At 40.0% G+C, this 66,345-nt stretch overlaps 1 protein-coding gene across 1 annotated transcript; it reads left to right on the plus strand.

Annotated features, from left to right (window-relative positions):
* The first annotated feature begins 15,787 nt into the window (after positions 1-15,787).
* On the plus strand, positions 15,788-41,294 carry LOC143660214 (cytochrome P450 2G1). Its single transcript, XM_077133614.1, has 9 exons — positions 15,788-15,986; positions 17,369-17,531; positions 18,695-18,844; positions 19,864-20,024; positions 20,279-20,455; positions 21,123-21,264; positions 37,744-37,931; positions 38,062-38,203; positions 39,095-41,294. Exons 1-9 carry the CDS (start codon positions 15,807-15,809, stop codon positions 39,274-39,276), a joined length of 1,485 nt encoding a protein of 494 aa, XP_076989729.1. The 5' UTR covers positions 15,788-15,806; the 3' UTR covers positions 39,277-41,294.
* The last annotated feature ends 25,051 nt before the right edge of the window (positions 41,295-66,345 follow it).

Consider the following 66,345-nt stretch of genomic DNA (forward strand, 5'->3'; position numbering starts at 1 on the left):
TTTAAAATGTTATCTCTTTTTTTTTTTTTTTGAGGGGGTACGTGGTCCTGGAATTGAGCCCAGGTCTCCCGCATGAAAGGTGAGCATTCTACCACTGAACCACCTGTGCACTCTTAGCTCACTTTTTTTCTAACTCCTAAAAAAATCATTTTATTGATCCTTTACCATACAAAATTTATTCAAATTACACCCATTTGAAGTGGTAAGATCACAGTTAGACAACAGGTCATCCTGTAACAAATCTATTTACAAAATCCATCATAAAAGCTTTTCTTTTTCTTTTACATCATATTATATATTTTCTTTTTTAAACTAGCATACAACACAAAGCTAAACTGGTTAGTAGTTTACTTACTCCCAATTTTGGGAGAAGTGCTTCCTTTTTTACAAAATCATGTACACTGTAGGAAAAGAAATTCCCATAACCTGAAAATAGCCACACGATTTATCTCTAAGGCATCTTCCTTCAAATTCCTCCTCTAAAATACATGAATTGTCATGCATTCACTGAGTTCTTACTTTCTTTTTTCATGAAAGCTAAAGCGTTTATTTACAGATCTACACTTATAACAAAAGTGAAAACAAGAACCACAACAAAAAGACACACAAACAAAAATACACTCATAAAAAAGTTACAAATCAGCTAGAAAATATCCTGGCAGTGTTTACAAATTAATTGCTATCTTTGTACAAAACTGCAAGATAATGAAAATGTGAGTAGACTACACATTGACTACTCATCACTATGCACAGATCTGTACATATAAACACAAACTAACACTGTTTGACGCGCATGTGTTCCACTCTACGCTTCACTTTCTAAGCCTCACGCAGTCATAATTCTCATGCTTGTAATTTTTAGCCATTTCATGTGTAAGCTTTAATAGCAGCAACTCGATACCAGGAAACCTGCATACTTAGTACTTAAATAACACAAATATTGCAGTACTAACCCACTACGTCAAAAATAAAATGACAAATGCAAACAATACAGTATGGGACATCAGTTAAGCACATTAAATGGAAAAATCTATTACACGAAGGAACTTTTAAGACTTAATAGCATTCTTTTCATCTTCAGAACGATAAACACAGCATTACATTACCAAAAGGTTTAACAAGAATTTAAACAAAGCACACAACAACTTTGTCAGGTGAGCTTGCTCTTTAAACTCTGGAAAAAAGTCAGCTTTGTGCAGCTGGCAAAGAGAATTGCACAAGGCTAGAAGCAGAGGTCAGCTCACTTTTTAAAAAGCGCTTCCATGCACATAACTTAGGTTGTCGACACTTCCTAAGTCATTCTTTTGTTTTTTCATCGACTCATTCAGATGTTGAATTTTGAGGCCGGCATAAACCATTCCACCCAGGCCTTCCCTGTTCCTCTCAACAGTTTTGGAATTGCCTAAAGGATTCAATGCTTGGGAAAGAGTCCAGAAAATACCTGGTAAAGTGTACCAAAAAAGAAGCCGTGAGAGACTGCGTTTGGGCCAGGCCCACTCCCCGTCCAAGCACAGGGCTGCTTTGGCCCCTTCTGCCCAAGTGTCCATGCTGCGTGGCATGGGACCTGTTTCCTGGCCCAGAGCTTTCCACCTGGCACAGCATCCAAAGGCGCCTATCTCAAGTTCGGATGAACAGTCCTTGAAGTTGGCAGAACTCTGGCTAGAGGGACATTTTGAAATGACCTCCCACCCATAGCCTCTGCCAAAGGGATGCCCCTTTTTTAAAAAAATATTTTTATTGTACACAAGAAACAAACACACATTCTTTAAAAAATATTTTTATTGTAAACAACAAACAAGCAGACAAACATTCTTGACATACAAACATTCTATACATGGTGTACAATCAGTGGCTCACAGTATCATCACATAGTTGTGTATTCATCACCATGATCATTTTTTTGAACATTTGCATCTCTCCAGCAAAACAAAGGAAAGAGCTCCTACGTGCCATTCCCTTCACCTCTCCCTCTCATTGACCACTAGTATTTCAATCTACTCAATTTATTCCAACCTCTGCTCCCCCTATGTCATGGTCAAGTTCATGTGTCAACTTTGCCAGGTGGTGGTGCCTGATCATCTGGTTGGGCAAGTGCTGGCCTGTCAGCTGCTATGGGGACATTTCATTGATTTAAATCATGATTATCTTGGCTGCATCCACAGTTCATTGCATTTGGGATCAGCTGAGGGGAGTGTCTTCTGCAATGAGTGATATTTGATCTAGTCAGCAGAGGGCTTTTGAGGAGGATTCAGGGGAGAGACAGTCTCTCTTCCTGCTTCAGCTGGCGAGCCTCTCCTGTGGAGTTCGTCTGGACCCTTTGTTAGAGTCACCAGCTTCACAGTCTGCCCTCCAGATTTGGACTCTTCCATCCCCATGGTTGCCCAGCCAGCCTCTCCTGAGAGTTCGTTGTGGCCTTCAGTGGAGTTACCAGCTTGTGGGCTGTCCCTACAGACCTTGGACTCTACACTCCCATGGTTATGGAGACATTTTTATAAATTTTATATCCACGGATATCTCCTGCTGATTCTGTTTCTCTAGAACCCTAGCTAATACACTCTATTATTTGTTTATTTCTTATCCATATTTTTTACTCATCTGTCCATACCATAGATAAAAGGAGCATCAGAACAAAGTTTTCATAATCACACAGTCACTTTGTGAAAGTTATATCATTATACAATCATCTTCAAGAAACATGGCTACTGGAACACAGCTCTATTGTTTCAGCACTTCCCTCTAGCCTCTCTAATATACCTTAAACTAAAAAGGGGTTATCTATATAATGCATAAGAATAACCTCCAGGATAACCTCTCGACTCTGTTTGAAATCTCTCAGCTGCTGACACTTTATTTTGTCTCATTTCTCTCTTCCCCCTTTTGGTTGAGAACTCTTCAATCTCAATCTCTTGATGTTGAATCCCAGCCCATCCCAGGATTTCTGTCCCATGTTGCCAGGGAGATTTACACCCCTGGGAGTCATGTCCCACGTAGTCAGGGGGAGGGCAGTGAGTTTATTTGCCGTGTTGGTTTAGAGAGAGAGAGAGAAGCCACATTTGAGCAATAAAAGAGGTTCTCTGGGAGTGACTCTTAGGCAAAATTTTAATTAGGCTTAGCTTATCCTTTGCAGGGATAAGTTTCGTAGGGGCAAACCCCAAGACTGAGGGCTCGGCCTGTTGATTTGGTTGTCCCCACTGCTTGAGAGAATATCAGGAATTATCCAAATGGGCAAGTTGAATATTTCCCCCTTTCTTGCCATTCCCTCAAGGGGATTTTGCAAATACTTCTTTATTCACTGTTCAAATCACTCTGGGATCTATGAGGACATCACACTAACCTGGACAAACCAACAAAATCTCATGCCTTATTCAAGGTTCCATGTACTTTGCCATAAACTTTTTTACTGCATTACCTCACTTTCTTGATCATGGCAGTTTGGACTAAGTTTGAACATCTGGCATGGTGAGGGGACAGGGAACTGATTCATGAATTGAATTAGTCAATCCTCTCCTTTGAAGCTTTGAACCCATAATCACTCTGCTGGTTGAACCCATAATCACTCTGCTGGAGTAAATCACAACGTCAGGGAAAGCTATACATAGCTGAGCCATAATTTGGGCAATCATGAATTTAAAGCCTTCTAGAAGGAGCTAATCTATAGAGAAGAGAATAGGCAGGCATGTTGAGAGAGGCAGAAACAAAAGTCACCTGAGAAAAAGAGGCTGGGATAGAGTTCTAGCACCCAGAATGGATTTCAAGAAATTCCTTTATAGCTTTCTATTTGCATTTCTAAATTGGGTTTCTGTCTCATGCAAGCAAATAGTCCCCAAGGCAGTGTCAATGCCCCCCCAGCCAAAGACCATTAGGAAAACCCTGTATTGCACAAGTTGGATTTATGGTTTATGATGCACTGCAGTGAGAGAGAATGTACACAGCAGCGAAGTGTGGGATGTCTCACCAAGAGGGGGTTAGAAAGCACTTAGAGGGTTTCAGTTTATGTTGGGTGATTGGGGGGATTGTATAAAAGCGGCCAGAATGGCAGAATTGCAGGAAAAAAGAGAAACTTGTGCTAGCATCATTTTGAAATAATTGCTACTATTAACAGATGTCCTAGTTTTCTAGCTGCTAGAATGCAATATAGAGAAACAGAATGGCTTTTAAAAGGGGGAATTTAATAAGTTGCTAGTTTACAGTTCTAAGGCCAAGAAAATGTCCCAATTAAAATAAGTCTATAGAAATGTCCAATCTAAGGCATCCATCCAGGGAAAGATACCTCGGTTCAAGAAGGCCGATGAAGTTCAGGGTTTCCTCTCTCAAGTGAGAAGGCACATGGCGAACACAGTCAAGGCTTCTCTCTCAGCTGGAAGGGCACATGGCGAACATGGCATCATCTGCTAGCTTTCTCTCCCGGCTTCCGATTTCATGAAACTCCCCGGGAGGCATCTTCCTTCTTCACCTCCAAAGGTTGCTGGCTGGTGGACTTTCTGCTTTGTGATGCTGCAGCATTCTCTTCTCTCTCTGAATCTCCCATTCTCCAAAACGTTCCCTCTTTTATAGGACTCCAATAAATCAATCAAGACCCACCCAAATGGGTGGAGACATGTCGTCACTTAATACAGCTTAACAACCACTCTCGACTAAATCACATCATCCAGGAAGATGATCTGATTACAGTTTAAAAAATACAGTATTGAATAGGGATTATTCTACCTTTATGAAATAGGATTTTGATTAAAACATGGCTTTTCTAGGGGGCATACATCCTTTCAAACCAGTACAACAGATTTTTTCCTTCTCACTGAAAAATTGGGGATGGGCACATATATAGTGGATGTCTTGTTTTTACCATCCCTCCCCCACCCCAGCCCCCCCCCGCAACTGCTGTTCCTCCTTCTTCAGGGTGCAGCAGTTGGATTTAAATCTTGCCATTCCCAACCAGACATCAGCTTGATGCAAATGTCAATCCAGATGTCCCATATGTGGTCCCCTGGGTCACATGACCCAAATTAGATCAATCAAGTACTCCCTCTCTGGATTTTGATTTTTACTTTTTTTGAGGGTGCATGGTCTGGGAACTGAATGCAGGTCTCCCGCGTGGAAGGGGAGCATTCTACCACTGAACCACCCATGCACCCTTGGATTTTGATTTTTGAGTGGAGCAACCCAAAGGATGGAAACCTAACCTTCTTTCCGAGGTCCACAAGAGCCTATGATCTCGCCACTGTCTACGTCCCCAATCTCATCCGCCACACACCCTTGTGCATCACACTCCAGCTGTACTGGCTTTTTTCTGTTCCCTTTTCCAGTGTCAGGATGATCTTGCTTTTCTCTTTTCCTTTCGTTCTCTTTCCACTGTATCTCCCCTTTATTTTATTGGTTTCTCTTTTATCCTTTGGATCTCTGCGTAAATGCCACGTCTTCACAGTCCTTGCTTGAACTACCTTATTTAAAGTAGCCTTCCCAGTGACTTTTTTATTTTAATATTTTTATTGAGATATCTTCATACACCACACAGTCCATCCAAAGTATACAATCAGTGGCTGACAATATCATCACATAGTTGTGTATTCATCACGATGATCATTTTCAAAACATCTGCATTACTCTAGAAAAAGAAAAAAACTCATGCATCCCATAACCCTTACCCCTCCCTCTCATTGACCACTAGTAGTGGAATCCACTGAATTCTTTTACCCCGTATACATCCCCTACTATTTATCTATTTATTTTCCTTATTATTATTATTTTTTACCTATCTGTCCATACCCTGGAGAAAGGGAGTGCCAGCCTCAAAGATTTTGCAATCACACGATCATATTGTAAGAGCTACATAGTTATACAATCGTCTTCAAGAATCAAAGCGACTGGAACACAGCTCTACAGTTTCAGATGCTTCCCTCCAGCCACTCCAATACACCATAAACTAAAAAGGGATATCTATATAATGCATAAGTATAACCTCCACCATAACCTCTCAACTCTGTTTGAAATCTTTCAGCCACTGAAACTTTATTTTTTCTCATTTCTCTCTTCCTTCTTTAGGTCAAGAACACTTTCTCAATCCCATGACGCTGGGTCCCAGCTCATGCCCATAAGTAATGTCCCATGTTGCCAGGGAGTTTTACGCCCCTGGGAGTCATGTCAGGGGAGGACAGTGAGTTCACCTATTGTATTGGCCTAAAGATAGAGGCCACATCTGAGCAACAAAAGAGGTACTCTGGGTGACTTGTAGGCATAATTATAAGTAGGCATAGCTTATAATTCTTAACTGTGTTCTTAACTTTAACTCTCAAAGTTCACTCATTAATGTTAGTTCATACTCATAAGACCATACAGTATTTATCCTTTTGTTTCTGGCTAATTTCACTCACCATAATATCCTCAAAGTTCATCCATGTTGTTACATGCTTCATGACTTTATTCTGTCTTACAGCTGCATAATATTCCATCATATGTCTGTATCACAGCTTGTTTAGCTACTCATCTGTTGGTGGACATTTGGGCTGTTTCCATCTCTTGGGAGTGATGAATAATGCTACTATAAACATCTGTGTGCAAATATCCATTTGCATCCTTGCCTTCAGTTTTTCTGAACATACACCTAGTAATAGGATTGCTGGATCATTGGCACTTCTGTACTTAGCTTCCTGAGGAACCACCAAATTGCCTTCCAGAGTGGTTGCACCATTTTACATTCTCACCAACAGTGGAGTCTTTCTCCACATCCTCTCCAAAACTTGTCATTTTCTATTTTTTGATAATGGTCATTCTAGTGTGTGTGAGATGATGTCTCATTGTGGTTTTGATTTGCATTTCCCTAATAGCCAGTGAAGTTGGGCATCTTTTCATATGCCTTTAGTCATTTGTATTTCTTCTTCTGAAAAGTGTCTGTTCATGTTTTTCACCCATTTTTTAATTGGTTTGTTTGTCTTTTTATTGTTAAGTTGTAGAATCTATTCTGCATATTAAACCTTTATCTGACATGTGGTTTCTAAATATTGTCTTCCATTGCATAGACTGCTTTTTTACTTTTCTGACCAAGTTCTTTGATGCCCCAAAGTGTTTAATTTTGAGGAGTTTCCATTTCTTTTTTAATTGTCCATGCTTTGGGTGTAAGGTTTAGGAAATCACCTCCCATCACAAGATTCATAAGCTATTTCTCTACATTTTCTTTAAAAATTTTTATTATTTTAGCTCTGATGTTTAGGTCTTTGATCCATTTTGAGTTGGTTCAGGGACTAGGGAAGAAGGAAATGTGGAGTAACTGCTTAAAGGATATGTTCTCTTTGGGGGATGGATGAAAATGTTTTGAAACTAAATAGAAGTGGTGGTTGCACAATATTGTGAATGTACTAAATGTTTAGAATTGTCACTTCAAACAGTTAATTTTTTTTTTCTTTTGGCATAACCAGCTGTGTTTGTTAGATTCACCTGTCAACTTGGCCAGGTGAGCATACCTAGTTCTGTTGCTGCAGACATAAGGCAATGGTATGTGAACCTCATCTGTTGCTAATTACATCTGCAGTTGGCTAAGGGGCGTGTATGCTGCAATGAGTGACGTTTGACTTAATTGGCTGGTGCTTAAATGAGAGAGCGCAACATAGCACAGCCTAAGCAGCTTGGCATTCCTCATCTCAGCACTCGCAGCTCAGCCCAGGCCTTTGGAGATGCAGAAAGAAGTCACCCTGGGGAAAGTTGTTGGAACCCAGGGGCCTGGAGAGAAGACCTGCAGAGACCATCCTGTGCCTTCCACATAAGAAAGAACCTCAGTGGAAAGTTAGCTGCCTTTCCTCTGAAGAACTAACAAAATAAATCCCCTTTTATTAAAAGCCAATCCATCTCTGGTGTGTTGCATTCCGGCAGCGAGCAAACTAGAACACCGGCACCAGAAATTGAACCCAGGTCTCCAGCATGACAGGTGAGAATTCTGCCACTGAACCACCATCACACCACCCTAAACAGTTAATTTTGTATTATGTGTTAGAGCCAAACTGCCTGCCAAATTCCCACCTTTGCCACTTCTGAGCTGTGTGACTTTGGACAAATTGCTCAACCTTTCTGTGCCTTGGTTTACCCCCTGTTCTAGTTTGCTAGCTGCTGGAATGCAACACACCAGAGATGGACTGACTTTCAATAAAACGGGATTTGTTTAGTTAACGTATAGTTCTTCAGAGGAAAGGCAATTAACTTTCAATTGAGGTTCTTTCTTACGTGGGAAGGCACAGGGCAATCTCTGCTGGCCTTCCCTCTAGGCCTCTGGGCTCCAACAACTTTCCCTGGGGTTATTCCTTTCCTCATCTTCAAGGGCCTGGGCTGAGCTGCAAGTGCTGAGATGCGGTATGCTGAACTGCTTTGGCTGTGCCACACTGAGCTCTCTCATTTAAGCACCAGCCAATTCAATCAAACATCATTCATTGTAGCAGGCACACCTCCTAGCCGACTGCAGATGTAATCAGCAGCAGATAAGGTTCTCATGCCATTGGCTCATGCCCACAGTAATAGAACTAGGCTCCTTCACCCAGCCAAATTGACACCTGAATCTAACTACCACCCCCCCACCCCCCACCCCCGTGAAATGAGGCTAAAAATGGAACTTACCTCATAGAATTGCTCCAAGAATTAAATTAGTTACTATTTGTATGGTACTTAGAAGAGTTCTTGGCAGGTAGTAAGTACTAATAACTGTTGGATGATATTAGCTCCTATTACCATGTTGTAGGTTGTATTTGTCAATGTTCTTTGGATTTCAAGGGACAGAAGGCTGCAGTGAGCTAATGTAAGCAAGAAAAACAATACATTAGAAAGAAATTGGGTATATAAGTTAGGATTAGGTTTGGCTGAATGTAATGGAAGACCCCAAACTAAGAACAGCTTGCCTGTGATAAACATTTGTCTCCTGTGTAAAGGAATCCTGAAGGTGGGCACTCCAGGACTCCATGAATACATAAGAACTTGGGTGCCCTCTGTCTTTCTACTCTGCCACCTTGCATAATTGGCTTTTATTCCTATGTTGTGCTTTTATCTACCTGGTTTCTGATCTGAGAACTCTTCTGGGGGTCATGACAACCAGGTGTGGTCCCACAAGTATCTATACAGACATCTGAATGAGTGCGGTAGACATCCTCTGGGCCCCTCTCCTAGTCCCATTCTCTGCCCAGCTCTGTGCCCCAAGGCATGGGGGCAGGGGCTGCTGACGTCTATGAACTGCAGCATCCCTGGACTTTTGGTTGCCAGTTGGGTTCAGCTAATGGGAACCCCCAGAAGGAGAGAGAGGTCCTTCCCTGCCTCACCATGGTTTGGGCAGTGGCTAAATTGTTGTCCTGCTACAGGTCCGAGGCTTCTTCTCCATGGTTCCAGTAACAGCTCTCTCTTCCCTTGTCCCTTCAGGCTTAGAGGAGGTCACAGCTTCCCATCCTTGCTACTGGCTGGATGCCTCGTCACTCCTCAATGATTCCCTTAACTCTGCCTACACCTCTGTGGACTGGCCCATGGTTGATCTCCTGTTGGTTAAGACCCATGAATGTGTTGTCTGTGTCATGCTGGCAACAAAAGAGGGTAATGCCATGGCAGTAGGGTGGGCGGGCAGTACCCAATTCACGTGCCACCTGGGAGTGAAGACAGATGTGGACCGGTGCCACTCCCTTGTTCTCTCTCTGCCTGGTTCCTGGAATCCAAACTGATGCCTTTGGATAGAGAAAGCCCCTAGATTCCTGGGCAGTTTGGAGGAGAGAGGAAAATACTAGATTCTTGCAAATATGGACACGTGGGACCTCAAGTGATGTGCTGGAACATAAAAGTGGTGCAAGCATCCTTGGAGCCTGGTCTGGGGCTATGACTCGCACAGGGGCAATAAGCTGCACCTGTTAAGCACATTTATTTGTGTGCTACTGTTTAAGCGCCCAGCTGTATCATGCCTACCCTGTTTTACCTAGTCTCAGCTGTTTCAGATTTAGTAACTTTACCCTTTACATCACTCAGGCTACAGAGCAAAACTGCCCAGAAGGGATGATCTAGGCTCAACTGAGTCCAGGGAGATGCTTGGGACATCACAGCCCAGGCCAAGGAGATTCCATGGCATCTGAAGAATCTCGGTGGTCTTGGGAGCCCTTGCAATCACCAGGTCTCAGAATCCCCCCACTTCCTCCTCTGGCTCCCTCTATGGTGCCTGAAGCAAAGGCATGAAACCACAGGACAGATGCATTACAGCAGTCAGAAGGTGGTAAGCACATCTTGAATGTACATCTGAATATAACCACAATCACAGCACCTGGGGAACTTCCCACCAATCCCTTGGACCCCTGGCTTGCATCCATTGCAAACCCAGGTCTCCAGCTTTGGAAAATGCACCCCCACTGATGTGCTGGTAAATGTTTAACAACCAGCTCTTAGGGAGGGGTTGGGGAAAGGCATTAACCTATAACATTTGCAGACTTCTGTGGCATAAATACATCCACCAAGGCTGATTTCAAGTGACCAATCAAGGTGATAATTGCTGAACATGAATGTAGAAAGAGACATATTTCCACTATACAAATACAAATAGACATAAATAACCTCAAAAGCATAGGTAATAGTAGAATGTGTAAACTAGTTAGGGAGTGATGAGCTTTGAGTGTTTATTACTTTTAGTTTTTAATGCAATGTATTTATTATTTGTTTTTGTATAATTTAAATTTTAACAATAGCTGTGTTTAACAACCAGATCACAAAATTCCTGAAAATTTAATAATCAGTTCTTACACCAGCTCCAGCATATCACTCCCTTAATCTATAAATCCTGCAACAAACTCTACTAAGAGCTCAGGGGAGGAAAGAGCTGCTTGTGGACAATGGCAAGGGCTAGATGCCAGCACACATACAGGTGTGGTCTTACAGGTTATTGGAGGCATCCTTTGACAATGGGTGGTTACTAACTAACTCAGCTTCTTCTCCAGGATTACCTTCCATCAATATCACCATAGTGCAACAACTACAGGGACTTCTAGGACCCTGCTCGGTCTCCAATGAGTGTTCAGCTGTGCTGCACCAGTTGTTAAACATTTTTATCATCACACTGGCAATGTCCAAATCCATGCATACTTCATCCCTCCAAGGAATCACGCAGTACCTCATAACTGTTTCTCTATACTCTGTGCTGGGATTGCGTCAAATTATGCATTTCATATCTTTTGAGGTACTATGAACTAAAGAAATGTCTCAAGCCCCTTCACGTTCTGACATGCTGTGGTTCCAGGCCGATACCCAGAGCTGGAATCTGAGAATGAGAGGAGACATGGATAAGAGGTTGGCGGTAGCCATAAGAATCAGGAAGACTCACCAATGGGCACAAAAGATTATGGCTTTAAACTATCTTGCCACATAGAAACTGTGAGCATGAATGGATCATTATTGTCATTTAAGCCTCTAAGTGTTGAGGTGGTTATTTTTATTTTTTTATTTTTTTTATTTTTTTATTTTTTTATTAACGGAAAGAAAAAAAAAAAGAAATTAACACAACATTTAGAAATCATACCATTCTACATATGCACTCAGTAATTCTTAACATCATCACATAGATGCATGATCATTGTTTCTTAGTACATTTGCATCGGTTTAGAGGAACTAGCAACACAACAGAAAAAGATATAAAATGTTAATATAAAGAAAAGAAATAAAAGTAGTAATAATAGTAAAAAACAACAACAAACAAACCAACAAGCAAACAAAAACAAAAAAAACCCTATAGCTCAGATGCAGCTTCATTCAGTATTTTAACATGATTACTTTACAATTAGGTATTATTGTGCTGTCCATTTTTGAGTTTTTGTATCTAGTCCTGTTGCACAGTCTGTATCCCTTCAGCTTCAATTACCCATTGTCTTACCCTGTTTCTAACTCCTGCTGAACTCTGTTACCAATGACATATTTCAAGTTTATTCTCGAATGTCCGTTCACATCAGTGGGACCATACAGTATTTGTCCTTTAGTTTTTGGCTGGATTCACTCAGCATAATATTCTCTAGGTCCATCCATGTTATTACATGGTTCATAAGTTTATCTTGTCTTAAAGCTGCATAATATTCCATCGCATGTATATACCACAGTTTGTTTAGCCACTCTTCCGTTGATGGAGATTTTGGCTGTTTCCATCTCTTTGCAATTGTAAATAACGCTGCTATAAACATTGGTGTGCAAATGTCCGTTTGTGTCTTTGCCCTTAAGTCCTTTGAGTAGATACCTAGCAATGGTATTGCTGGGTCGTATGGCAATTCTATATTCAGCTTTTTGAGGAACCGCCAAACTGCCTTCCACAGTGGTTGCACCCTTTGACATTCCCACCAACAGTGGATAAGTGTGCCTCTTTCTCCGCATCCTCTCCAGCACTTGTCATTTTCTGTTTTGTTGATAATGGCCATTCTGGTGGGTGTGAGATGATATCTCATTGTGGTTTTGATTTTCATTTCTCTAATGGCCAGGGACATTGAGCATCTCTTCATGTGCCTCTTGGCCATCCGTATTTCTTCTTCTGGTAGGTGTCTGTTTAAGTCTTTTTCCCATTTTGTAATTGGGTTGGCTGTCTTTTTGTTGTTGAGTTGAACAATCTCTTTATAAATTCTGGATACTAGACCTTTATCTGATATGTCGTTTCCAAATATTGTCTCCCATTGTGTAGGCTGTCTTTCTACTTTCTTGATGAAGTTCTTTGATGCACAAAAGTGTTTAATTTTGAGGAGCTCCCATTATGTTGAGGTGTTTTGTTATGCAGTTATTAAACAACTAATATGCAGGTATTTCCTAAATATGACAGAGGATAACTAATTTCCTATTAAAGGGAGAGATATAGAGAGTCCATTTTAAATCTTAAGTTCTTACAAGGAGAATCAAGTTAAACAAACACATTAAATAAATATATTGGTAATATTCAGACATGGAAAAAAATAGTAGACAAATGGATGAAATTTGAGGGACATTTATCTGATCCACTGATTTTCAAGCGTACTTTATTAGAAGTTGTCTTTGCTAGAATATAGGTTATCTGTTGTAACAAAGATCCAAAATAACAGTTTAAAGGGGCAGAAATAAGATGGAAGTTTAATTTTCTTTACTTAAAAGTTCAGTGTAAGAAATCCAGTTATTCAGGGAGCTGAATGGTGTCAAAGTCCCAGGCTCCTTCCGTATTGTTACTCTATCTTCCTTAGGGTGCTACCACCTCCCCGTTCCACCTACAGGAACTGGAAATACTCAAGAGGAAAACCACTTTCCTTTAAGAGCGCCCAATGTAAAAGTTGCATTCACCACTTCTGCTCACATCCTACTGGCCAGAACTTGGCCATGAGGCCTCACCCAGCTGCAAGGGAATCTGGGAAATGTAGTCTTTATTTTGGCTAGCCATGTGTCTGGATAGAGTTTCATTACATTGGAAAAAGGGAAAAAGACAGATATTAGGGGACATCTAGGTGTTTCTGAAATACAAACTTTTGCCCAAATATAATAATACATGGATTGATGCATCAAATCAGATGCCAGTGGAAATATTACTGCCAAGCACTCCAAACAACTGAATGTCTTTTCTCCTGATAGGCAAGTTATTACTCAGTGGTCCATATCATTTCACCGAGTTTCACAACTCCTTCTCCCCTCCCAGCCTAAAGTCCAGCCAGCAGCTCCAGGCTGTCAGAACATTTGCTTTAAGTTGACTTGAGACATTCTGACCACACACCCTGCCTTATAAGCTAGGTGATTGGATTAGAAGATATACTGCTTGTCAAGCACACAGTTCTGTGCCTGGCATAGATGTGACAAATAAATAAAGACAGCCCTGGACAGCATCACAGCATTTCTTAGCCTCAAAGGGAGAGGCACGGACGAGGCATAAAATGATTCAGGTTCCATGTCAAGGACACCCCTCAGACCCCAAATCATCCTCTCTTCATCTCATTCAGCCCTGGGCTTGTTCTCTGCTCTTGCTTCTTTCTGTTTCTTTGCCTCTGTCTGTTTATTTCTCTTTCTCTGAGTCTTTGGTTTGAGATAGAGGTAGAGATAGAGATATGGGAATGGGGGGCGGGGATAGAGAGATGGTGGGGGGAAGGGTGAGAATGAATCTGGGTTTCTTTGTTTTTCCCTTGCCCGCTGTGTCACATCCTCAGCCTCCATCTACGTCTCATTGAAACTGCCCCCCACCCCCGGAGGGGTTCTTCCTGATTCTCTCTCTCTTGCTCTTTTTAATTTTTCTTTCATTTCCTTTGGTCTCTATGCCTCTCTCTGACTCATTGGATCAATCTCTCTCTCTCTTACTCTCTCCCAAGTCTATTTTGATCTCATCTGTTTCTATTTCTCAGCCCCTCTCATTTCTCTTGGCCTCTCTCAATCTTGGTCTCTATTTCCAGCTCAAGATACCCTGCATAACTTGCCTCTCTCTCTGTTTTTCTGTCGGAGAAGACTAGTTTCTGCGACTAATTTTCCTCTTCAACTTACTCTCACTTAAGTGCTCACTCTTCGCTTCCTGTCCGGAGTGGGGGTGGTGAGGGGTCTGTTCCAAGGATACTTTCTCCGTCCCTTCCTGACAGATGGAAGGACCAAACTTGCCTTCACACACACACACACACATATCCTACCACAGGACAGTGAACAGACCAGTCCGGAATAGGTGAAAGCATGGGTGTGTGGGGGGTGTCAGAGTGGGAGGGAATGGTGACGACCAGGAGAACCAAAGAAGAGGCAGCCTAGAGCTGAGTCTTAACCTCCGGAAAAGACATCCTTGCAGCAGATCCAACACCCAGAGCTGGATGAGCCTCTCAGCTTTCCCAGAATTCCTATCACTTCTCAGGCCAAAGGACGCCTCAGCCCAGCTAGCCAAGTCCTATTTCCCAAATCTTCAGGTTCCTTCAGGGATTCAATTTCCAGGTCTGAGAGTCCAGACACATGAGAAGGGCACTGGATTTTCTTTAATAACATGTGAATGCAGTATGTGATACCCAGGAATTTCATCTCAGGACAATAAAGACGATTTACAAATATTTTGTGTAAAAAATGTTGAGAACCACTTATTTAGGCTATAAAGGAGAACACAGCTATTTATCTAGAGAGATTGGGACTGAAAGGTGGGTTCTGTATCTTAGACTTTTAACACACACACACACACTCCTCTCTCAACAGCAAATTTCTGATAAACCAACACAAGCAATTTATTATTATCAGTAGTAGTTAATATTATTTTTGTGAAGGGAACAAAAGAACTTGTTGAATAAAGCCCTTTTGATTGATTGATTTCTGATGGTATTCTGAATCTTTGTATCACTTTATTTAAAAAAAAAAGTTGACTAGGGTCTGGAAAAGGGTAAGGAGTCATGCGTGTTTCCAACAAGATTTTGTAAATCAAATCAAATTCCTGTTTGACATATGGGGAAACTGAGGTCAGGAAAGGTTCAGTGACTCACTACATGAGGAAAAGGATGGAACAGAAACTTGAACCCAGATTATTTCGTCCTAAATGCAAGAGCCTAACAATGATGTTCAACTGCTTCCCACACTCCCCCAAAAGATGTTGAAACCAGGGGCTGAGCTGGGGGAGAAGAAGACCTGGCAGGCTGGAAATATGAGGAGAGGGGAACAATCCCAGTGGATTTCTGCAGAGGAGCTCAAACCATCTCTATTCAGATGGGAGATTATAGGTTATATAACCACCCCTAGACAAAGCAATCTTTTCCCTGTTGGCATTCGATGCCCAGGAATCTTGAATCTCAAGGTGTTCATATTTCGGCCTAACTGATCTCCCCAAAACTATTTAGCCAGGATGTGGGGCTCTGGATACAGCTTCTTGGCTTGGCATCATGGAGCTGGGAGGGGCCTTCACCATCTTCCTGGCACTCTGCTTGTCTTGTCTGCTCATTCTCATTGCCTGGAAGCGGACCAACAAGGGAGGAAAGCTGCCGCCAGGCCCTACACCTCTGCCTTTTTTGGGGAACCTGCTGCAAGTCCGCACTGACGCCACCTTTCAGTCTCTCATGAAGGTGAGTCTTTCTCCCTCCTCTCGGGCAGAGATGGAAGCACCTAATTATAGAGCCAGATATGCTTAGACACTTCAGAACTCAGAAAACACAGATGGTGGGAGACTCAGATTTTATGAAACTTAGAATTCAGAAACTTCAGTATCTTATAGCTTTGGAAACACAGACTCAGCACACTGGAACTTTAGACTCTAACAGTCTCAGGACTTTGGAATCTCATTACCTTAAATGCTTTTTTTGTTTTTTTGTTATAGAAGTTATAAATGCGCAGAAAAATTGTGAAGAAAACACAGAGTTCCCTTGCATCGTGCCCCCCCTACAATTAAGTGTGGTACATTTGTTACAATTGATGAAGCAATATTATTATAATTATGCTATTAATTATGGTCCGTGGTTTATATTAGGGTTCCCTGTTTGTGTTATACAGTCATGCTTATTTTTAAAATTTCCCCTTTCAACCACATTCAAATACATAAGTACTGTCAATTACATTCACAATGTTGGGCTACCATCTCCACCATGTATTACCAAAACTTCTCCATCAACCCATATAGAAACTCTACAATTTAAGCATTAACTCCTCATTCCCTACTTCTACCCTGGCCCCTGTAACCCATATTCTAGTTTCTTACTCTATGAATTTGTTTATTCTAATTATTTCAAATTAGTGAGATCATATTTGTCCTTTTGTGTCTGACCTATTTCACTCAACCTGCTGTCTTCAAGCTTCATTCACGTTGTTTTGCGCGGATCAGAACTTCATTCTTTTTACCCTAAATAACATTCCATATGTATATGCCACATTTGGTTTATTCATTCATCAGTCGATGAATCAACAGCTGGGTTGCTTCCATCTTTTGGCAATCGTGAATCATGCAGCTATGAACATTGGTGTGCAAATATCTGTTCAAGTTCCTGCTTTCCATTCTTTGGGGTATATTTCTAGAAGTGGGATTGCTGGGTCATATGGCAATTCTATGCTTAACTTTTTGAGGAATTGCCAAGTATCTTGCATAGCAGGTTATAGCATTTTATGTTCCCACCATAAACATTACATTAAATTTTTAAAGACGACTGCCACTGCACTCAAGATGTCTTAGAATTTTGAGATTCATTATAATGAAACCTTAGGATTCTAATTTTCAGAGAGATAAGCATAGACTTTGGGATTTATCTAGTCTTACCAGTGTGCTGGCAGCGGGGGGGGGGGGGGGGGGGGGGAATTTGCCCAGGATTACAGAAGCCAAGACTTCTGTGCCTTAATCTCAGGGTTTATCCTTAATTCTTTCTTCCCTCATCTGGTGCCCTGAAACCCCCTAAAACTCTTGATTGGTCTATACATGGTACACCAGCTGGCCTCCCTCTTTACCATTCTCTGCTCCTAGCTCAGCAAGAAATATGGCCCAGTGTTCACTGTGTACATGGGTCCTAGGCCAGTAGTTGTTTTATGTGGACATGAAGCAGTGAAGGAGGCCCTGGTAGACCGAGCAGATGAGTTCAGCGGCCGTGGAGAACTGGCTTCGATAGAGCGAAACTTCCAAGGGCATGGTAGGTAAAGACAAAGGCTAATAATAACAAAAATATTTATAATATACTTTCTATGCCCAAGTTCATTTAACTACCGCACATGCAGTATTGTATTGATTGTACAAGGGAACTGCAACTATTATACTAAGTTCAGGAACGAGGAAGCTGAGAGTGAGAACCAGGATTTGTATTCTAGCCATCTTACTCTAGAGTGGGTATTGTTCTAATTTTTAATGTATTTTACTCCATTCTTTGTGTACCCACTCAAGCCCTCACAGCCAATCTTCTTTCTTACCTCACCACACACACACACACACACAAACAAATAGGTCTGGCCCATTTAGGTATATCCCTTTTATAGTTCACATCCTCCAAGTAGCCTCACACCATTCCTTCCACCCATCTATCCATCCATCCATCTACCCATCCATCCATCCATCTACCCATCTATCTCTACAGCTTTCCATTGATCCATCTGTCCATCCATCCATCCATTCATTAATGCTTTATCTATTCATTCATCCATCTAATAATATTTACATGCATACATCCTTCCAACAGTTGTTTTCAAACCATCCATCCATTAACATTAACTCCTTCATTCATCCATCCATCCATCCATCCATCCATCCATCCATCCATCCATCATCCATCCAACCCTAAATCCAGACATAAACTCTTCTTTTCATTCACCAATCCACCCACACCTGGTAGTTTCTAAATGTTTCTTACTACATGGTAACTCCTTTTGTGTAGGTGTATATTCATGTCCATGTCTGAGCTTGTATGTATAGGTGTATACATGTCTAGACATTGCATTGATATTTTGAAAATATAGAGGTAGCTTCCCCATTCCATATAGCAGTCTATCCATCCCTCCTCCACCGTCCTTTGCATCCATCAAATTATTTACCCAGTTCCAACTCTCTGTCCTCCGACAAGCTCTCCATAATCTCTCCCAATCCTTCTTAGTTTGATTTCCTTTCATTTCCACTTCAGTCCCGGGCTGTTTTTTTAAGGGTCCTGTTTGGAGGAAACCTTAGTTTTCCCATCCCCTGGGAGGTCAGGTGGGGTTCCTGAGAACAGAGTCTAGAGCTTTTACAGTCTGTCCCCCTCCTGGTTAGCACATTGTTGGGCACAAGAAGGGAAGGGACTTCAGAAGCCTGACACTGAGATCCTGGCAGGTGTTGCACTGGCCAATGGCGAACGATGGAGGATTCTCCGCCGCTTCTCTCTCACCATTCTCCGGGACTTTGGGATGGGAAAGCGGAGCATCGAGATGCGGATCCAGGAGGAGGCTGGCTTCCTAATGGAGGAATTTCGGAAGGCCAAGGGTACAAGGGGCCACAAGTGGTTATCTAGGAGGAAACTTGGTGGTTGTAGAGACCTCAGTCTCCAAGGGAGGGACCTTAGTAGGAGGAAGCTCTTGAAGGGGAGAGCATGAGAAAAGATTGCCTTAGAATCAGAGATTTCTGCTCAGGTTCCATGTTTAAAAGTTAACGTGAAAGACCTTGAGAGATCCCCTTTTTTTGAGAGTACTTTAATCTCAGTGGATCTCAGGGAGTCTAAGAGCCACTGAAATTATATACAGACCTGGCCATATGTGAGTTTTTCTGTTTTCTGGAGATGGGATCACATTTTTTTTTTAATATAATGAAAGAATGACCCCAAAATAAGGTCAGGAACCACTTGGGTCTAAAAAGAAAAGAAAGAAGCTGAGCTATATAGATATGAGTAGATGACAGATAAATCAGAGTTCCTCACCTGAGCTCCACAGATGCGTAACAGTATCTATGTGAGGGCTTTACAGGTCCATGTATGCCACAGAAAATATTTGAATAATTGTATATATGTGAGTATGTGCATTGTTCTGGAGAACATATCCCAAAATCTACTGACCTGACCCAAGTTTCCTATTTTACAGATGCAGCAAATGAGACCTGGGTTTTCTATAACAGTGACGATGGAATCAGTGGTAGAATTAGACCCACAGTCTAGGCATTTTCTTCTGTATGTGTCCCCTAGCAGCACTTATTTACCAAATCTGTGAATTCTCTTCACAAACACATATAAATAATATTAAATAGTAAGTCCCACTAGTATGTGTTGAGTGCTTACTATGTACCAAGCATTAAGCTAACAATATAAAATGCATAATTATATCAAATCTTCATAAACAAATGAAGTGGTTACTAAACCAATTTGCAGATAGGATACCTAGGCTCAAAGCACGAAAATGAAGGGAACCACATGTGCCATTAAGCAATTGAGCTAGGACTCAAATCTAGGACTGACTGATTTCACACCCCATGATCCTAATCATCGCCTCAATATAGAAAATTCTCATTACCAGGTACCCCCATTGATCCCACCTTCTTCCTGAGTCGTACCGTCTCCAACGTCATCAGTTCTGTTGTCTTCGGAAGCCGCTTTGACTACGAGGACAAGCAGTTCCTGAGCCTGATGAGGCTGATGAATGAGAGTTTCATAGAGATGAGCACACCTTGGGCACAGGTGCCCACCAGTCAACCTCTCTGCCCACCCTCCCCCAAATCTCAGTTGTGTAAACCCCTTCCCATGCCTCACCTAATTCTCCCCCACAACCATAGGAGGTATGTATCAATATGTCTGCGTCTCCAAGCAGCAAAAAGACTTGCCCAGTCTCAGGTGCATTGCTGGACCTTGGGCCAGCTCTCTGACAGCAGACTTGGCCCATGCTGGACCCTGGTGCCCATTGCTGACAGGTCCCCATATCCCATTCCTCACAGCTCTACGACATGTACTCCATAATCATGCAGTATTTGCCAGGAAGACACAATCACATTTACTACCTGATAGAAGAGCTCAAGGACTTCATTGCCTCCAGAGTTAAGATCAATGAAGCATCCCTTGACCCCCAAAATCCTCGGGACTTCATTGACTGCTTCCTTATCAAGATGCACCAGGTACCTTCACCTTTTCCCCCAATCCTGTTCTCTTATCTCTTCAGTCCCAAGGGCCTGCCTCTCTAAACCAATCTGTAAATATGCTGGGGACAAAAGAGTAGGTATTGTTTCCAATGGTTTACTTAGACCTAGAGGTAAAATATAGAAACCCCAAAAGTATAAACTCTTATCATGGAAACTTAAAATCTCATACTGTTCCAATTATGTTTGCCAGAGACTTCAAACTGTTAAAAAGCAGAATAACTTCAGAGTCTTAGAATTTGAGAAACTTTGAAATTTAAAATTTTAGATAGTTAGAAATTTAGAAGCTTAATACTGCTGACGTGTAGAATTTTACATTTTAGAAATTTATATTTTTATTTCACAGACCATTACCACTTGGAAGTTTAGAAGTATATGCCTTAATGTCCTAGAACTTTTGTTCTTGCAACACTTCTCTTCTTTCTTCTCCTTCAACTTCCCTTTTGTTCACTTGAACTCGCACTGGCTTTCTTGCTGTTTCTCTAATTAATCTGGAACTTTCTTGCCTCAGAACCCCGGTTCTTACTGTTTCTTCTGCCCAGTGGTTTTACAGGGGTGTTGTCTCTTCCCAAAGTCCTTCCCTGAACCCAGGAGGAAGTAAAAAGATAATAAAGACAGAAAAGGTTACTATTGGCCTCACTTTCAGGATAAAGGTAACCCCCACACAGAATTCAACCTCAAGAACTTGGTTCTCACCACGCTCAACCTCTTCTTTGCTGGCACGGAAACAGTGAGTTCCACCCTCCGCTATGGATTCCTGCTGCTGCTGAAGCATCCCGAGGTGGAAGGTGAGGTAACCCCAATATGCTCCCCTGGTGCCCCCCATTCCTCAACATTAGGAAGACATACCCTTGAACCCTTAGAATCTCATGGTTTTGGACTCTTCAAACTTTAGAAGCCCAGCATAGGGGGAAGACAGATTCTCAGAATAGCAGCCCTGGGAGGCTATTTCAATCGATCTTCTACTTGGTGACTGAATCAAGCAGAACCCATCTCTATTAAATTGTAATCTGGCTTCTTTGGGTAAATCCAAGGATAATAACTCATGATCTAGTTTAAGAAAAATCCTGAAAAGTACAGTTAAAAAACCAAACAGACAAAAGATCTGTCCTGACATTGATTGCACACAAAATGTGGAATGTTCATACATTAAGAATGTTTGTATGGTATGTGGATTGGTTTTATTAATTAAAAAAAAAAGCTCTGTCCTGATACAGATGACAGGAGAGAAGTCCATCTCCACTCTAAGTTTTCTAGCCTCACATCCATTTGACCTAGCTTTTCTTTTTTAAGAAAGTTTATTGTGGATATATATATATATATATATATATATATATATATATATATATATATATAATCAAACTTGCCAATTTAACCATTTATAACTATACAATTCAGAGGAATTAATTATACTAACAAGGTCGAGCTACTGTTACCCCCATCCATTACCAAAATGTTTCATTATGCCAAATAAAAACTCTGTATTCATTAAGCAATACTTCACCATTTCCCCTCCTCCTCCCCTCTTGTAACCTCTAATCTACTTTCTGTCTGTATGAATTTTCTTAATCTAGATATGTCACAGAAGTGGATTGTTCTAGTTTGCTAGCTGTCAGAATGCAATATACCAGAAACAGGACGGCTTTTAAAAGGGGGAGTTTAATAACTTGCTAGTTTACAGTTCTGAGGCCAAGAAAATATCCCAATTAAAACAAGTCTATAGAAATGTCCAATCAAAGGTATCCATCCAGGGAAAGACACTTTGGTTCAAGAAGGCTGATGAAGTTCACTGTTTATCGCTCAAGTGGAAGGGTACATCGCGAACACAGTCAGAGTTTCTCTCTCATCTGGAAAGGCACATGGTGAACAAGGTCAGGGTTCCTCTCTCATCTGGAAGGGCACATGGCAAACACAGTGTCATCTGCTAGCTTCATTCTCCTGGCTTCCTGTTTCATGAAGCTCTCCAGGAGGCGTTTTCCTTCTTCATCTCCAAAGGTCTCTGGCTGGTTGACTCTGCTTCTCGTGGCTGTGTCATTCTGCTCTGTCTCTCTGAATCTCTCATTCTCCAAAATGTTTCCTCTTTTATAGGACTTCAGAAACTAATCAAGACCCACCCAAATGGGTGGAGACACATTTCCCCCAATCCAGCTTAACAACCACTCTTGATTGGGTTACATCTCCAGGGAGATGATGTAATTACAGATCCAAACATACTGTATTGAATAGGGATTATTCTGCCTTTACGAAATGGGATTTAGATGAAAACATGGCTTTTCTAGGGGACATACATCCTTTCAAACCAGCACATGGATCATACAGTAGTTGCCCTTTTGTGTCTGATTATTTCACTTAGCATAATATTTTCAAAGTTCATCCATGTCATAGTATGTATGAGAACTTCATTCCTTTCTATAGCTGAGTAATATTCAATTTATCTATATACTACATTTTTTTTAATCCATTCATCTGTTGATGCACACTTGGGCTGTTCTCCTGTTGGGTATTGTGAATAATGCTATTATGCACATTGATGTACTGGTATCTGTTTGAGTCATGGCTTTCAATTCTTTGGGATATATATCCAGAAGTGTAATTGCCAGACCACATGGTAATTCTATGTTTGACTTTTTGAAGAGTGACAAAACTGTTTTTGACAGTGGCTGCACCATTTACATTCCTACCAGCAATGCATGAGAGTTCCAATTTCTCTATATCCTGTCCAAGACTTATTATTTTCTGTTTTTATAATAATAGTTATCCTAGTAGATGTGCAGTGGTATCTCATTGTGATTTTGATTTGTATTTCCTTAAAGGAAAATGATGTTGAGCATCTTTACATTTTTCCCTTGGCCATTTGTATATTTTCTTTGGGGAAATGTTTCTTCAAATACTTGCTCATTTTAAAATTGGTTGTCTTATTTTGTTGAACTTGTAGGAGTTTTTATATATTCTGGATGTTAACCCTTAATCACATGTATGATTGGCAATTATTTTCTCTCATTCTGTAGGTTGTCTTTTCATTATCTAATTATGCTCTTTGATGTACAAAGTTGTAAAATTGAAGTCCAATCTATCTGTGTTTTCTTTTGTGGCTTATACTTTTAGTGTCATATCTAAGAATCCATGGCTAAATCTAAGGTCATGAGAATTTTTCTCTATGTTTTTTTTCTGTGAGTTTTATGGTTTTAGCTCATATTTAGGCCATTGATCCATTCTGAATTAATTTTTATATATGGTGTGACATAGGACTCCAACTTCATTCTTTAAATGTGGACATCCAGTTTTCCCAGCACGATTTGTTGAAGAACATATTCTTTCTCCATGATTGTACTTGGCACTCCTGGCAAAAATCATTTGAGCATAACCATGTGGGTTTATTTCTGGATTCATAATTCTATTACATTGGTCTATATCTCTATCCCTATGCCAGTATCACATTTTAAAAATTACTATTGCTTTGTAAGTTTTGACATCAGGGAGTGTGAATCACATTTTTTAAAATTACTATTGCTTTGTAAGTTTTGAAATCAGGGAGTGTGAGACCTGTAAGTTTGTTCTCCCTTTTCAAGATTGTTTTGGTTACTTAAAGCCCCTTGCAATTTCAATGATTTTGAGGATGGACTTTCTATTTCAGAAAAGAAAAGGCTAAAGGAATTTTGATAGGTATTGTGCTCCTCTTAGATAGCTTTAGGCAGTATTGACATTTTAACAATGTTAAGTCTTTCAGTTCATGAACTCAGAATTTTTTCATTTATATAGTTCTTTAATTTCTTCCCAGGAATGTTTTATAGATTTTAGTATACAATTCCTTCACTCTCTTAAGTTAAATATTTATTCTGAGATATTCCATTTATAATACCATATTTATATGGTATTTATATGGTATTGTAAATGGAATTATTTTCTTGATTTCCTTTTCCAAGTCTTCATTGTTGGTGTATAGAAACAAACTTATTTTTGTGTGTTGATCTTGTACACCCAACTTTGCTGAATTTGTTTACTAAGTCTGATAGTTTTCTTGTGGATTATTCTTCGCAAGACAGAGAAATCTTTACTTCCCCCTTTCCAATTTGGATGCCTTTTATTTCTTTTCATTGTCTTACTGCTCTTGTTAGAGCTTCCACTACACAGTGGGATAGCAGAGGTGAAAGCGGGCAACCTTGTCTTGTTCCTGATCTTATAGGGGAAAGCTTCCAGTCTTTTACCCTTGAGTATGATGTTAAGTATGGGGTTTTCATAAATACTACTTTATCATGTTGAGGAAATTCTCTTCTATTCCTCATTTCCTAAATATTTTAATCAAGGAAGGGAGCTGGAATTCATTAAATGCCTTTTTACATCAATTTCAATAATCATGTGGTTTTTCTTCCGTCATTCTATTAATTTGGGGTACTACATAATTGATTATTTTTTATGTTAAACCAACTTTGCATTATTGGGATAAACTCCACTTGGTTAATTCTTTTTTATTAAATGTTTCTTTATTGTAAAAAATAACTTGTATGCAAAGCAAAGAAAGAAAAACACAATCACTTTCAAAGCAAATTTCAGCAAGTAGTTACAGAACAGATCCCAGAGTTTGTCATGGGCTACCATTCTACCATCTCAAATTTTTCCTTCTAGTTGCTCCAAAACACTGAATGCTAGAATGAATATTAATATGGTGATTTAGCAGCCAAACTGGTTTGTTAAATCCCATTTTCTCTGTTATACTTTGTTTTAGTTTGCTAAAGCTGCTGGAATGCAATATACCAGAAATGAAATGACTTTAAAAAAGGGAATTTATTAAGTTATGATTTTTAAGTTCTAAGGCATGAAAATGCCCAAATTAAGGCACCAACAAGAGGTTACCTCCACTCAAGAAAGGCTGATGCCATCTGGAACAATGTTGACAGCTGGGAAGGCACTTGGCTGGCATCTGCTGGGGTCTCTGGCTTCTGAACCCTTCTCTCTTGGGAAGGCCAATGATGACATCTGCTAGCTTTCTCTACTCATTTCATAAAGGAAAATGGGGGCATTTTCCTTCTGCATCTCCAAAGATCTCTGGCAGTGTGGGCTCTGTAGACATGAAGCTTTTCCCAGAATGGGTCACTCTTCAAGGGCTCCAGTAAACAAAACCCCCTCGAATGGGTAGGAACACATCACTGTGGAAAACATCTAATCAAAAGTTACCACCCACAGTTGAGTGGGCCACATCTCCATGAAAACAAAAAGATCCCACCCAACAATACTTTTCCCCAGTTTGGGTGCATTTTACTTCTCTTTCTTTCCTTTTTTTTAAAAAAACTGAGAAATCTCTACACACATACATTCTATAAGTGGTGTACAATCAATGGCTCACAATATTTTCACATAGTTGTGTATTCATCATCATGATCTCACCCAGCAATAATGAATGAGGATTTAAAAATGTGGCTTTACAAATGAAATCAGAAAGAAAGATGAATGATAAAGACTGAGATGGTATAATCTAGGAGTGCCTAGAGTGTATAATGATAGTGACTGAATGTACAAATTTAAACAATGTTTTTGCATGAGGAAGAACAAAGGAATGTCATTACTGCAGGGTGTTGAAAATAGATGGTAATTAATATTTAAAATTTTTAACTTATGTGGGAGACTAAAGCAAAAAATGTTTATCTGGTACAAAATTTATATTTTGACTAGTGCATTTCCTAATATAACTTATGTAGATAGCTTAATTGAACACCATGAGTACATGGAAACTTGAGTAGGGCATGCGATTTTTTTGGTTTGCCCAGAGTGATGCCCTGATAAATTCCAGAGTAATTTGAACAGTGAATAAAAATGTATTTGCAAAGTCCCTTTCGGGGAGTGGTGAGAAAGGTGGAAAATTCAACTTCCCCAAGTTGAATTCTTAATATTCTCACAAGCAGTGGGGACAACCAAAGCAATAGGCTGAGCCCCCAATCTTGGAGTTTGTTGAAACTTAACCCCACAAAGGATAGGTCAAGTCAACTTAAAATTAGGCCTAAGAGTCACCCCCAAGAGAACCTCTTTTGTTGCTCAGATGTGGCCTCTCTCTCCAGCCAACAACAGCAAACTCACTGCCCTCCCCCTGGGTACATGGGACATGACTCCCAGGGGTGTGGACCTTCCTGGAAATGTGGAACAGAAATTCTAGAATGAGCTGAGACTCAGCATCAAGGGATTGAGAAAACCTTCTCGACAAAAAGGGGGAAGAGTGAAATGAGACAAAATAAAGTGTCAATGGCTGAGACATTCCAAACAGAGTTGAGAGGTTATCCTGGAGGTTATTCTTATGCACTAAACAGATAGCACCTTGTTAGTCAAGATGTAATGGAGAGGCTGGAGGGAACTGCCTGAAAATGTAGAGCTGTGTTCCAGTAGCCGTATCTCTTGCAGATGATTGTATAATGATACAGCTTTCACAATGTGATGTGTGATTGTGAAAACCTTGTATCTGATGCTTCTTTTATCTACCTTATTAAGAGATGAGTAAAACATATGGAATAAAAATAAATAATAGGGGGAACAAATGTTAAAATAAATGTAGATTGAAATGCTAGTGATCAATGAAAGGGAGGGGTAAGGGGTATGGTATGTATGATTTTTGTTCTGTTGCCTTTTTATTTCTTTTTCTGAATTGATGCAAATGTTCTAAGAAATGATCATGGTGATGAATATACAACTATGTGATGATATTGTGAATTATTGATTATATATATAGAACGGAAAAAAAACTGTGGCTTTTCTGGGGCATATGACAGTTTCAAACTAGCATATACCTCCTCCTTCTCTTTGAATCTTCTCTCAACCTATAAGGATTGTTGGGCAATGTCTGTTCTGACTTTTTCATGTTGAGAAGGGGTACCCACACTAAAGGATAAGGGGGTGTAATTAATTAATAATCCTGGAGAGGCTGGTCCCTCTGAGTTTCAGGATTTATTTGACTTAGGAAATCTCAGGGAATTATATGTTCCAGGAATGCAAACCTAGTGTCTCAGTTTGAGCCCTAGGTGGTATAATTATTTTAATATATTGTTGGATTTGTTCCGCTCATCTTTTGTTGAGGATGTTTGCATGTATATTCATAAGTGATCTTGTATAATTTTATATTTTTTTGATATCTTTATCTGGCTTTGGCATCAGGGTAATTCTGGAATTATACAATGAGTTAGGAAGTATTTCCTCCTCTTCAATTTTTTGGAATATTTTGAGAAGGATTTGTCTTTGAATGTGTGCTGGTTTGAAAGGATGTATGCCCCCTAGAAAATCCATGTTTTAATCAAAATCCCATTTCATAAAGGTAGAATAATCCCTATTCAATATTGTATGTTTGAAACTGTAATCAGATCATCTCCTTGGATGATGTGATTTAGTCAAGAGTGGTTGTTAAAATGGATTAGGTGACGACATGTCTCCACCCATTTGGGTGGGTCTTGATTAGTTTCTGAAGTCCTACAAAAGAGGAAACATTTAGGAGAATGAAGGAGATTCAGAGAGAGCAGAGAGTGCTGCAGCACCACGAAGCAGAGAGTTCACCAGCCAGTGACCTTTGGAGATGAAGAAGGAAAATGCCTCCCTGGGAGCTTCACTAAACTGGAAGTCAGGAGAGAAAGCTAGCAGATGATGCCATGTTCGCCATGTGCCTTCTCACTTGAGAGAGAAATCCTGAACTTCATCGGCCTTCTTGAACCAAGGTATCTTTCCCTGGATGGATGCCTTAGATTGGACATTTCTATAGACTTATTTTAATTGGGACATTTTCTCGGCCTTAGGACTGTAAACTAGCAACTTATTAAATTCCCCTTTTTAAAAGCCATTCCATTTCTGGTATATTGCATTCTGGCAGCTAGCAAACTAGAACAGAATGTTTGGTAGATTCCACTAGTAAAGCCATCTGGTCCTGGGTTTTTCTTTATTAGGAAGGTTTTGAATACCGATTCAATCTCTTTACTTGTTATTGGTCTGGAGATCTTCTACTTCTTCTTGAGTCAGTGCAGGTAGTTTGTGTGTTTTAGTACCTTGTCCATTTCATCTAAATTATCTAATTCATTGCAGTATGATTGTTCATAGTATTCTTTTTTTAGTCCTTTCTGTTTCTGTAAGGTTGGTAGTAATGTCCCCACTTTCATTTCTGATTTTAGTTATTTGTATCTTCTCTGCCTATTTTTTTTGTCAGTCTGGCTGAAATTTTGTTGATTTTATCAATCTTTTCAAAGAGCCAATTTTTGTTTCATTGATATTACTGTGTTTTTATGCTCTAATTCATCTATCTGTACTCTGATTTATTTTTTCCTTCCTTATGCTAGCTTTGGGTCTAGTTTGCCTCTCTTTTTATCTTTCCTAAAGGTATGAAGTTAGGGATTGATTTGAGATATTTCTACTCTTTTAATGTAGGCATTTATACTACACATTTCCCTCTGAGTATTGCCTTTGCTGCATCCTCTAAGTTTTGGTATGCTGCATTTTCATTCATCACCAGGTATTTTCTAATTTCTCTTGCAATTTCTTCTCTGATCCATTGGTTGTTTAAGAGTATGTTATCTAATTTCTACATATCTGTGATTTTCCTAGTTCTCTAGCTTTTATTGATTTCTAGCTTCATTTCACTGTGGTCAAAGAAGATACACTGTATGATTTCAATATTTTAAAATGTATTGAGATTTTCTTGGTGACCTATAATGTATGGCCTATCCTAGAGAAGACTCAAGTGCATTAGAGAAGAATGAATATGCTGCTGTATACATATATCTATTAGGTCTAATTGGTTTATAGTGTTGTACAAGACTTCATTTCTCTTTTGACCTTCTTTCTAGAAGAATTATCCATTATTGAAAATAACTTATTTTTAAAATTTTTGTTTAAAATTTATTAACTAAAAGAAATAAAGAAACAAAATAAAACATACATAATCAGTAATTCACAATATCATCACTTAGTTGCATATTAATAATTTCTTAGAACATTTGCATTAATTCAGAAAATAATTTATTGATGTCTCCAACTATCATTGTACATCTGTCTATTTCTCTCTTTAATCACCTTAATGTTTGCTTCAAGCATTTTGGAGCTCTGTTGTTAGATTCATATGTTTACAACTGTTATATCTTTTTTATGAACTATGTCTTTTTCTTCTTTGTCCCCTGACACATTTTTTCACTTAAAATATTTTGTCTGATATCAGCTGTCTCTTGGTTACTATTTTCATGGATCCCCCCCCCCCCACCAATCTTTCACTTTCAACTGATTTGTGTTTGGTTTTAGGTTGAGTGTCTTGTGAACAGCCTTTGGTTGGGTCATAATTTTTTTTATTCATTCTGCCATTCTCTGCCTTTTGATTGGGGAGTTAGATCCATTAATTGTTTTTTTTTTTAACATGGGCAGGCATTGGAATCAAACCCAGGTCTCCAGCATGGCAGGCGAGAATTCTGCCACTGAGCCACTGTTGCACTGCCCAAATCCATTAAAATTTAATTACTGAAAATGCAGAACTTATTTCTGCCACTTTTACTACTTTTTGTATGTTTTATGCCATTTTTTTGTGCTTTGTTTCCTCCATTACTGCCTACTTTTGTGTTTAGTTCATCTTTTATGGTGAGCCATCTTGGATCCCTCCTCATATCCTTTGTGCTTGCTTTTTAGATTTCTTTGTGGTTACCATGGGATTATGTTAAACATTTTAAATCTATGATAATCTAGTTTGAATTGAAACCAACTTAACTTCAATAATATACACAAAACATGCTCCTCCACCTCTCCCTACATCCTTCTCTTTATGTTGTTCTCCACACAAATTGCACCTTCAAACACTGCAATCCGAGTAACATAAAATTATTTTTATGCATTTGTATTTCAAGTCATTTAAGAAATAAAAAGTGGGATTAAAATTTAAAAGTTCAATAATTTCAGCATTTATATTTACTCATGTAGTTACCTTTACCAGAGTCTTTATTTCTTTATAAGGTTTTGAGTTGCTGTCTAGTGGTTTTTTCTTTCAACCTGAAGTACTCCCTTTAGCATTAGTGTTGGGCAGGTCTAGTGGTAATGAACTCCCTCAGCTTTTGTTTATCTGGGAATATTTTAATTGCTCCTTCTTCTTCTTTTTTTTTTTTTTTTTTTTTGCATGGGCAGGCACTGGGAATCGAACCTGGGTCTCCAGCTTGGCAGGCGAGAATTCTGCATGCTGAGCCACTGTCACATTGCCCCTCCTTCAGTTGTGAAGGGCAGTTTTTGTTGGCTGACAGGCTTTTTTTTTTATCAGCACTTTAATATGTCATCTCACTACCTTCTGACCTCAATGATTTATGATGAGAAATCAACTTAATGTTACTGAGGAGTCCTTGTTTGTGATGAGTTACTTACCTCTTGTGGCTTTCAAGATTCTCTCTATGTCTCTGGCATTCAGTAGTTTGATTATAATGTATCTTGATGTGGATATCTTTGAGTGTATCCTGTCTTTAGTATGTTGGGCTGTTTGGGTGTGTATATTTATGTATTTCATCAAATTTGGAAATTGTTTAGCTATTATGTCTTCTTTTTTTTTTTTATTAATTAAAAAAAGAATTAACAAAACAATTAGAAATCATTCCAATCTACATGTACAATCAGTAATTCTTAATAACATCACATAGTTGCATATTCATCATTTCTTAGTACATTTGCATCGATTTAGAAAAAGAAATAAAAAGACAACAGAATAAGAATTAAAACCATAATAGAAAGAAAAAAAAACAAAAAAAACAAAAACAAAAAACCTATACCTCACATGCAGCTTCATTCAGTGTTTTAACATAATTGCATTACAATTGGGTAGTATTGTGCTGTCCATTTCTGAGTTTTTATATCCAGTCCCGTTGTACAGTCTGTATCCCTTCATCTCCAATTATCCCTTCTCTTTTTTTTTTTTTTTAATTAACGGAAAAAAAGAAATTAACCCAACATTTAGAGATCATACCATTCTACACATGCAATCATTAATTCTTAACATCATCACATAGATGCATGATCATCATTTCTTAGTACATTTGCATTGGTTTAGAAGAACTAGCAACATAACCGAAAAAGATATAGAATGTTAATATAGAGAAAAAAATAAAAGTAATAATAGTAAAATCAAAACAAAACAACACAAAACAAAACAAAAACCTATAGCTCAGATGCAGCTTCATTCAGTGTTTTAACATGATTACTTTACAATTAGGTATTATTGTGCTGTCCATTTTTGAGTTTTTGTATCTAGTCCTGTTGCACAGTCTGTATCCCTTCAGCTTCAATTACCCATTGTCTTACCCTGTTTCTAACTCCTGCTGAACTCTGTTACCAATGACATATTTCAAGTTTATTCTCGAATGTCCGTTCACATCAGTGGGACCATACAGTATTTGTCCTTTAGTTTTTGGCTGGATTCACTCAGCATAATATTCTCTAGGTCCATCCATGTTATTACATGCTTCATAAGTTTATCTTGTCTTAAAGCTGCATAATATTCCATCGTATGTATATACCACAGTTTGTTTAGCCACTCTTCTGTTGATGGAGATTTTGGCTGTTTCCATCTCTTTGCAATTGTAAATAATGCTGCTATAAACATTGGTGTGCAAATGTCCGTTTGTGTCTTTGCCCTTAAGTCCTTTGAGTAGATACCTAGCAATGGTATTGCTGGGTCGTATGGCAATTCTATATTCAGCTTTTTGAGGAACCGCCAAACTGCCTTCCACAGTGGTTGCACCCTTTGACATTCCCACCAACAGTGAATAAGTGTGCCTCTTTCTCCGCATCCTCTCCAGCACTTGTCATTTTCTGTTTTGTTGATAATGGCCATTCTGGTGGGTGTGAGATGATATCTCATTGTGGTTTTGATTTGCATTTCTCTAATGGCCAGGGACATTGAGCATCTCTTCATGTGCCTCTTGGCCATCCGTATTTCCTCTTCTGAGAGGTGTCTGTTCAAGTCTTTTTCCCATTTTGTAATTGGGTTGGCTGTCTTTTTGTTGTTGAGATGAACAATCTCTTTATAAATTCTGGATACTAGACCTTTATCTGATATATCATTTCCAAATATTGTCTCCCATTGTGAAGGCTGTCTTTCTACTTTCTTGATGAAGTTCTTTGATGCACAAAAGTGTTTAATTTTGAGGAGTTCCCATTTATTTATTTCCTTCTTCAGTGCTCTTGCTTTAGGTTTAAGGTCCATAAAACCGCCTCCAGTTGTAAGATCCATAAGATATCTCCCAACATTTTCCCCTAACTGTTTTATGGTCTTAGACCTAATGTTTAGATCTTTGATCCATTTTGAGTTAACTTTTGTATAGGGTGTGAGAGATGGGTCTTCTTTCATTCTTTTGCATATGGATATCCAGTTCTCTAGGCACCATTTATTGAAGAGACTGCTCTGTCCCAGGTGAGTTGGCTTGACTGCCTTATCAAAGATCAAATGTCCATAGATGAGAGGGTCTATATCTGAGCACTCTATTCGATTCCATTGGTCGATATATCTATCTTTATGCCAATACCATGCTGTTTTGACCACTGTGGCTTCATAATATGCCTTAAAGTCAGGCAGCGCGAGACCTCCAGCTTCGTTTTTTTTTCCTCAAGATGTTTTTAGCAATTCGGGGCACCCTGCCCTTCCAGATAAATTTGCTTATTGGTTTTTCTATTTCTGAAAAATAAGTTGTTGGGATTTTGATTGGTATTGCATTAATCTGTAAATCAATTTAGGTAGGATTGACATCTTAACTATATTTAGTCTTCCAATCCATGAACACGGTATGCCCTTCCATCTATTTAGGTCTTCTGTGATTTCTTTTAGCAGTTTTTTGTAGTTTTCTTTATATAGGTTTTTTGTCTCTTTAGTTAAATTTATTCCTAGGTATTTTATTCTTTTAGTTGCAATTGTAAATGGGATTCGTTTCTTGATTTCCCCCTCAGCTTGTTCATTACTAGTGTATAGAAATGCTACAGATTTTTGAATGTTGATCTTGTAACCTGCTACTTTGCTGTACTCATTTATTAGCTCTAGTAGTTTTGTTGTGGATTTTTCCGGGTTTTCGACGTATAGTATCATATCGTCTGCAAACAGTGATAGTTTTACTTCTTCCTTTCCAATTTTGATGCCTTATATTTCTTTTTCTTGTCTAATTGCTCTGGCTAGAACCTCCAACACAATGTTGAATAATAGTGGTGATAGTGGACATCCTTGTCTTGTTCCTGATCTTAGGGGGAAAGTTTTCAATTTTTCCCCATTAAGGATGATATTAGCTGTGGGTTTTTCATATATTCCCTCTATCATTTTAAGGAAGTTCCCTTGTATTCCTATCTTTTGAAGTGTTTTCAACAGGAAAGGATGTTGAATCTTGTCGAATGCCTTCTCTGCATCAATTGAGATGATCATGTGATTTTTCTGCTTTGATTTGTTGATATGGTGTATTACATTAATTGATTTTCTTATGTTGAACCATCCTTGCATACCTGGGATGAATCCTACTTGGTCATGATGTATAATTCTTTTAATGTGTTGTTGGATATGATTTGCTAGAATTTTATTGAGGATTTTTGCATCTGTATTCATTAGAGAGATTGGTCTGTAGTTTTCTTTTTTTGTAATATCTTTGCCTGGTTTTGGTATGAGGGTGATGTTGGCTTCATAGAATGAATTAGGTAGTTTTCCCTCCACTTCGATTTTTTTGAAGAGTTTGAAGAGAATTGGTACTAATTCTTTCTGGAACGTTTGGTAGAATTCACATGTGAAGCCATCTGGTCCTGGACTTTTCTTTTTAGGAAGCTTTTGAATGACTAATTCAATTTCTTTACTTGTGATTGGTTTGTTGAGGTCATCTATGTCTTCTTGAGTCAAAGTTGGTTGTTCATGTCTTTCCAGGAACCCGTCCATTTCCTCTAAATTGTTGTATTTATTAGCGTAAAGTTGTTCATAGTATCCTGTTATTACCTCCTTTATTTCTGTGAGGTCAGTAGTTATGTCTCCTCTTCCATTTCTGATCTTATTTATTTGCATCCTCTCTCTTCTTCTTTTTGTCAATCTTGCTAAGGGCCCATCAATCTTATTGATTTTCTCATAGAACCAACTTCTGGCCTTATTGATTTTCTCTATTGTTTTCATGTTTTCAATTTCATTTATTTGTGCTCTAATCTTTGTTATTTCTTTCCTTTTGCTTGCTTTGGGGTTAGCTTGCTGTTCTTTCTCCAGTTCTTCCAAATGGATAGTTAATTCCTGAATTTTTGCCTTTTCTTCTTTTCTGATATAGGCATTTAGAGCAATAAATTTCCCTCTTAGCACTGCCTTTGCTGTGTCCCATAAGTTTTGATATGTTGTGTTTTCATTTTCATTCGCCTCGAGGTATTTGCTAATTTCTCTTGCAATTTCTTCTTTGACCCAGTCTATTTTGTCCGATATTGTATAGCTACTCCTGCGTGGAAGATCTTTTTCCAACCTTTCACTTTCAATCTATTTGTATCCTTGTGACTAAGATGAGTCTTTTGTAGGCAGCATGTAGCTGGGTTATGTTTCTTAATCCATTCTGCCAATCTGTACCTTTTAATTGGTAGGTTTAGTCCATTTACATTTAAAATTATTACTGAAAAGGCATTTCTTGATTCCACTATTTTATTTTTTAAATTTATTTGTCAGATCTATATATTCTTTTCCCTCTTTCTCTTTGTATTATTTAAATTACCCTTAGTGTTTGTCTTCAATTCTGTGCCCTCCTCCAGACCTCCCTCTCCTGTTTTTTTTTTTTTTCCAGCTGGCAGAATTCCTTTTAGTATTTCTTGTAGGGCTGGTCTCTTCTTGACATATTCTTTCAGGACTTCTTTGTCTGTGAAAACTTTAATCTTTCCATCAGTTTTGAAGAACAATTTGGCTGGGTAGAGAATTCTTGGCTGGAAGTCTTTCTCTTTCAGGATCTTGAGTATATCATACCACTGCCTTCTCGCCTCTAGGGTGCTAGTTGAGTAGTCTGAACTCAGTCTTATTTGATTTCCCTTGTATGTAGTAGATTGTTTTTCTCTTGCTGATTTCAGGATTTTCTGCTTCTCTTCAACATTTGACAGACTGATTAGTGCGTGCCTTGGGAAAGGCCTATTGGGATTTATTCTGTTTGGAGTTCTTTGGGCTTCTTTGACTTGTATATCTATGTCCTTTATGAGGGTTGGGAAGTTTTCCCCCCATTATATTCTCAACTACTCTTCCTAGCCTTTTACTGCTCTCTTCTCCTTCTGGGATACCAGTGATTCTTATATTTGTGTGCTTTGTTTTGTCTATCATTTCCCTGATTCCCATTCAGTTTTTCCACTTGTCTTGCCATTTGCTGTTTTGAGTCTTCAAAGTCAATTATCCTGTCTCTATATCACTTATTCTTTCTAATGTCTCTTCAAATCTGGTGTTGTGTGCCTCTAGTATGTTTTTTATTTGGTCAATAGAGTCTTTAATCTCTGTGACTTCCACTATTTTTCTATTTATTCTTTCAAATTCCTCTTTGTGCTCTTCTACTGTCTTCTGGATCTCCTTTATGTCATTTGCTATCCCATTTATTTTATTAAGTAGAGTTGTATGAACATCTTTGTTTAGTTGTTCCAACGTCTGTGTCTCCTCTGGTGTTTTAACTTGGACATTAGGCAGGGCTATACCTGTCTTCATTGTGATAGGCTTAGTGATTTTCTGCTGTCTTCATCGTATGTAAATATCTTGATTGATTTACTTTGGCAGTTGATTTCTTTCAGTAGTCTAAGGCCTTGTGTTTGTGGGATGTTTGTACAGCAGGGAGCAGGGTATGGGGTGGAGTACTCAGTAAGGTGATTTGTTTCAAGGCAGGTAAGGGCACAGGTTGGGAATTTTATGCTGATGCTTGTGAATGTGGGTGCCCAGTGGCCAGGGAGGATGTAGCTGTGCTGGTGCACCAGTCTTGGGGGTATAACCCTGGTGTTTGCTGGTCTAAGGCATGGGGTCCTTTGTGCACATACGGGGAGCTGTGGTGGCAGGTTGGCATTATGCCTTCATGGACTGGGGGCAGATGTGACACGGCTGCGCAGTGCAGCACTTTCTCAGAGCTGAGAAGTGAGGCTGAGGGCTGTGCGCATGCGTGATTCTATGAGGGCTGTAAAGTGCAGTTCCCAGAGCTGAATGACGTGATTTGGGACCTATGTGTATGTGTGGGCCTGGATGTGCCATAAACGGATGCACTTAGCTCAGGGAGGGCAGGGTGAGGCTGTGCGACACTATGGGCGGAAGCGGAGGTAGCTTAGGTATGGAGGTTAGTGCCTGCAACCTTTCTGTGCTGGTAACAGCCTACAGGGAATAGGGAAGGGGAGGTAGTGCTCTGGAGGGGTACAGGAGATGTGGGTTAGCTGCAGTTGTGGGGGGGGTATGGGGCAGGTTCATGCACTGGGGCCTGGTGGGGTGGGGGCACCTGGAGAATGGGAGCAGATGATGGGGTTCAGGTGCATGGATGTGGGGTGAGTCACCGGTCACAGGGCTGCACTGGTGAGGGTAGCATGGGTTCCCCTGAATGTCTCACTTTCTCCAAAAAAAAAAAAAAAAAATCCTCTCCCCAGCCTTTCTTCCTGGGTCCTAGGTGCTCCATTGTAAGTCCCAATCGTAATCTTTTGTCCCAGTTGTCTGCAGTCTGATCATTTCCTTACAGCATTTTCATTGTCATGCTTTCTGCTTCTCTTCCCTGAGTGAGTTCTGGAATAGGCTAGCACCTTTCTTCAGTCCTTTAGGTAGCCACAAAGTAGATTAGAACAGACATACATACATAGAACTTGTGAATAATTTGTTCTTTATTCCCTTCTCAACAGGGGTCCATTCTGGGAATGTGGGCTTTTTTTTTTTTTTACAGATTGTCAACAAGCTGGGGGAAGGGGTTGGAAAAGGGCTGGTAAAAGTGCCATGAGACTTTCCTACCATTTTAAAGTTGCCTTGTTCTTGATCCAGCATTTCCCTGGTTGCTGTAAATCTTTGATTTTGTTTTCCTGAGTTCTGAGGAAGTTGGTTCTGACAGTTTCTTCTTATTTTTCAGTGTGTCTGTGGGAGGAATGGAATTTTGAAGCTTGCCATTCCTCATCTTGCTGACCCTAACTCTTCTTTTACTAATCCAAATACCTAATAAAATATCCAAATTACTTGAATTAGTAAAAGAATATGTATGACAGTCACTGTCATAGTTATTTACCTATTGGAGATAAGCCCAGTCTTGGTTTCCAGAAATACGCCCTGTTCTTTCTCTGTGTCTATCTTTGATGTCATTTCTGGCTTCTTCCAGCTAAGATCCATGAAGAAATTAATCGGGTAATTGGATCTCACCGGATCCCAAGGGTAGATGACCGAGTCAAAATGCCCTACACAGATGCCGTGATCCATGAGATACAGAGATTGACAGACATCGTGCCTATGGGTGTCCCCCACAACGTTATCCAGGACACCCCTTTCCGAGGCTACCTTCTGCCCAAGGTGGAGTCGCACTGTCCCTAACGTCTGGCCTCCCTCCACTTCATCCCTCTCCCCTCCTGGGACCTTATTTCCCTATCTTCATTTATCTCCATATCTCCATTTTGTTTCATTGTCCCCATTTCCAACCCAGGGCACTGATGTGTACCCTCTGCTTGGCTCCGTCCTCAAAGATCCTAAATACTTCCGCTACCCTGATGCCTTCTACCCGCAACACTTCCTGGATGAACAGGGTCGCTTCAAGAAGAATGAAGCTTTTGTGCCTTTTTCCTCTGGTAGGTTTCTATTGTTTCGGACCCTCCCGCCCCCACCCATGAATATCTCAGATCCATCCCCCCACCACTGTTCTGTATTTGGGGTTCAGGTAAGAATGGGGAGGTTAGGGCTATGTCCTCAAAACTTAAGCCATAAAAACCTAAAATGCCCAAATCATGCAATATTAGAACCATTCACTCTGATAATTAGGGGGAAAAAAAGTTAAAACAATAATAGTATTAAATGGGGGTCAGAAACCTGTTTCTGTAAAGGACACACAGTAAATATTTTTGGTTTTGTAGGTGATACCTTTTCTGTCGCAGTTACTCACCTCTGCTCTTATAGTGCAAAAGCAGCCACAGCCAATCCATACATGAATGAGCATGACCGTGATAAAACAAATTATTTATAAACACCGAAATGTGAATTTCATGTAATATTCACATGTCACAGAATATCATTCATCCCCCTTTTGATTTTATTTGAAGCATCAAAAAATGAAAGAAAGAAAGAAAGAAAAAAAGACATTCCCTTGGCAGGCTGTACCAAACCTGGCAGTGGGGCTGAAAAACAGCAGCTTGCCAACCGACTACACAAAATTTCAGGGCAATGGCATGTTAAATGTTCGCCATAAGCAGAACGGTGGCTCGGAAGAAGGGTTCCACTCCATCCCTTACAAAGGAGTGGGACCCGGAAGAGTAGACTTAAGTTTCCCATCTGGGAAAGGAGGTTCAGCTTTCCAAACCACTGGAAAGTGTGCCTGACAAGTAGTAAGCGCTATGTAGGTGTAAGCTTTCATTCCCCACCCCCACCCCCACCCCCACCCCCACCCCCACCACTGTTTGGCAGCAAAAAGGCGTTTGCTACCACTTTGAGGAACTGAATTAAACAGAACCCACCTGTGCCCACAGGTAAGCGCATCTGCCTGGGAGAGGCCATGGCCCGCATGGAACTCTTTCTCTACTTCACCTTCGTCCTTCAGAACTTTTCGCTACGTCCGCTAGTGCCGCCGGCTGACATCAACATCACCCCCATGATGTCCGGTTTTGGCAACATCCCCCCGACCTATAAGCTCTGCCTCGTGGCTCACTGAGCGCCCTCTTACCCGCGCGCAGCAAGCCCTGAGAAGCGGGTCCTGCGCCCAAGTGCGCAAGCGCACACAGTCAGTGCGTCCCTGAGCTCACCCAGCCCTGAAAGAAAGGCGCTATTCATTCTCTCATGGACTAGACCTGTGCTAGGGGTCACCCGGAAAACATATAGCTGTATAGTTTCTCTATTTAGTAATTTAGCAAGTCCATGTTGAAGGTTTCTGCAAAATCAAAAAAAAATACACATAATATATAAGCAAATCTTATAGTATGTTAGAGAGTAAAGCAGGGAAATGGGAAAGGGAGTTTCAGGATTGGAATTGTAAATTGATGGTAAGGGGAGGTCCAGCAGGGTGATGGAAGAGAAAGCCATTTGGGGAGCTGGGAAGGGTGTTCTTGGCAGAGCAAATCTGCCTGTGTATTCAAGAACCCACGTAGAGGCTAGAGTGACGGGAGTGGAAGAGGAAGGGGGCAGAGCAGGAGTGAATCATATGAGGTCAGGCAGTTACTGAAGCCAAGGGTCAATGGGGTCTTGTCAACCATGATAAGATCTCTGACTTTTACTCAGAGTGAGATATGATTCCTTGAGGGGCAGGGGGTTTAGTGAGCAGATGGTGGCATGCAGTGATATACCTTTACAGGTTCACTGTAGCTGCTGCTTGAAGAATAGACTGGAGGTGTGGGATGGAATCGGTGTGTGAAAAGGAAGACAGAAATCCAATTAGGAGGATACCACTTTGGTGTTATCTCAAACAGAGCAGGTGAACTAGTCAAGGTGGGGAGAAATGATGGAGTCAGAATCTGTTGTGAAGATGAAGCTGGCAGGATTTGCATGTGGGGGTGGGAGAGAAAGAGGCATGACTCCTGGGATAATAACTCATCCTTTAGAACTTCACTTTCAACCTGAAGCTCTCCAGGCAACCTCAGCTTTCCATAAGTGTCAGGGTGTATTTCCTTAAGCAACAGAAACTGACTTTGGCTACTTTAAAGTAGAAAAGCTGCTGGTTACCAGACGACTGTCGATGGGAATTCTGCAGAACCAGGCTCAGAATCTGCATAGGAAAATAAGAGACAGTACCCGGGGGGGACCTCAATCAAGTTAATGACCAGAACCAGTAAAGAGCTGCTGCAGTCCCCACAACCCGAGACACTTCCTGATTGTCCCTGTGTCTTTGAGCCATTTTCTCAGGGAGGAGCACTGATAAGCCACATGTTCATGCCATGGGGTCAGGCTGTGGTGGCCCCTTCATCTTTTGTTGTGGTGGGCAAAGCCTTGCTCTGAACAAGAGTCACACAATAGGGGAGTCACCCAAAATTGGAAGCAACTTTTGAGACTGGGAAGGCAAAAAACATTCGTTGGCAGTTGGGAAGGGGTGTGGTCTGTGAAAGATCAAAGTGGGAGGAAGCAGATGAGGTCAAGGGAAGTCTTCATAATAGGATGCCCATTTGACATCTGTGAAAGGAAAGAAAGAGAAAGAAGGATTGGTTCCTCACGGAGAGCCCAAGACCCCCAGGCAGACTCAACACCTAACACGTTCACCTAGAGCAAAGGTTGCCTGTGTTTCTGGTTGGGCAGAAAGTGGTCAGGGCCAAGTATCCCAGCTGTGATCAGTAAGGGCAGATAAAAATTTAAAATAACAATGAAGGTCTTAATTCTCCCTGTTGAACCAAGGGAAGAGACTTCCTCCTCCCTTGCATCTCTGCTTTAAAAAAACATGTAATTATAAATTCTCATTTTGTCCTTTAAAAATGTATGTACATTACAATGTAAAAGGTTGAATGAGCCTCTTGCAAATTTCACCATACAAGAAGGTCTCCCTATCTAATGTACTCAAGGAAGATATCACTCTACCTTCCGATTTCCTGGGAAGAGATTAGCGTAACTTCCAGTGTGGCCCATAGCCCCAAACTGTAAATTCATGCCTGAAATAGCTAGAGAATGTCTATGTAATGGGTTGTATCCACTTAACCACATTGAAAGGGTAAGCTCTCTTCTGTCTTTGCCAGCTCTTTACGGATTGCCTGAGCTACATCATATTCTAGTTTAATACTTTATACAATAATAAAATTGCTTTCTTTCTCTTGTCCCTTTGTGGAAAGGTTTTCTGTGCCAGGAGAAGACTTTGGTTTTAGTTATAGTTGCACAACATCAGCCACTGGCTGGGGCTTTCTTGGAAAAGCTACCTCTGCTCCAAAACTAAGGTAGATCCTGAGAGCACTGCAAATGGGGACAGTCAACTCAGTGCACCCCTGTAGGTGAATTCTTTCTTGGAGAGATTTCTGAATGGTACAGCTTCAAAGCTGCCACACACGTGTGCAAGCACATATGATTAAAGCCTTGGTACTCTTACCATAAACATAGCACTTCACAACTAGAAGTACCCATAGCAATGTACAGTGCAAAGGTAGTCAAACGCTTTTAGTCTTGAACAACTTTGTGCAGACTGCCTTATGTGCAAGTCTAATGCATAAAACAGGAAAGAGGATTGCTGGTTTCTTTCTGGATAAAGCACAGAAGAGCTCTAGACCCTCAAAAGAGCCTTCACTTTCACTGATGTGGAAAGTCCCTTAAAATGCCCTAGAAAACCGCTTCCAAGACACCCAGTCATTCAACACACACATTCCTGCTATAAGCCGAGCACTGTTCTGGGATCTGAAGACATAATGGTGACCAGGGTAGATTCAGTCACTGATCTCATGGGCCTGGAAGTCCAGCAGGGAAGAGAAACCCATCAGCAGACAAGGTTAGCCCAGAGGGTTATAATAGGGGAGGCACAGGCAGAAGGGTCAGAGGAGTGATGAGGGAAGCACAAGCAAAATGGTTGAGATTGTGATGGGAAAAGCCCAAAGAGTTTGGAGTGGCACCAAATGCTCCTACATGAGGGATTTCCTCTATTGAAAACTTTCCAGCAACTTGTGGACCTGCTCAGGTTGGCCGGTTGGAGAACCAGAGGCTGTCTGTAGGATAACCAAGACACCCCATTCAATAGCTAGTGTGCTGATTCAGCCACTGATGTGTGAGCCCCTCTGAGATCAGCCGAGATGGGTATGACTATCAGAAGAATCACTCAGCTAAGTCCAGTCAAAACTTCAAAACCAAAAAATTAACTGTGAACTATAAAGCTTGTTGCTTTAGGCCACGGAGTTTAGTTTGCTTTGAAGCAAAATCCAACTGATACACACATAATCAGAGGTACTAGGATCTATCAAAATGTTGATCTGTTAAATAAAACAGACATAAATTAAGCACAATCAGATTTTTCAGAGAAACAACAATGTTGAAATTCTGAGTAATTACATGATTCCCTTCTGATTTTGGCAAGACACTCTTTATCTCTCTGTCCTTCTTCTTTAGCATACATGTCTTTTACAAAAATGGTTATCTCCTCCATTTAGTCTTCTTTTAAAAGCTTTGAAGTGACATTAATTTTGAAATTAATCATTTAAAGAAACCAAAGAAAGATGACCATCTTTGGCCAGGGACTTGGCTTTGCACTGATTGACAATCACTGGGTCCATAATTAGTAAACATGAAAATAACACTGGAATTCAAGGATGAGGAAGAGTCGCTGAGCTTTAGAGTTAGAGGAACCTTAATTGGTATGTATGGTAGTTACCAGTTTTCAGAAAACACAAAAACGTCAAATCCTGCATTTTCAAAAGCCAGGAAATGTCAGAATCTTCCAAGAAAGACAGATTTTTGAAAATCCTCACTGGGAACCAGACTCCAGGAACCCTGTCCAATGCTAACTGACCGAAATCATTTAATGGCCAGGCCACAAAATTCAAGCCCAGATTCTGCCTCTTCCACCCCCAGAAGAGATAGCTATCCATGAGCAATCAGAACCAGCCCCAGGGTGGCCAAGAACCCATTTGGCATTTGAGAACAAAAGAGACTTACCAAATTGGCCAACAGAACCTGAGGCACAAGGTGCACTTTTGAGCTTTTAGTTTCTGTTGGCGCTGATAAAAAGAATTCAGGTGGCTAAATAAGGACTGAAGAATAATGCCAAGGAATAACTGAAAGACATTTAGTTAATTCTTAGCACATTAAGTACTTTGACACCAATAAAGATTGACTTCATCTAACCAAGTACACACAGGGTTTATATAAGAGAAAGAGGATACAGGGAGGAAGAAAACACAGATTCTTTGGAATCCTTTCCTTGGGTGCACTGCTTATTTGATGTCAGCAGTCAGAGACTGGTTAGAGGATACTTCTCTGGGACAGCTGGATGGTTCATCAATAAAAACAAATTCAGTTCTTTATGGATTGTCCAGAAAACCCCGAGAATTCAACTGCTTAGTATGTGAAAAGATCTTTCCATATAATATCTGTCACTGTCCTTAGTGCCTCCATGTCAGGTTTTCATCATTTCCTCTATGAGAATTTTTCACACTCCTCTCCCATTAGACATGGGTATTATCATTGCTTTTCAAGCCTTGTAAACTTGATGGGCAAGAAAAGGTGAATTGATACTGTGTACAATTTTATTTCCTTGATTACTGAGACTGGGCTTTTTGTGTGTTATTTACACTGTGGAATCTCACTGGTCTGAGTTATTGATTCATGTCCTCGGCCCCTTTACCGACACTCCTTTCAGAACTTTAGCCATTGATTCTATAAGCTTGACATACAATGAAGATACTAATCCTTTTTTATGGTGCTGGCTCAAGATTTCCCCCCCATGCACTTATCCTTTAATTTGGATCCTTTGTTTTTTCCAAACGAGGAAATTATTTCTTATTAAATCCAGTCTTTTGTATTTTTTTGTGATTGTCCAATTACCTCTACTTTTAGAAAGACCACCTCCCCATGCATACCTTTTGACCCAGCAATTATACATCAAGGAAGTGTGTAAAATGCAAACACAAGACCGTTTATTTCAGCTTTGATTACTGTTGTGGGGTGCACCAAAGGAGAGACCACACAAGACTAAAACAGGAGAAATAATCCCAATATCTAAACACAGAGGACTTGTGCATCTCACACGATGGTATACTATGCAACCATTAAAAAAAATAAAAATCTAAAATTAGCCACATAAAAATACATAATAGTTATCACTGATTGACTGATTGACTGTGATTCATCTTACAAAACTATCTTCAGAAAATATTTGACCAAAGATGATTGAAATCTTTCTTACAAGGCCCTAAATAAGTGAACTTGTACTTTTTCTTCAATAAGAGGAAGATTAGGGACTCTTTAAGAATGAAATCAGTAAAAACTTTTTTTAAATACTTTTATTGACAAAACATAGCAACATACAAACACGAACATTCATAACATATGAACATTACATTCTTGGTATATAATCAATAACTCACTGTGCTGGTTTGAAATGATGTATGTACCCTAGAAAAGCCATGTTTTAATCTAATCCCATTTTGTAAAGGCAGTCATTTCTTCTAATCCCTATTCAGTATTGTATGTTTGAAACTGTAATTAGATCATCTCCCCGGAGATGTGATTTAATCAAGAGTGGTTGTTAAACTGGATTAAGTGGAACATATCTCCACCCATTTGGGTGGGTCTTGATTAGTTTACTGGAATCCTGTAAAAGAGGAAACATTTTGGAGAAAGCGAGAGATTTCTGAGAGGGCAGAATGCTGTAGCCACGAGAAGCAGAGAGTCCATCAGCCAGCAACCTTTGGAGATGAAGAAGGAAAACGCCTCCCAGGGAGCTTCATGAAACAGGAAGTCAGGAGAGAAAGCTAGCAGATGACACCGTGTTTGCCATGTGCCCTACCAGCTGATAAAGAAACCCTGTGTTTGCCATGTGCCTCCTCATTTGAGAGAGAAACCCTGAATTTCATTGGCCATCCTGAACCAAGGTATCTTTCCCTGGATGCCTTTGATTGGACATTTCTGTAGACTTGTTTTAATTGGGACATTTTCTTGGCCTTAGAACTGTAAACTAGCAACTTATTAAATTCCCCTTTTTAAAAGCCATTCCATTTCTGGTATATTGCATTCTGGCAGCTAGCAAACTAAAACAGATTTTGATACTGGGAGAGTGGGGTGCTGCTGTGGTTTGCAGATACCAAATATATTTTAACCTGTGTTCCCCTTATTTTTTGTCTATACCCCTTACCACTTACCTTCATTGATCGCTAGTATTTCAATCTACTCAATTTATTTTAACATTTGTTCCCCCTATTATTTATTTTAGTAAAAACGTTTTTAACAAAGTCTCTAATTTCCTAATAAATGTAATATTAAGTAAAAATCAAGAGGGAATTTAAGGGGTGAGGCTGCTGTTCTTTATCTCAATTGTAGTGGTGATTACACGACTCTATGCATTTGTAAAAGCTCCTAAAGTGTATGCCTCAAATAAATTTTCCTGTATGTAAATTTTAAATAAACTTTAAAAATTACAAATGTGGCTCTCATTATAGTTCTATTGGATGATGCCGCCCCAGAAGAAATATAACAAAAAAGCAAATATACATCATGTTTTCTCAAGACAAGGAGGAAGATATGAAAATTTCAAAATATGCTACCTGCTTTTATTTCTGTTCTTTACCTGAAATTATAGAAATTGTGTATGGGCAAAAGAAAGGCTTAGGCTTGAGGAACTATGCCCTTGGAATATTATCAGCAGCCTTGTTGAATTCATAGTCTTTCAGATAAAAGAAAAAAACATCACATGGTGAATAGATTTACCAAGGCACTAGAAGTGCATGTTGATATGTTCCAATTTAAGTAAAATTGGACTCATTTAATCATTCATCAAATATTTGCTGTGAGTTCGTCCTATTCCAGGTACTGGATGTTTGGCAGGGAATAAGATACTTTCCCTGGGAGCCAATAGGTAGAAAATTAACTCATTAACAAATAAAGGGACCAGATGACTTCAAATAAAGATGATCACTGTGAAGAAATTCGAGGAAAGTAACTGAATGAAGAAGGGCCACAGGTGGAGGAAGGAGAGGACCACAAAGAGCAAATGGTCAGGAAAGACATCTTGAAGAAACTCCTCTTGCGATGAGCCTGCCTGAAATATCATAAGGTAGCAGCCACGAGATGCTGGGAAGAGCACTTCACGCCAATGGACCGGGAGATGTAAATGTGTACATGCAGCTGTTTATGTGTGTTCAGGGATGTCTGGGAGAAAGTTCACTTAAATAGGAGTCCCTACGTCTCTGTGAGGGAATTTCAAGGCGTAGGACTCATCTTTTGCAGGATACCGTGCCACACGCCTCATTCAACCACGAGTATTTACCTAACTGACGTGTCTGTGAGTTGGCTGTGGGCTGACTGATCCACACCCCACACCCACCTAGTGGGCTGTCCTGGACACGCTCCTTCTCAAGGTGATGGCAGAGGTGAAAGAGGACAGCCCGACTGCACAAGTGCGTTTCAAGCCTGTGGTCACATCACAGTCATCATTCAAAGCAAGTCACAGGGCCATGTCCAATTCAGGGTGCAAGGACGTACACTTACCCTTGGGGCTGGTGGGGAGATATAGGCAAATATTTTTATTTTATTATTTATTTATTTATTTTACATGGGCAGGCACTGGAAATCGAACCCGGGTCCTCTGGCATGGCAGGCGAGCATTCTTGCCTGTTGAGCCACCGTGGCCCGCCCAGGCAAACATTTTTAAATAGTAGTTTACCTTGTTCTTTAACCTTTTTCTGTGTTGTTTATATTATTTTAATAACAAGTATGTATCATTTTCTGCTATCAGAAAAATGTAATTTTTTTATGTACAAATACAAGCATATTTATTACAAAGCAAGGAAGAAATGCTCATACCATTACAGTCCTTGTCTTTGTAACTGACCACGTAATAGGTCATATTTATCACAACCTTCTTTCACTATCATTTTCATTTCCTTTTATCCTCAGCAAGCACCTTAGCAGACCATGGCTCCTTTCATGGTGGTATGACCAAAACTTGTATTCCTAAAATTTCTGGGCCTTTTGTAGACCTAACTTGATTAAGTTGTTGCAGTTTTCCATTGATTTTTTTTTTATTAAAAAAAATTAACTAACACAACATTTAGAAATCATTCCATTCTACATATGCAATCAGTGATTCTTAATATCATCACATAGATGTATGATCATCATTTCTTAGTACATTTTCATTGATTTAGAAAAAGAAATAGCAAGACAGCAGAAAAAGAAATAAAATGATAATATAGAGAAAAAATAAAAATACAAAATACAAAAAATATATAAAAAAACAAAAAACAAAAACAAACAAAAAACTATAGCTCAAATGCAGCTTCATTCAGTGTTTTAACATAATTACATTACAATTAGGTAGTATTGTGCTGTCCATTTTTGAGTTTTTGTATTCAGTCCTCTTGCACAGTCTGTATCCCTTCAGCTCCAATTACCCATTATCTTACCCTATTTCTAACTCCTGATGGTCTCTGTTACCAATGACATATTCCAAGTTTATTCTCTAATGTCGGTTCACATCAGTGGAACCATACAGTATTTGTCCTTTAGTTTTTGGCTAGTCTCACTCAGCATAATGTTCTCTAGGTCCATCCATGTTATTACATGCTTCATAAGTTTATTCTGTCTTAAAGCTGCATAATATTCCATCGTATGTATATACCACAGTTTGTTTAGCCACTCGTCTGTTGATAGGCATTTTGGCTGTTTCCATCTCTTTGCAATTGTAAATAATGCTGCTATAAACATTGGTGTGCAAATGTCCGTTTGTGTCTTTGCCCTTAAGTCCTTTGAGTAGATACCTAGCAATGGTATCACTGGGTCGTATGGCAATTCTATATTCAGCTTTTTAGAAAAATGTAATTTAAAAAAAATTTATTAATTAAAAATAAAGAAAAAATAAAACATCAAAATACATAATCAGTAATTCACAATATCATCATTTAGTTGCATATTTATCTTTCTTAGAACATTTGCATTAATTCAGAAAAAGAAATAAAAAGACAATAGAAAAAGAAATAAAATGAACACAGGAAAGAAAAAAAAAGATTATACCTACCATACCCCTTATAAGCCCCTTGCTTTCATTGATCACTAGCATTTCAAACTAAATTTATTTTAGCATTTGTTCCCCCTATTATTTATTTTTATTTCATATGTTCTACTCCTTTGTTGACAAGGTAGATAAAAGGAGCATCAGACACAAGGTTTTGACAATCACACAGTCACATTGTGACAACTATATCATTATTCAATCATCCTCAAGAAACATGGGTACTGGAACACAGCTCTACATTTTCAGGTAGTTCCCTCCAGCCTCTCCATTACATCTTGAATAACAAGATGATATCTACTTGATGCATAAGAATAACCTCCAGAATAACCTCTGGACTCTGTTTGGAATCTCTCATTTCACTCTTCCCCATTTTGGTTGAGAAGGTTTTCTCAATCCCTTGATGCTAAGTCTCAACTCATTCTAGGGTTTTTCTCAATCTCTTGATGCTGAGTCTCAGCTCATTCCAGGATTTCTGTCCCACGTTGCCAGGAAGGTCCACACCCCTGGGAGTCATGTCCCATGCAGAGCAGGGGAGGGTGGTGAGACTGCTTGTCATGTTGGCTGGAGAGAGAGGCCATATCTGAGTAACAAAAGAGGCTCTCTTGGGGATGACTATTAGGCCTAAATTTTAAGTAGACTTGACCTATCCTTTGCAGGGTTAAGTTTCATGTGAACAAACCCCAAGACTGGGGGCTCAGCCTATAGTTTTGGTTGTCCACACTGCTTGTGAGAATATCAAGAATTCAACTTGGGAAAGTTGAATTTCTCCCTGTTCTCACCTTTCCCCGAAGGGGGCTTTGCAGATACTTTTCCACTCACTGATCGAATCACTCTGGGATTCATCGGGGCATCACTCTGGACAAACTAGCAAAATCTCATGTCCTATCTGAGATTCCAAGTACTTATGACATTCAATCAAACTATCTACATAAGTTATATTAGAAACTGCTTTAGTCAAAATACAAATTTTATAACAAATAAACATTTTTTGCTTTAGTCTCACACATAAGGTGACATTTTAAAATATTAATTACCATCTATTTTCAGCACCCTGCAATAATGACATTCCTTTGTTCTTCCTCATGCAAAAACATTTTTTAAATTGTACCTTGAACATTTCACTATTATTATACACTCAAAGCATTCCTAGATTATACCATCTCAATCTTTAATATCTATCTTTCTTTCTGATTTCATTTATGTCCACAGCCTTCCTCCCTCTATCATTTTCACATACAGCTTCATTCAGTGTTTTAACATAATTGTATTACAGTTAGGTAGTATTATGCTGTCCATTTCTGAGTTTTGTATGCAGTCCTGTTGCACAGTCTGTATCCCTTCAGCTCCAATTACCCAATATCTTACCCTATTTCTATCTCCTGATGGTCTCTGTTACCAATGACATATTCCAAGTTCATTCACTAATGTCAGTTCATATCAGTGAGACCATACAGTATTTGTCCTTTAGTTTTTGGCTAGTCTCACTCAGCATAATATTCTCAAGGTCCATCCATGTTGTTACATACTTCATAAGTTTGTTCTGTCTTAAAGATGCAGAATATTCCATCATATGTATATACCACAGTTTCTTTAGCCACTTGTCTGTTGATGGACATTTTGGCTGTTTCCATCTCTTTGCAATTGTAAATAATGCTGCTATAAACATTGGTGTGCAAATGTCTGTTTGTGTCTTTGCCCTTAAGTCCTTTGAGTAGACACCTAGCAGTGGTATTGCTGGGTCATATGGCAATTCTATATTCAGCTTTTTGAGGGACCGCCAAACTGCCTTCCACAGCAGTTGCACCATTTGACATTCCCACCAACAATGAATAAGTGTGCCTCTTTCTCCACATCCTCTCCAGCACTTGTCATTTTCTGTTTTGTTGATAATGGCCATTCTGGTGGGTGTGAGATGATATCTCATTTTGTGGTTTTGATTTGCATTTCTCTAATGGCCAGGGATGTTGAGCATCTCTTCATGTGCCTTTTGGCCATTTGTATTTCCTCTTCTGAGAAGTGTCTGTTCAAGTCTTTTGCCCATTTAGTAATTGGATTGGCTGTCTTTTTGTTGTTGAGTTGAAAAATCTCTTTATAAATTCTGGATACTAGACCTTTATCTGATGTGTTGTTTCCAAATATTGTCTCCCATTGTGTAGGCTGTCTTTTTACTTTATTGATGAACTTCTTTGATGCACAAAAGTGTTTAATTTTGAGGAGTTCCCATTTCTTTCTTTCTTCAGTGCTCTTGCTTTAGGTGTAAGGTCTATAAAACCGCTTCCAATTATAAGACTTATAAGATATTTCCCTATAACTGTTTCATGGTCTTAAGAACTGATGTTTAGATCTTTGATCCACTTTGAGTTAACTTTTGTATAGGGTGTGAGATACGGGTCCTCTTTCACTCTTTTGCGTATGGATATCCAGTTCTCTAGGCACCATTTATTGAAGAGACTGTTCTGTCCCAGGTGAGTTGGCTTGACTGCCTTATCAAAGATCAAATGTCCATAGATGAGAGGGTCTATATCTGAACACTCTATTCGATTCCATTGGTCAATATATCTATCTTTATGCCAGTACCATGCTGTTTTGACCACTGTGGCTTCATATGCCTTAAAGTCAGGCAGCGTGAGACCTCCAGCTTTGTTTTTTATCCTCAAGATACTTTTAGCAATTTGGGACATCCTGCCCTTCCAGATAAATTTGCTTATTGGTTTTTCTATTTCTGAAAAGTAAGTTGTTGGGATTTTGATTTGTACTGCATTGAATCTGTAAATCAATTTAGGTAGAATTGACATCTTAACTATGTTTAGTTTTCCAATCCATGAACATGGTATGTCCTTCCATCTCTTCAGGTCTTCTGTGATTTTTTTTTTTAAACAATTTCCTGTAGCTTTCTTTGTATCAGTCTTTCATCTCTTTAGTTACATTTATTCCTAAATATTTTATTCTTTTGGTTGCAGTTGTAAACGGAATTGTTTTCTTGATTTCCCATTCAGATTGTTAGTTACTTGTGTACATAAACACTACAGATTCTTGAGTGTTGATCTTGTAACCTGCCACTTTGCTGTACTCATTTATTAGTTCTAGTAATTTTGCTGTGGATTTTTCGGGGTTTTCGACATATAGTATCTTATCATCTGTAAGCAGTGAGAGCTTTACTTCTTCCTTTCCAATTTTGATGCCTTGTATTTCTTTTTCTTGTCTAATTGCTCTGGCTAGAACTTCCAACACAATGTTGAATAACAGTGGTGATAGTGGACATCCTTGTCTTGTTCCTGATCTTAGGGGGAATGTTTTCAGTTTTTCCCCATTGAGGATGATGTTAGCTGTGGGTTTTTCATATATTCCCTTTATCATTTTCAGGAAGTTCCCTTGTATTCCTATCCTTTGAAGTGTTTTCAACAGGAAAGGATGTTGAATTTTGTCAAATTCCTTCTCTGCATCAATCGAGATGATCATGTGATTTTTCTGCTTTGATTTGTTGATATGCTGTATTACATTAATTGATTTTCTTATGTTGAACCATCCTTGCATACCTGGGATGAATCCTACTTGGTCATGATGTATAATTCTTCTTCTTTTTTTTTTTTTACATGGGCAGGCACCAGGAATCGAATCTGGGTTCTCTGGCATCACAGGCAAGCATTCCTGCCTGCTGAGCCACCATGGCCTGCCCATATAATTCTTTTAATGTGTTGCTGGATTCGATTTGCTAGAATTTTGTTGAGGATTTTTGCATCTATATTCATTAGCGAGATTGGTTTGTAGTTTTCTTTTTTTGTAATATCTTTGCCTGATTTTGGTATGAGGGTGATGCTGGCTTCATAGTATGAATTAGGTAGCTTTCCCTCCACTTTAATTCTTTTGAAGAGTCTGAGCAGGATTTGTAGTAATTCTTTCTGGAATATTTGGTAGAATTCACATGTGAAGCCATCTGGTCCTGGAGTTTTCTTTTTGGGAAGCTTTTTAATGACTGATTCAATTTCTTTACTTGTGATTGGTTTGTTGAGGTCATCTATTTCTTCTTGAGTCAAAGTTGGTTGTTCATGCCTTTCTAGGAACTTGTCCATTTCATCTACATTGTTGTATTTATTAGCATAAAGTTGATCATAGTATCCTGTTATTACCTCCTTTATTTCTGTGGGGTCAGTGGTTATGTCTCCTCTTTCATTTCTGATCTTATTTATTTGCATCCTCTCTCTTCTTCTTTTTGTCAGTCTTGCTAAGGGCCCATCAATCTTATTGATTTTCTCATAGAACCAGCTTCTGGTTTTGTTGATTTTCTCAATTGTTTTCATGTTCTCAATTTCATTTATTCCTGCTCTAATCTTTGTTATTTCTTTCCTTTTGCTTGCTTTGGGGTTAGTTTGCTGTTCTTTCTCCAGTTCTTCCAAGTGGACAGTTAATTCCTGTATTTTTTCCATTTCTTTTTTTTTTTATAGGCATTTAGGGCAATAAATTTCCCTCTTAGCACTCTCTTTGATGCATCCCATAAGTTTTGATATGTTGTGTTTTCATTTTCATTTGCCTCGAGATATTTACTGATTTCTCTTGTCATTTCTTCCTTGACCCATTGGTTGTTTACAAGTGTGTTGTTGAGCCTCCCCGTATTTGTGAATTTTCTGGCACTCTGCCTATCACTGATTTCCAACTTCATTCCTTTATGATCTGAGAAAGTGTTTTGCATGATTTCAATCTTTTTAAATTTGTTGAGACTTGCTTTGTGACCCAGCATATGGTCTATCTTTGAGAATGATCCATGAGCACTTGAGAAAATGGTGTATCCTGCTGTTGTGGGGTGTAATGCCCTATAAAATGTCTGTTAAGTCTAGCTCATTTATTGTAATATTCAAATTCTCTGTTTCTTTATTGATCCTCTGTCTAGATGTTCTGTCCATTGATGAAAGTGGGGAATTGAAGTCTCCAACTATTATGGTAGATGTATCTATTTCCCTTTTCAGTGTTTTCAGTGTTTCCCTCATGTATTTTGGGACATTCTGGTTTGGCACATAAATATTCATTATTGTTATGTCTTCATGTTGAATTGTTCTTTTTATTAGTACATAGTATCCTTCTTTGTCTCTTTTAACTGTTTTACATTTGAAGTCTAATTTGTTGGATATTAGTGTAGCTACTCCTGCTCTTTTCTGGTTGTTATTGCATGAAATATCTTTTCCCAACCTTTCACTTTCAACCTATGTTTATCTTTGGGTCTAAGATGTGTTTCCTGTAGACAGCATACAGGAGGATCCTGTTTTTTAATCCATTCTGCCAGTCTATGTCTTTTGATTGGGGAGTTCAATCCATTACAGTTAGTGTTATTACTGTACAGGTAGTACTTTCTTCTACCATTTTACCTTTTGTATTTTATATGTCATATCTAATTTTCCTTCTTTCTACACTCTTCTTCACACCTCTCTCTTCTGTCTTTTCATATCTGTCTCTAGTGCTCCCCTGAGCATTTCTTGCAGAGCTTGTCTCTTGGTCACACATTCTCTCAGTGATTTTTTTCTCTGAAAATGTTTTAATTTCTCCCTCATTTTTGAAGGACAATTTTGCTGGGTATAGAATTCTTGGTTGGCAGTTTTTCTCTTTTAGTAATTTAAATATATCATCCCACTGTCTTCTCACCTCCATGGTTTCTGCTGAGAAATCTACACATAGTCTTATTGGGTTTCCCTTGTATGTGATGGATTGCTTTTCTCTTGCTGCTTTCAAGATCCTCTCTTTCTCTTTGACCTCTGACATTCTGATTAGTAAGTTTCTTGGAGTACATCTATTTGGATCTATTCTGTTTGGGGTATGCTGCACCTCTTGGATCTGTAATTTTAAGTCTTTCATAAGATTTGGGAAATTTTCAGTGATAATTTCCTCCAGCAGTTTTTCTCTTCCTTTTCCCTTCTCTACTCCTTCTGGGACACCCACAGCATATATATTCATGTGCTTCATGTTGTCATTCAATTTCCTGAGTCCCTGCTCATATTTTTCCATTCTTTTCCCTATATTTTCTTTTGCTTGTCGGATTTCAGATGTTGCATCCTCCAGTTCACTAATCCTAACCTCTGTCTCTTGAAATCTACCATTGTAGGTTTCCATTGTTTTTTTCATCTCTTCTACTGTACCTTTCAGTCCCATGAGTTCTTTGATTTGTTTTCCAGACTTTCCATTTCTTCTTTTTGTTCATTCTTGCCTTCTTCATACCCTCCCTCAATTAATTGATTTGGTTTTTGATGAGGTTTTCCATGTCTGTTCGTATATTCTGAATTAATTGTTTCAGCTCTTGTATCTCATTTGAACTGTTGGTTTGTTTCTTTGACTGGGCCATATCATCAATTTTCCTGGTGTGATTTGTTTTTTTTTTTTTTTTGCTGGTGTCTAGACATTTAATTACCTAATTAGTTTATTCTGGAGATTGCTTTCACTTCCCTACCTAGGGTTTTCTTGCTAGAGGAGTTTGCTGTCTATCTGTTCTTTGACCTTCAGTTCAGCTTTTTCAGACCTCTAGCTTAGGTTTTGTTTAACAGAGGATAATTTTTCAGTTCTTGTTTTCTTGTTTCTTGCCCTGCTTTTATGGTGCCTTTTCCGTCCCCACACTTAGGAGGGTCTACGTAGGTATTATAGACTCCAGCCAGGTTTTCCAGACTAAAGTGGCCTCCTATCAGGGGGAAGGAGTCACCTGCATCAGTTTTCCCTGAGGGTGAGACCCAGCAGGTTAAAAGACTTTCCTGTGAAGTCTCTGGGCTCTGTTTTTCTTATCCTGCCCAGTATGTGGTACTAGTCTGCCTGCGCGTCCCAGCAGCAAAAGAACTGTGGCACCTTTAACTTTGGAAGACTCTCCCTGCTGGGGGCATGGTGGAGTCAGAGGGGAGGTTGTAGGCTGGTTTTAATGGCTTCAAATTGCCAAGCCCTGGGGTCTGAATTCCTTGAGGGAGGGATTCCACCTGAGTTGGGCTTCACCCCTCCCCTGGGGAAGGCACAGTTGGGAGACAGCCCTGAAAGCAGTCCATTTCTGCCTATGCCTGGGGCAGTTGCAGCCCAAGAAGTCCTACCACTGAATTCAGAGGCAGCCAAGCCTCCGTAGAAACACAGCCAATAAAACCTCCGTTTTCTCCCCTTTCCTTTTTTTCCGTGAGCCCAATGAGCGACCTTTGCTTTGACCAGGTTTAGAGTCTCTTTCCTTTCCCTCTGGGAAGCCGCCTGTGGGGGAGAGGTGCCATGGATTGGGGAACTCACGGCTCTGGGGAGGCTTGCAGCCAGTCCAGCTGGTCCAGACTGGGGTACGCTGTGTGTCCGGTTACTGACGTGGCTCTGGGAGCTGTTCTGTACTATTTCTCATTGTTTAGTAGTTGTTCTGGAGGACGAACTAAAATGCGCACATTGCTAAGCTGCCATCTTGGCCTCTATTCCAGAAAAATGTAATTTTTGTCTTATAAAAAGAGCACAGAGCATCCCAAACGTTTAAGTGTATCTATCATTGTTCAGTTTTACAATGGCTAATTTTTTAGTGAAACCCATTGTGTTAGTTCCCTATGCTACTATAACAGATGACCATAAACTGAGTGTTTAGAACAACAGAAATTTATTCTTTCACCATTCTGACAGCCAGAAACCCAAAACCACAGGTTTTGATGGTGCCGTGCTCTCTCTCTGTGTCCTGGAGGAGAATCTCTTCCATGCTTCTCTCCCAGCTTCAGGGTAGCTGCTTTCCTTGGCTTGTAGCCTCATCACTCCAGTTTCTTCCTCCATCTTCTCACGGCCTCCTCCTCTGCATGTCAGTTTCTCTTTCTTTTCTTCTGTCTCAAATCTCTCTGTCTTTTTCTTACAAGTACACTTGTCCTTGGATGTAGGGCTCACCCATATAACCCAGGGTGAATATCTTAATTTCAAGATCCTTAAATTAATTACATCTGCAGAAATCCTTTTTCCAAACAGGTCACATTCACATGTTTTGAGGATTAGGACACGGACATATCTTTTTAGGTCCTCCATTTCACCCCTCTATACACACAAATGAGAGTGAAATGTATATCAACTGCTTCATGAAAATAAAACAGACACCTGCATACCATCTAGCTTATGAAATAAAACAGTTTATATTTCAGAAGCCTAGTTTATGCTCCTGTAGTATCCCTCCCTTCCTCTATTCTGAAATTTCTATTTATCATTCTCTTGCTTTTCTTTATAGTTTTACCGAATAGTAATCTTCCATAAACAACACATTGCTTAGTTTCTCTGTTTTTAAACTTTATGTAAATGGAATCATACTGTATGTTTGATATTGGTTCAGCAACTCACCCATGCTGATGCATACAGCTGTTGTTCATTTCCACTCATGGATGCACATATTAGTGGAATGAATCCATTTTACATAAACACCACACACAATCTATTTCATCCAACTATTGTTGATGGACATTTGGGTGGTTTCATGACTTTTTTATATATCTCCGAGTATGAACTTGCAAGTGTATCTCCAGGTTACATAAATTTAGAAGGAAAATTATTGCCTAGTAAAGCCAAACTTTTCCAAACTATCACACAATTTACAGTCCCACCAGCAACAGAAAGTTCCCATTGCCCCACATCACTTGGAATTATCAGACATTCTTAGTTTGCTGATTTGATGGGTATCAGAATGATGTCTCATTATTCATAAAATACTCATTTTCCCAATTACTACTGAGGCTAAATATCTTTCACATGTTATAGGTCATTTATATTTCCTTTTCTGTGAGATTACTGTGTCTTTTGCCCATCTTTTCCCTGGGTTGTCTTTTTGGTTGTTGATTGTTAGGAGTTATTTATATATAAGGATATTAATCCTTTTTCAGTGCTATGATTAGATTCTTAATATTTAACTTTTACTCCTTCTAGTGTAAGATACTAACCTTACACTCTTCACTCCAGTATCTGGATGCTGGCAGCTATATCTCCAGCACTTAGATTAGAGCCTGGCACATAGTAGGTGTTCCACTAATATTTGCTTAATAAAGGAAATTTGTCCAAATTTCCCATAGTGTCCAAAGACAGAGGCCTCCTTTATACTTCCTATGGTTCTCTCTCAGCCCTTGACATATTTCTAAAGAGAGAAATAAAACGTTGAGTTTGCTAATTCCTTAATTATAGGGAGAGGCAAATCCTTTGTGTGAATTTTCCCAAGATTTAAAGGTCCTCACTCTCTGACTTACCTTCAAAGGAAGGCTGGCCCAGAGATGAAATCTGGCTCAGAAATTGCTAAAATTCTCTAACACAGGCAAAATGCACAAGACACAAAAATAGAGGCCAAACTTCTTAAGAAAGCCTGAAGCTATCCATCATCCAAAATGAATGTGATATTCATTGAAGAATGAAAATTAAGTGAATGTGTCACCAGCAAATTGAGTTTTATGTGGATTAGTTTAATTGAACCTCCTTGTTCTTGTTCCTCTTTGTGTTTCCAACACCTTACCTGGAACACTACAATACTATGTCATGATGGTGAGCTTTAGCCTTGTAAATGGACAGACTGTGATTCCAGTTTTGATTCTGCAGCTTCCCAGTTGGTAACTTCAGTTTCTTCATTGGCAATCAATAGACAATAACATAACCCATCTCATGGAGCTGTTGGGAAATGAAATAAAGTAATGCATGTGGATCACTTCGAATAGTTCCTGGCACATAACATTCAATAATCATTAGTTATAATTGTAGTCATTATTATCAGCGGGTAAGTTATAGGCTATCTTCTGTTTCCTTCTTGTTCTGTGTCCCCTTCCCTCCTGCATAGGCAGAATATTCTGGACCTAACTTCCTGGACGCATTCAGAATGCAAGTTCCATGAGGTCAGAGGTGTTGTTCACTGCCATATCTCCAGCACTTGGAACTGTGCCTGGCACATAACAGATGTTCCAATAATGTTTGCTTAATAAATGAACCTCTTTTTCAGATTTTCCTTATATTTTACATTCTTACTCAGGTCAGGTTCTCCTCTCAAATGTATACCTTTCCCCAACACACTCTCTAATGAAGGTTGCTCATTCTTCAATTTCTGATGAGCCTCAGGGTCAGAAGGTAGGGTCAATACCACTTTCTTGGTACACAGGAAAATATACAATCAATGTAAGCTGGGATCTACAGTTAACAGTAACACTGTACATATGCTTCCATTGAACATAACAAAGGCAATATGCCAAAACTAAATGTCAACAATGGGGGATATAGGGGAGGGGTATGGATTCTTTGTGTAAGAAAAGTAAATGTCCTCATATAGATTGTGGTGGTGAAGCCATGGTTATGAGATTATGCCAGGAAACATGGATTATTTTTTCTTTAACATAGGTTGGGTTGTATGATGTGCTAATAAAACTGTTTAAAATGAAGAGAGAGATACAAGTGCTGGAGAAAATGTGGAGAAAGAGATGTACCTATTCACTGTCGAAAGGGAAGCTAAGAGGTGCAGCCCCTCTGGAGGGCAGTGTGGTGGTTCCACAGACGGCTAGGGGTGGGGCTGCCATATGGTCCTGCAACCCTGTTGCTTTTGGGTATATATTTAGAGGAACTGAGAGTGGAGACACGAATGGACATTTACACTCTGGTGTTTATGGTGGCAGTGTTCCTGATTAACAATGGACGGAGGTGGCCGAAGGGTGCAAAGACTGAGTATTGGAAGGGTATATACATAGGGCGGATTACTGAGTGGCTGCAAGAAGGAATGAAGTTTGAGGCATGCAACTAGATGAATGAAACTTGAGGACAGTGTGGTGGGTGAAATGTTAGAAACAAAAAGACAAATATTATCATGCCTCATTCTTATGGACCAACTATAATATACAAACTAGGAGAATTGAAGTAGAAAGTATGGGTTATCAGGTTGGGGCCTACTGTAAAGGGTCCTAGGTTGTAACCTTTTATAGCTGTCACATCTATTCCTGATTTGTACTTGTTATTTCTAAATTTAGAGATGCTGAGCTCTTTGTCTATAACCTGGTCATTCCCTGGAACTTTGGTTATCTGTATGACACTGGAGACTCCCAGTTAGAGCTCTGAAGCTATGAAAGTCAGTATTACCCCATAGAGCAACTGTTTAAAAAGTTGGAAAAAAATTATTAGTCCTTGACTAGAGATATGAATGAGGCCGATCTGAATAGGACCAAGGTAAATCAGAGTACAGGGTAAAGGATGATATGGTCTATATACTAAAATTTCAACTTCTGTGTTAGACCAAAGGAAGAGATGTTCATTTGGTGCAAAATTTTTATTTTGGTAGTGTATTATCTAATTTAATTAATATGATCAGTGTATTCAAACACCATAATTACATGCAATCCTGAATAGGTAGTGAGATCTTGTTGGTTTGTACAGGTTAGTGTGATGTTCTGATATATCCCAGAGTAATCTGAGCAGAGAACAAAGAAGTATTAGCACCATCCCCTTGGGAAATTAGGGAAAAAGGAGGAAATATTCAACTTCCCAATCTGTGGAATGCCTGATATTCTTGCAAGCATTGGGGACAACCAATCCAATAAGCTAAGCCCTCGATCTCGGCTCACCCGTATGAAGCTGATTCCTGCAAAGGGGGAGCTAGGCTTCCTTATAATCATGCCTAAGGGTCACCCCCAAAGAACTTCTTTTGTTGCTAAGATGTGGCCTCTCTTTCTATGCCAACTCAACAGGTGAACTCACTGCCCTCTCCCTTACATGGGACATGACACCCAGGGATGTACTTTTCCCTGGAAATGTGGGACATGACTCCCAAGGATGAGCCATGATGTGGCATCATGAGATTAGAAAACCTTCTTGATCAAAAGAGGGAAGAGAAATGAGACAAAATGAAATTTTTGTGACTGAGAGATTTCAAACAGAGTTGAGAAGTTATCCTAGAAGACATTCTAAAGCATTATATAGAGATCCCTTTTCAGTTTATGGTGTTTGGAGTGACTAGAGGGAAGTACCTGAAACTGCTGAACTGGATTCCGGTGGCCTTGATTCTTGAAGACAATTATATAACTATGTAGCATTTACAACGTGGCCATGTGATTGTGAAAACCCAAGGCTGACACTCCCTTTATCCAGGGTATGGACAGATGGGTAAAAAAAAATAAAAGTAAGGATAAAATAAACAATAGGGAAGATAAAGGGTAAAAATTGGATAGAATGAAATACTACTGGTCAAGGATAGGGAGGCATAAGGGGTATGGGATGCATGAGGTTTTTTTTCTTCTTTTTTTTTCTTTTTCTGGAGTGGTGAATGTGGTAGTTAGGTTTAGGTGTCAATGTGGCCAGGTGAAGGTTTCTAGATCTATTGCTGGGGACATGAGCCGATGGTGTGTGAACCTCATCTGTTGCTGATTACACCTGTAGTCTGCTAGGAGGTGTGCCTGCTGCAATGAATAATGTTTGATTTAATTGGTTGGTGCTTAAATGAGAGAGCTCAACATAGCACAGCCCAGGCAGCTAAGCCTACCTCATTTCAGCACTCGCAGCTCAGCCCAGGCCTTTGGAGGAACAGAAAGGAATCACCCCAGGGAAAGTTGTTGGAACCCACAGGCCTGGAGAGAATGCTAGTAGAGATTGCCCTGTGCCTTCCCACATAAGAAAGAACCTCAGTTGAAAGTTAGCTGTCTTTTCTCTGAAGAACTATACGTTAACTAAATAAATCCCCTTTTATTGAAAACCAATCCATCTCTGGTGTGTTGCATTCCAGCAGCTAGTGAACTAGAACAGTGAAAATGTTCTAAAAATGATCATGGTAAAGAATACACAGTTATGTGATGTTGTTCGGAGCCATTGATTGCATGATATGGTTGGAGTGTATGTTATGAAGATTTCTCAATAAAAATATTTTTTTAAAATAATAAAGCAGGAAGAAAAAAATACCTTGTCCATTACATCCCAACATTAAGACCCAGCCAGAGTCAGTCTCCATAGATTGTCTTTCCTCTTGAGTATGGATCCCATTTTCCTGTTTCTTCTCATGCCTAGAAATTTTGGACTTTGTCCTGGACATTTCAAGTGATACACCGTAGAGATTCTGGATTCCCTTAACTCCATTGAAGGATATTAGATTTTTGTTGTTGTATCAGAAGGCAGTTAGTATGGCTGAACTCAAATATTCAGTCCTGAATTATCGTTTAGTTGTTTTAGAAATAACTGTGCAACTTTGAGTTTTCCTATCACAGGAGTAATTCAACAATCAGCCAGAAACTTGGTCAGAACTTATACATAGAATTTGGGGCTCCCTCTCTCTGGCTCTGTCCTCTGAGACTCTACCACCACTACACCAGATGTGGTGATCACCTTGCATTCTGTCCTCTGGTTCTTCAAACCAGAAAAACTGAAGGGCTCTATCTGGGCTTTTGACAGCCCATGTGGCATTGGTCTTTGGGCCAAAAGGTATAACAAATAGGAAATTGCTTTCTTCCAACCCTCTTCAGCATCTACCTAGTTTTGTTCACTCTCTAATGACTACATGGAGTAATTTTTTAAATGTTTCTTCATTGCTCATAGTTCTTATTTGCAGGACATTTGGTCCAATAGGAGCTACTCAACCATTACCCGAAGAAGAAACTCTTCAGTGAACTTCTAGATTGTGACTCTTCCACTCTCTTATAAAGATCCTTTCTCCTTTGAGCCTGTCTCCTTCATCCCCACCATCTATCAACCTTCTTTCTCCTCTTTCTACTCCAAGTCCTGCTGTTCTTCTGTTGGGAAGGTACCTCAGTGGCAACAGGCATGAAGTGTCCAAACAACCAGTCAGATCCTTGACTTTCTTCTCTACTTTAACCTTCTTCCTCACTGCGTTTCAGTTGACACTCCCAGAGCCCTACCCTTATCCTCGCTTTACCTCTGGAATCTGAAACACAAACATTACACTGTCTGACCACAACCTCTCATTATATAGGCTCACTTATTGCCTCACTGCCAAAGCCCTGGTACTACTTGCCAGGTCTTTGGTTAAAGTTCAAGGGATTACAAAAATGAGAAAAGGTCAACTCTCCCTCCTAATAGAAAGGTCAAACATACCTCCTATTACGTTGTGAGTGTGCTTTTTTTTAACCGATTATTTTGTATAAGGCCTACAGGGAAGTTTTTCAAGAACCACAGGAGTTTAGGGGTAGTTTTCTAGTATGTTTCATGAGAAAAAAAGGTGAGGCTCAGCAGTCCAGAGTGTTGGCTAAGAGTACGGAATTTGGAGTCATAAAAGTCCATGTCCAGGGTCTATTTATTAGTTGTGAAACTCAAACAACACACTCCCAAATTTGGGGGCCATTATATAACTCATTTGCAAAATGGAGATTTTGAAACCAACCTCCTAGGCTTGCTGTGAAGACTAATACGATCATGCTTGTAAAAGGCTCTGCACGGTGAGAAATAAACTCAGTGAATGATATAATTATTAGCAGTATTAGTATTTAAATTTAAAACAAGAAGCCTCGCTTAAGATTCTCATTTGGGACAGGGAAACACATTTCAGGTATATCTTCAGGCATAAATCAGATGGTACCCGAGAGTTTTGGGTCAGACTTGGGGGAGACGTTAGGAAGTTGATTGATGAAGTCAGCAGGTGAGAAGAGGGATGTAGCTGTCAAATGTCTCTGTTCTGTTCTGTCCATCTCACACATTCAAGACTTTACCTGTGTGAGTCTCTCTACCTGGACTGTCATACTCCCCCCACACACACACCTGGTCAACTCCTACTCACCCTGCAAGATCCAGTTCAAATGACATCTCCTCTATGAAGCCTTTCCTAGCCCAACCATAATTAGTAATAATAATAAATAACAATAAGATCATTGAGAACTTTAATTCATCCAGGTCTGCCCTCCAACTAGTCTAACAAATCCCTAAAAGCAGAAAATCTGCCTGGCTCACCAACACATCCAAAGCTAAATTCATTCTCTCCCTCTCAAACTTGCTTCTCAACTCTATCCCCAAATCAGTGAGTAACACTTCATCTACTGTTCCCCATGTTGGACTCCTACTTTACCTTTACCCATGCACAGCCAATATATCCCCAATTCACTTCCTTCTACTCATCATCATTACCCTTGATCTAGTCCAAACTTTCTCCTCCCTTACCTGGATCCCTGTACCAGCCACTTCATCTCTCAACTTCCAGTCTCATCCCTTCCAAGAATCAAAAGAATCTTTCTGATTTAGACCATTTTGTTTCCCTGCTTAAATCCCATCTGTAGCTCCACTGTTGCCTTCAGGACCAAGTCTATCTCTTTACCACACTGCACAAGACTCAGTATGATCTGGTTCCTGCTGATGGCTCTACCCTCCTCAGTGAACATGGCCTCAGATCCCTAAGCTCCACCCACACTCAACCATGCTTTATGAGCACACTGGCCTTAGACATGCTGGTCCCTCTGCTGGAATTTCCTCTCCCAATTCTCCCTCTACTCCCATGGAAAATCCCTACTTAGCCCTCACATGGTCTTCTCTAAACCACCATTACACCCAGGTTGAATAAGGCACGCTTTCTGGACTGCCACAGGCCCCAACTACAGGCTTCCTTAATACTTTCCCCAACCCCTCTACCTCTGCCTCCCCTATGCCCACCCTGTCCATTATGAGCTGTCACTGTCTGTGAAGGGGCTCTCTTCCCCTTTGGAAGTTTCATGAGGGCAGGGTCAAGGGGTGTCTTGGTCACCTCTGTGTCCTTGACGTCACACAACCTAGGGGTGGGCTCAGTGAAGACTCACTGAATAAGACTGTGAAATTTGTTGAATAACTTTGGAGGTTGAGGGTGATACCAGGGGAAAAAACTTTCTGAGAGTATACTTAAAAGAGCCAATGGAAAGAAACCCATTTCAGGGATATTTTTAGGACACACCTGTGCCAAGAAGGCCTGTTCTAACTAGCATTACCCTTCAAAACCAAGGGGGTAAATACCCTGAAAAATAAGAGTGCTGTTTGGTTTTTTAAGATGGGAAGCTGAGCTGAAACAAGCCTGCATTTTAATCCAAACATAAACTGGCACAAGTCAAACTCAGCACTCACGTGGATGCAAGGTGGACGCATATGCCTATGTACATACACCAGAAACCACACACTCATAGGTTGTCCCCAGTCGTACATGTGTCCACATAGATGCAGACATGCAGTCATACATTAGGTTGGACACAGAGACACACATGAGGCTACCCCCCAACAAGTATACCCAAAGCATGTTTGCACTCATGTTACAAACACAGACAGAAACAGCGACTGCAGGCAGGCACATGGCCATGGACACACACGCATCAACAAGCATTCATACAGATGTGTATGTGTAGCCGTAAACTGGCATGGATACCCACGTATCATGCAAACACACACATACACTCACACACACCATGGATACAGGTGTCTACATAAACACATATATCAACATGGACACACTGCAACATGCATGATTGCAGACATACACAGACACTCCAAGATCAATAACAAGGCTGGCTACCATCTATGGGGCAATTACCTCTGCCAAGTACTTTGCATATACTAACCCATTTACTCCTCTTCCAAAAGCCTGAGAGGAAGGTGCTATCATTGGTCCTATAAGGCTCAGAGAAATAGTCCCCTGTCAAGGTAACACACAAGGGAAGAATAAGACTAGGACGGCAATCCACATCTTAACTTTGCCCTTGACTGCTGAGTCATCCCTCCAGAAAGGAAAACTGAGGCCCAGCGATGAGAAGGGCTTTGTCTGCTTTCACTGCTAACTCATAATAGAAGCCTATTCCCGAGCCACCATCCATGGGCACGTGCCCTGCCTCTGAAATGTGATTTCAGACACTGACCTCACTCCACCCTCCAGCTTCACATGGCCAAGCTTGGTCTCTCTGTCCCCAGGTACTTTTCCAACTCTCAGCTTCTTCCCGCCCCCGCCCAGCACACAGCAGCCTGTTGGAACACTCAGTGCCCTTCCTGCTGCCACCCTTGTTAGGAAACAAACATTCCAAATTAAAAAAAAAAAAACCAAAACTGGGGATAGGAGAGGCCCAGGCTGGGGCTAACCCCGGTGCAGACTGGTAATCAGGATTAGGACACATGGACAGGGGTCGATACCTGCCAAGCCTAGATAAATCCTCCCTACCGCCTCTTCCCCTTCGAAAAAGTCAACAATTTCCCCCATCTCTGCTTTCTTCTCTGCCCTTTGTCCCTCCCCACAGGCTCCCAGCCGAGCAGCCTGGGACTCTCTGAACAAGATGCCAGTGCTGAGAGTGCAAACCTCACCCACCATTCAGTGCCTGAGGTGATCCAACACGTAACTCACTGAGGCCCATGTAGGACTCATCTCAGCACCCATCTGAGGCTCACATCAGAAATGGCAGGGACCAAGCTCAGAGTTAAGGTCCCACTCTAATGCTCTCCTGATGGCCACCTAGTCCCAGTCTCAGAGCCCTCTGCTCACCAGAGGTGGCTCCATCAATATTCTCCTGGTATCACACTCAGTGCCAAGTCATTTTCCATCCCAGTGTCTACCTGAGACAAGCTTTCTGAGGCCAATATCAAAACCTGTCAGTGTAATCCTGTGTCCAATGCCAGTGCCAAACTCAGCACCCATTGGGGCGAAACTTGTTCCCCACGTGGCCCCCAGGATGGGCTAGGCTGGTCAATAAGGGGAGGAAGGGAGGGGTTCAAATCCCAGCTCCCTCACGCAGGCCTTTAAAGAGACATTCATCTCATCTGCACAATGAGGATGATGATGAACTAACCCAACTCTTATAAGGGTTCAACACAGACTGACTCTTCCCGCATAGACGTACTCAATCAAGGGTAGCTGTCCTTGTCACTAAGGAAGAATTCCAATGAAGACAGGGCAGCAGGGCCACCCATCCACTCTCAGCATCCCAGGGCCCACCTCTATCCCAGCACTGGAGGTTACCCAAATCTCCCTGCTATGGTCTCTCTGCCTGCTAAGAGGAGCCCATGTCTAACCAGGAATGGCCCCTAGAGAGGACTTATCATACCTTCAACTCTGACCTTCTCTTCCCAAATGCTCCCTTTCCACAGGTAGGGAAACCAAGACCCAGAAAAGGTAGAACCAGGAATGCACAGTAATAGAGACAGGGGTTCAAGGCCCTGGTTTAAGGACCCCCACAACTATGCCCCTAGGCACTCTGTTTCCTG

Source organism: Tamandua tetradactyla, chromosome 16 (assembly GCF_023851605.1).
Source record: "Tamandua tetradactyla isolate mTamTet1 chromosome 16, mTamTet1.pri, whole genome shotgun sequence".
Classification (NCBI taxonomy): domain Eukaryota; kingdom Metazoa; phylum Chordata; class Mammalia; order Pilosa; family Myrmecophagidae; genus Tamandua; species Tamandua tetradactyla.

Bases quoted from the DNA above. Each gene is read 5' to 3' on its own strand.
- LOC143660214 (XM_077133614.1), top strand. From the start codon at position 15,807: ATGGAGCTGGGAGGGGCCTTCACCATCTTCCTGGCACTCTGCTTGTCT. The intron at 15,987-17,368 runs GTGAGTCTTTCT...CTCTGCTCCTAG, and splicing joins CCTTTCAGTCTCTCATGAAG to CTCAGCAAGAAATATGGCCC. The intron at 18,845-19,863 runs GTACAAGGGGCC...TCTCATTACCAG, and splicing joins GGAATTTCGGAAGGCCAAGG to GTACCCCCATTGATCCCACC.